At 35.0% G+C, this 66978-nt stretch overlaps 5 protein-coding genes, 2 long non-coding RNA genes and 1 pseudogene across 15 annotated transcripts; 2 read left to right on the top strand and 6 right to left on the bottom strand.

Moving 5' to 3' along the window:
• Positions 1-11052: 11052 nt before the first annotated feature.
• On the bottom strand, positions 11053-17759 carry LOC147501565 (fe(II)/2-oxoglutarate-dependent dioxygenase 4-like). Its single transcript, XM_086606616.1, has 3 exons — positions 17107-17759; positions 11608-11935; positions 11053-11496 (listed from the first exon to the last, which is right to left on the bottom strand). The coding sequence occupies exons 1-3, from the start codon at positions 17577-17579 to the stop codon at positions 11236-11238; spliced, it is 1062 nt and encodes a 353-aa protein (XP_086462742.1). The 5' UTR covers positions 17580-17759; the 3' UTR covers positions 11053-11235.
• Positions 17760-19894: 2135 nt separating this feature from the next.
• LOC147501564 (uncharacterized) lies at positions 19895-21987 on the top strand. 2 transcript variants are annotated; one of them, XR_015221412.1, is made up of 5 exons: positions 19895-20305; positions 21092-21295; positions 21404-21445; positions 21580-21642; positions 21727-21987. It is a non-coding gene; the product is annotated as an uncharacterized LOC147501564 (long non-coding RNA). The 2 variants fall into 2 exon arrangements; XR_015221413.1 differs by having other exon boundaries at positions 19923-20385.
• Positions 21988-22685: 698 nt separating this feature from the next.
• Positions 22686-23598, bottom strand: LOC147501563 (uncharacterized; the record flags this gene model as incomplete). The annotated part of the gene is made up of 2 exons (XM_086604336.1): positions 22686-23295; positions 23334-23598. Coding segments are annotated over 2 exons (678 nt in total), but the record flags the coding sequence as incomplete, so codon positions are not given.
• A 7881-nt stretch (positions 23599-31479) lies between these two features.
• LOC147501561 (golgin) lies at positions 31480-49334 on the bottom strand. Of its 7 annotated transcripts, none has more exons than XM_086606609.1 (12): positions 49140-49331; positions 48965-49066; positions 48835-48897; positions 48646-48732; positions 47954-48544; positions 46854-47333; positions 44809-44870; positions 44597-44705; positions 44081-44160; positions 43355-43693; positions 42081-42422; positions 31480-31656 (listed from the first exon to the last, which is right to left on the bottom strand). In XM_086606609.1, the coding sequence occupies exons 1-11, from the start codon at positions 49206-49208 to the stop codon at positions 42389-42391; spliced, it is 2016 nt and encodes a 671-aa protein (XP_086462735.1). In that variant the 5' UTR covers positions 49209-49331; the 3' UTR covers positions 31480-31656; positions 42081-42388. The 7 variants fall into 7 exon arrangements, with proteins under 7 accessions (XP_086462735.1, XP_086462741.1, XP_086462734.1 ...); XM_086606608.1 differs by lacking the exon at positions 31480-31656 and adding an exon at positions 39757-41625; XM_086606611.1 differs by lacking the exon at positions 31480-31656 and adding an exon at positions 39757-41625 and having other exon boundaries at positions 48965-49051.
• LOC147501562 (uncharacterized) lies at positions 36658-37988 on the bottom strand (annotated as a pseudogene). Its single transcript, XR_015220875.1, has 4 exons — positions 37894-37988; positions 37536-37830; positions 37223-37449; positions 36658-37132 (listed from the first exon to the last, which is right to left on the bottom strand). The product of XR_015220875.1 is annotated as an uncharacterized LOC147501562 (transcript).
• Positions 49335-51830: 2496 nt separating the features above from the next.
• LOC147501560 (F-box protein SKIP23-like) lies at positions 51831-53297 on the bottom strand. Its single transcript, XM_086606606.1, has one exon. The coding sequence runs from the start codon at positions 52816-52818 to the stop codon at positions 51883-51885; it is 936 nt and encodes a 311-aa protein (XP_086462732.1). The 5' UTR covers positions 52819-53297; the 3' UTR covers positions 51831-51882.
• A 653-nt stretch (positions 53298-53950) lies between these two features.
• LOC147501559 (thylakoidal processing peptidase 1, chloroplastic-like) lies at positions 53951-56817 on the bottom strand. The gene is given in 7 exon segments (XM_086606607.1): positions 53951-54382; positions 54760-54827; positions 54972-55058; positions 55180-55248; positions 55348-55416; positions 56029-56541; positions 56544-56817. Coding segments are annotated over 7 exon segments (1071 nt in total). The 5' UTR covers positions 56682-56817; the 3' UTR covers positions 53951-54255.
• Positions 56818-65006: 8189 nt separating this feature from the next.
• LOC147501558 (uncharacterized) lies at positions 65007-66550 on the top strand. Its single transcript, XR_015219832.1, has 4 exons — positions 65007-65610; positions 65722-65833; positions 65938-66030; positions 66120-66550. It is a non-coding gene; the product is annotated as an uncharacterized LOC147501558 (long non-coding RNA).
• Positions 66551-66978: the final 428 nt, after the last annotated feature.

The following is a 66978-nucleotide window of genomic DNA, read 5'->3' as shown; positions in this document are numbered from 1 at the left end:
CAGGAATATACTGCGGGATATCCGTTTCGCATTCATCTTCCACAATCATATTGTGTAAAATGATGCAAGCCCTCATAACAGTAGCCATGTTCTCCAAATACCATAACCTGCACGGATTCGCTAAAATAGCCCAACGCGACTGTAATATACCAAACGCCCACTCTATGTCTTTTCTAACAGCTTCTTGCTTCTTTGCAAAATGTTTGTCTTGTGCAATAGTCGGTTTAACAATCATTTGAATCAAGGTGGTATAATTAGGATAAATGTCATCAGCCAAGTAATAGCCCATATCATAATGATGGTCATTCACAGTGTAGTTACAAGGAATAGCTTCATCATTGACTATATCATCAAATATTAGTGAGCGGTCAAGCACATTAAGATCATTGTGAGAACCCGCCATTCCAAAAAAAGCATGCCAAATCCACGCGTCACGATCGACAACTGCCTCTAAAATCACTGTTGGTTTATGCTTATGGCGGTGTGTGAGACCCTTTGCCACGGGATGAGCAATTCTTCCATTGCCAGTGCATGCAATCAATGCTTCCCAGCATTCCAGGCCATCCACATTCCTCAGACTCTTTAAGCAAACGTTGAATATCTGCAACATTTGGTTTGCGTAAGTATTCACCTCCAAAAATTATAATAATTCCATTACAGAAATAACGCATGCATTCATGAACAGTTGGCTCATCAACATATAATATATTATCTACTAGATCAGCTGCAGTCCCATAAGCAAGCATTCGTATAGCAGCAATTACTTTTATTTTTGGGTTAATCCCAAACTTACCAGCACTATTAACTTTTTGTTGAAAATATGGTACATTATGATTAAGATGATTGAAAATACGAGTAAATAATGACTGACCCATACTGAAATCGGGCCGAAAGTCGTTAGTCACGAAATATAGGATTTGCGCCGAAGTAGTTAGCATTTACACGAGCCAGTGTTGCCTCATACTGACAATTCTTATATTTTCTTCCTTTCTTTGAACCACCATGTGGTCTATAAGAAGACTCTACTTCTTGCTGACGTAATAAACTCAGACGATGTCGAACCAAAGGTAGAGCAATAGCCACTAGTTTACGAGTTTTAACTGCAATGTTATCATTTGAGAGCTCGAGCTCGAGCTCGATGAAAAATCATAAGAAGATAATGATCCATTGAAAAATCGTCAAGAGTTTTGGTAGTTTTTTTTTTTTTTTTTGCTCAAGGAGATGAGGAGTTTAGATGAGAGGGAACATGAAAAGTGAAGAGAACCTCACATGACCAAGAGGGTTAAATGGTTATAGCACGCAGTTTTGGCAAAACCGCGTGAACTTGGGCCTGTCAGATGGGATTCTATGGCGCGGTTTTGGCAAAACCGCGCGGGCTATATGGCGCGATTTATCCAAAACCATGTAGTTTGATGTCGAAAATTTGATGTTGCTCCTAAAGTTGCTTGGTGTTTTTTTGGTAGCTCTCCTAAAGATGCTCTAAGGAATCAAATTGAGATAGCTTCTTCACTTTATGGTTTATGATATTAATCCGTACTTTTCAAATGGAATTATCTTAAACTCGATCTAGTTTGTATAATAGTTTTATTAGATTTATGATGATTTAGCGGTAAATCATCACCGTTCGGCTTACGTACTAATTTGTACAAATCACTAAAATAGATTGATTGTTTCCATATCCTCAAAGAATACATTACTCCCACTTGAAAAGATTTATCACATGAACGTGTCCTACGAACGGGTGTCGTTATATTAAATTATTCTAAAAAATATTAGCAACTATGCATAGCTATGAGATATGAAAATTATATTAATTACTCATTTAAATTTTTTGCACCACTCTCTATAAAAAGAAAGCATCAAACCTTGATAAAACTCATCGACTTCTTTTTATTGTTAGGTTTAACAATAGAAGTTTGATTGAAGTTTTGTGAGAATGCCCAATGTAGCGAAGATAATATTGAAGCTACTTGAATAGCAAGACATTCCCAATCACAATAAATGAATTATGACTAACACTACTTAAAATGCAAAACTATATTTGTCGAGACATTTATTCTCTCTACATATAATACAAATATGTTTTTGGATTATTAGTTCAATGCATTTACATCAAGTTTCTGATTTTCCATTAATTATTTTTTTAGGTTAGTTTAATGTAATACGTTGCATCTAGTTTCCAATTTCTCATTAATTATTCTTTGAGGTTAGTTCAATGCAGTTGTATCAAGTTTCCAATTTCCCGTTAATTATTATTTGAGGTTAGTTCAGTGCAATTGCATCCACTTTATGATTTCCGTTAGTTGTTCATTAAGGTTAATTCAGTACAGTTGCATCCGGCCAATTTTTTGATATTTTTCGTTAATTAGTATTTGAGATTAGTTCATTGCATTTGTATCCAGGTTCCAATCTCCCATTAATTACTCTTTGATATTAGTTCAATATATCTGAATCCAGTTTCTGATTTCCCGTTAATTGTTTTTCTAGGTTAGTTCGATAGTTTACAATTTATATACAGTTTGTATACATGTAAGAGTCTGTTTTTATAAACTCACTTTCGTTTTGGGTTCCTAATTACTCGTAATTACTCATGTGAGAAGGCTAAAAAAGCAGATATTTATACTTTGAGGTCAGTGTGATGCAGTTACATCCGACTTCCAATTTCCAATTAACTATTTTTTGAGGTTATTTCAATGCATTTGCATCCAATTTATGATTTTCCGTTAATTAATATCTGATTTTAGTTTAATGTAGTTGCATCCAGTTTTTGGTTTTCCGTTAATTATTCTTTGAGGTTAGTTCAATGCAGTTGCATCTAATTTCCGATTTTATGTTAATTGTTCTTTGAGGTTAGTTCAATGCATTTGCATCAAGTTTTTGATTTTTCGTTAATTATTTTTTGAGGTTAGTTCAATACAATTACATCAAATTTATAATTTCCCATTAATTATTCATTTAGGTTAGTTCAGTGTAGTTTCATCTATTTTTCAATGTTTCGTTAATTAGTCTTTGAGATTAGTTCATTGCATTTGGATCTAGTTTCCGATTTCCCGTGAATAACTCTTTAAGGTTAGTTCAATACATATGCATCTAGTTTCTGATTATTTATACTTTGAGGTAAGTTCAATGCAATTATATCCAGTTTCTGATTTCCCGTTAATTATTCTTTGAAATTATTTCAATGTATTTGCATTTAGTTTCCGATTTCCCACCAATTATTCTATGAGGTTAGTTTAATGCAGTTGCATTCGGTTTTTGATTTTTTGTTAATTATTTTTTGAGTTTAGTTCAATGCATTTGCATCCAGTTTCCAATTTCCCATTAATTATTATATGAGATTTGTTTGATGTATTTGCATACCGTTTCCGATTTCCCTATAGATATTTTTCAAAGATTTGCATCCAATTTCTAATTTCCTATTAGTTATCATCTGGCGTTAGTTTAATGCAATCGCATCCAATTTCCAATTTCTAGTTAATTACTTTTTAATTTAGTTTATTGCATTTGCATAAAGTTTTCGATTTCCCGTTAATTATTCTTTGAGCTCAGTTATGTATTTGAATCCAGTTTCTGATTTTCTTTTAATTATTCAATGTGGTATGAAATACCAACTTTTACTGATCCATCTATAATGCCCTTGCAAATATGACATAAAAAAAAATTATGTTTGATTTACTATGTGGGATCATCGAAGATTATCCAGTTCTCGATTTCCTATTAATTATTCTTTAAATTATGCATGACTTACTATGTGGAATCTTCAAAGATTATCTACGAACGGGTGCTGTTATATTAATTATTCTTAAAAATATTTGCAAATATGCATAATTATTATATATTAATATTATATTGATCACTCAACCAAATTTCTTATAACGTGAAAACCTTACTTTCCATTAAAAAAAAAGAACTCACCTTTGATAAAACCCTTCAACTTCATTTTGTTGTTTAATAAAATAAGTTTGATTGAAGTTTTGTGAGATTGCCTAATAAGGTGAAGTTCATATATATTGAAGCTATTTGAATAGTAAGGAGTTCCCAATCATACGAAAAGAGATAAGATAAACACCATTTTAAATGCAAAACTATACTTATCAAGATATTCCCACAACATATAACTCAACTATGTTTTGAGATTAGTTCAATGCATTTACATCCAGTTTATGATTTTTCATTATTTATATTTTGAGGTTAGTTCAATGCAGTTGCATCAGATTTCTAATTCTCATTATTTATTTTTTGAGATCAGTTCAATGCAGTTGCATCTAGTTTCTGATTTCTCGTTAATTATTCTTTACGGTTAGTTCAATACATTTGCATCCAATTTCCAATTTTCTGTTAATTGTTCTTTGAGATCAGTTAAATGCATCATCCAGTTTCTGATTTTCCGTTAATTATTCTGTGAGATTAGTTTAACGTATTTGCATCCAGTTTTCGATTTCTCGTTTATTATTTGATAAAGTTGCATTTGCATCTAGTTTTTGATTTCCCGTTAATTATTTTTGAGGTTAGTTCAGTGAATTTGCATCCAGTTTCCGATTTCCCATTAATTATTTCTTGTGGTTATTCCAATGCATTTGCATCCAACTTATTTTTTGAGAATAGTTCAGTGCAGTTGCATCTGGTTTCCGATTTCCCATTAATTATTTTTTAAGATTAGTTTCATGTATTTGCATTATGTTTCCAATTTATAATTAATTTTCTTTGAGGTTAGTTCAATGCAGTTGCATCCAGTTTTCGATTTCCCGTTAATTTAATCTTTGAGGGTTAGCTCAATGCATTTGCATCCAGTTTCCGATTTTCCGACAATTATTTTTTTTATGTTAGTTTGATGTATTTGCATTCAAGTTTTGATTTTCCGTTAATTATTCTATAAGGTTAGTTTAATGCAGTTGTATCCATATTCCAATTTTCTATTAATTACTTTTTAAGATTAGTTTAATGTTTGCAATTGCATCCAGTTTTTGATTCCCCATTAATTGTTTTTTTATGTTAGTTTCATTCAGTATTATATATTTTTTAAAATATTTGTCATTATTGTTTTGCCGTTATTATTTTTTTTTCATTTTCTATTATATATTTTGTAATGTTATTATATATTATAATTGTTTTTAACTATGTTTTGAGGCCGTGTTAATGATATATTCGAAATAAGTCGGTGGTTTATTATAGATACTAAAATTATATGATTTGTAATAGAGAATTAGTTTCTACAAATCACCTATTTTTTAGCAATTTTTTTTATTTGATCAAATATATAATAATTGGAACCCTAAAAGTGTTTGATTCGTAATAGGAAATTACCTTTTACAAATCACCTATTTTTTAGCAATTTTTTTTATTTGATCAAATATATAAGAATTGGAAATACACTCAAACTCTCTAAATATAATAATTAGAAATACACTCAAACTCTCCAAAGAGGTTCTCTCTAAAGAGATTCCATGTACGTGGGATTGTAGGCTATTAGAAAATACTATCTTTCATATTATAGTGTCACATAGGTGAGAGAAAAAATTAACTCTCATATTAGAGTGCCACATAGGAGAGAGAAAATCCTCCATGAGAGGTCTCTGCTTTAGTATATAGATAGTAGATATAGAGGTAATATCACTAGGAAAATAAAGAGGCACACGTAGGTGCGCAACATTATATCGCGGTAAAAATTGGAGAAATTTACTTCAGCTGTTCCACTAAATTACACTACACCAAAAGTCGTCTTCAATGATTCATTAGCCTTTTTTTCCGATAGTTAATGGTTCATCAGCTTGTGTCCAACACAAGCACAATGGTACATCCAGATTAGTAGCATCATCTTTGGCGGTTCATGACTTCAATCAGCAAATTTGTTGCTGGGTTTTTTTTTAATGAAATGGTGTTACAAAATTACTCACTGAATATTATGAAGGCCTGGGCTACCACGAGAATATCTTCATAGGGATGAGGGTTCCGAGACCGTTGGATCTCGGATCAAACAGTCCAAAAATCAAAAACAAAAAGAAAGAGAGAGAATGTGAATTTGTTTTTGATTTTCGGACCGCGAAATCCAACTGTCTCGGATGTCATCCCTATGAGGATATCCTCGGGGTAGACGAACTCTATGTTTTTTAGCTTGATGCAAGGCAAAATACCTTGAAATGACAAGATAATACCAATATTTTCTGACAGATATATATGCATTAATTAATTTGATCTCCCAGCTTGTCCATGCATTGATCTAGGAACTATTTTTCCAATATATCGCCGTATATATCAGAACTTTAGGAGTTTCATACATCACCAATATTGTGGATATTTTGGGCCTAAGGGTGTAAAGTCGTGACCAAATGGAGTAGTAACTAGAAGGATTTTGAAGACATTAGTAAAAAGGGTAAAACACTCCATCATTCTGAAATTGCCTCTACCCAATTCACCGTTTTTATATTTTACTACATAGGTTCAAGAGTTCAGGTGAAGCTGCAAGAGAAAATGACAATGATTCAAGGCCAAATATTTTGATGTCGGGCGATATATCAGAACCCTCAAAAACTTATATAAATCGGATATATCGGTATCGGTAGATATATATCTTTTTGTTGACCAGTTAAAATTTTGTTTTGTACGTCGATATATCGGAAATATCGCTGATTATTTAAGAAATATCATTAATATATTAATAAAAATTGGTCAAATATATCATATATATCGGTCTATACATATCGATATATCAAAAAATCTTATCAAGTGAGCGGAGCGAACGTTCTGAGCCGAGGGGGGTATGTGGCCCAAAATGTCGATTGGTTGGTTTATGTCTGTCTATCAATTTTTTCTCTCCGCCAAAACTCTCTTCTCTCCTCTCTCAAGTCTCAACTCCTTTATCTCTCTATTGTTCTTCTCACTCCTCTAGTATATATCTCTGTTGCTACCAAATTAGAAAATGAGGATTCAACAAACAAAGCGACATAGACTGATAGACGATTTGAAGAGAGCGAGACGATCTTGAAGCGTTGTTCGTTGCTACTGTTTCAAGTTTCAACAACGAAGGAAGCAAAGGAACAAAGATGATTTATATGGTTTTGGAAGGATGACCCTTTTTAATTATTAAGCCTGGTAAATATAACACCCCATCTTTTTATTTGCTTTTCCTATAATAATAGTAATAATTATAATTATAATAATAATGAAAATGAAAATGAAAATAGATAAAACTAGATATATGATAACTATCAGCTTAGGGATAAAAATCCTGTAAGTAAACAAATAAGTGTTATCCTTGTTTTTCGATGAGGTTGTTAAAACTAATAAAAAAAAAAGTTTTCTCACGTAGAGTTTGGAGGGGAAAAACACAGCGAGAGTTTTTCACAGAGGAAAGAAAAAAAAAAAGGTTTTACTGACAGAAGAAAAGGAAGAGTTTTTCTGTTAGCTAGCTGATAGTCGAAGCGCGCTACAAGTGAGTAGAGAATATCTCAATTCATTTAAACATGAAATTTCTTACTCTTATTACTCTTATAGCATGTTTTGGGTTTACCGACAAAGTTATAATGCTATCAGTTTTCTGCTTTACTGCTCATGTTAAGTTTCTGTGTTTACTCACTCTATATGTATGCAGAGGAATTGGAGAATACCTACTGTGTTCCCATGATAAATTTTACATTTTAAATTATGTGGTTTAACATGCTGTTTTCATTGGTTCGAAATTGTCTACCGAAAATCTGCCCCAATCCTTTGAAATAAAACGAATACATAAATTGATTATGGTTACTGTAATTGTCGTGGATGAACTAGGTAATTATATATGCGTTTTATTGGTTTGAATTGAGGGTGATTATTGGTGTCGTGAGAGGCGGGCTGTCGAAGCTTTGAAGAAACTGTTAATGGCGTCGCCTGTCTTGTTTGGGTTGGTTTGAACTCTTGTTGTTTTAAATGTGTTGATTGTTGGTTGGTTATGGGTTATTGAGGATTGATTGGGTGCTGTAGAATGAGGGGGCGCCTGTTGGGAGCTTGAAGACGCATCAATGGCGTCGAGAATCCAGATCTATAGTTGGGGAAGTGTTTTCGAAACTTGAATTTGGAGTTTCTTGGTGAGTTAAAGTTGTTTGGTTTTTGATGAGGGGTCAAATCTGCTGGATTGGAATGAAGAGGTGATGAGTGATGGCTGGTGGTGGTAGGCGGTGGAGGAGAGCTGCTCACCAGCTGAGGGAGACGACCTGTTGGTTGGGCTTGGGTTGGGCCAAAATCTATTTCTGTTTTGGGCCGAAATCAATAAGTTGTGTTGGGCCGAAATCTATTAGTTTTGGGCTAGTTCTATTTGGATAGGTGATGTCCATAAAACTTAAAATAAATCCAAGTAGGTCAGGTTATAAATTTATGGGCTTAAGTCTAGATTAGGCTTGGAAAAGACAACACTTTAGGCCTTAGGCTTTGAGTTTTTGGTTGGATGAGTTTAGGATTGGTTGACTATTGTTGACCTAGCTGGTTGATTGTTGTTGACCAGAGTTGACTTTGACCAATTGACCTAGTTTGACTTTTAACTCGATTATGATTTGGTCTATTAGAATAGGTCTAGGGCTATTAGTGTGTTTGGCTTTAGGTTGAGACCTTTATATATATATATATATATATATATATATATATATATATATATATATATATATGTAATGCGTGTATTAACTACTATGTGATATTTCAGCCTTTTATGATATACGACGCTATGACACTTAGACATCAATATATTAATAACGCGTAAACAATAATTCAAAAAACAAGATACTCCTCCTTTATCTGAAATAATATATACAATAAAGTTCAATAGTGTTCCCAATAATTTACCACACCCTTTTAGAATCTCTCCACACCTCAAGTTTTGGAAATGAGATTTTATAACTGAAGATGTCATATGATAGGTGGGTGTTTATTGAATGTGTCATAAATGGCCCGTTAACGTTATAACTGGGTATTCATTGAAGTGTCATGAATGACCCGGGTATTCATTGAATGTGGCGGGAACGACCTGAGGTACATAAGTACTAAAAGGTGGGTGTATAAGAAAAATAATCGATTAATTAATAAGATAAATTGATTTGATTGTACGGGTGTGCTTGGACTTACATTTGAATATCTATAGCATATCTACATATGTTATATAAAAGTTCTAACTTTCTTTTGCAGGAGGGTAGGACTTAATAACCTTTTGTCCAGGGACGCAGTCCTACCCTTATACAGGAGTGGATATCGGTAAGTTTTAATTCAATGACTTAGTTATTAAAACAAGTTATTATAATGAGTTAATAAAATGGAAGTCTTGCTTGGGAAAAAACTATGCCGGTTGAAATGACGGAACTACCTATCTTCCAAGCTGAGAATGATTAAGTTAGGATATATTTAAAGTGATAGTTTGATAAGTAAAGATTGGAAATGTTTATATGTGGTTAGTCTACTCATACCATCAAATTTCATTTTACTAACCCATGTTTGCTTTGTTTTGGCAACATGGATGTGTTCTTAGGAACATAAGTGGAAGGCAGTGGAACCACGACGTTTGGTTTGGATTTGTTTCTGGAGCAATCCGGGAGTTTAATTTTATTAGGTTTGATCTTTTTGAAAACATGTAATAACGTAGTTTCATATCCATCATGACATGAGAATACGATGTTGAAGACCTTTTATTCTTAGAGTTTTATATGATGATTTTTGAATGGAAGATAGTCTTTTAATAAAGTGATGGTTGAGAAAGTTTGGAGATATTTTGTTGTTAAGTTGATTCTTTATGATGTGGGTTTTAGGTTTGACATGTGTTGTATCCACCTCGTCATAGCCTAGGTTTTTAGACAATTGAACCGAGTGATGTTTGATATATTTATATTTCAAATATTCACTTTGTAATTATTTAGAAATTCGGGCTGTGATAGTAAACCTCTTTAATCGTCTGATACATGTTTTATCTTTTAACTATTTATTGGATCTTGGACCCCCCCATCTCTTGGCAGGTCGTGCGAGATGTTGTTGTATAGTTAATATACACTTTTGTTGTTGCCATTCTTGCAGAGGTACTTTCCTTTCTCCCCTGTTGTGAGGCCAGGTGTTAGGTTATGAAAGTAATCCCTTGGGCCGCTGCCTTAGACAACATCCTTACATGTTTTATTTTTATTTTTATTGTGGTTATTATTTACTTCTAACTTGATTTTTGAAGAAGCTTATGAAATTTGGTGTCCCTAGTTGGTTGTGCAAGATGATGCAGTAATGTATTTGTGCTCCCTTATTGTTGCCATGCTTGCAAAGGTACTTCTCTTTCTCGATCTTATCGTTACTTTTAATCAGGAATGACTATATGGCATTGAAATCTTGGGAGGACTTCTCCTTGGTGTTTACTTAATCAATCGTGCTTTACTTTTTTCAATCAATAGGGTTAGGGTTGGATTATAATGAACAATCGACTCTGAAGAGAGCCCAAAACTTCAGGTAAACTTGATTTTGTTTTTTCGATCACATGTTTCTACTATTTTTATTTTCATTCATCAACTTTATTTCTATTGTTTAAACATATATTTACCGAGTTTTTAAACACTGGAGATGATTTATCAGCATTGTCGATACTTGAAAACGGATATCAGTGTTGGGTGTTGATGAGGAGAGAGTACATAAATTAGCTGGTGGGATTGTTTTTAATGGAAATGAGGATATGGGTAGTTGTTGTAGTAGTAATGAGGATTTGAGGAGAAAGTTGTTAGTTGAGTTGGAAGAGTTGTTTCTGCCACATGTTATTGTGTCGGATAGAAAGTTTGAGTGTTTGGTTGAAAGGGCAATTCTTGCTCAGAGGGATGCTTGTGTTTATCATAATTCTAGTAATGAGATTTCTCTTTATGAGGATCATTGTTGTGGCCATGAATAAATTCCCCCCAAGACTTTGCAGGTTCATGGTTTCTTTGATTTATTATTTTTGTCGAATAACCATAACATACGCAGGAGCTCCGCTCACGCCCATACTGTAATGCAATATAGATATATATCCTTTTGTTGAGTAGTTAAAATTTTGTTTTGTACGTTGATATATCAGCGATATTTTAGCCCTTGCAATGATTACAAAAAAAATGATAATTCACTGAGGATGCCTTTTTCATACAAAGATTGCCCTCAATACAACAACAATACCACCAACTATAAAATATTTAACCACATCGATCTCCACTCAATTCACTGACGCAGCTTGATGTTATTTATATATACCGTACCGCAAACTACATATACTATGAAACGTGATCAATTGGAAATCTTGAAGTGATGAATCTGGATATTTTCTACTTCCAGTTTCTTGAAATTGCTAGTCTTCCTAGTCCTAAAAAACTTCCCCCAATTGTATTCCTTGTACTTGGGTGGGTTGTGCTCATTAACGAGCTCGTCCAGAGGCTTCACCATCACATAATGTGCAGGCATAAAGAAGAAAGGAACGGAGAACCGTTCCCTATGTGGGTTTACCATCACACGATGCTCCACACTTTCATACTTGTCATTGCTCCAAACCTGCTCAACAGTAGCATAGGACGAAATTTTATATATGCACATTCCCAACGTAACAATTCTTGTTACACTTCTATGCAAAAGAGCTCAAAATAAATCAGTCAGAGATAATACCTGAATTATGTCACCCACGTTTATAATGTAAGATTCTGGAATAGGTTTGACGCGAACCCATTCACTATCAGCCTTTCGCTTCACATCAAGACCACCAACATCGTCCTGAGCTAGTACTGTAAGTGCACCAGCATCCTTGTGACGACCAACCCCAAGAGCGAGGTCTGGTAAAGGGCATGGAGGATAGTGGTTGAGGCGAATAAAGCTAGTATGGCCTTTGAAGAACTCATTAAACCGTTTTGCAGGTAAGCCTAGGCTCAATGAGATAAGCTCCAACAAGTCATAGGAGAGTTTTTCCAAGGCTTCAGCATATTCTAAACATACCTCCCTGTTGAACAAATATTTGTATTACATTTGTGTGCAAGTTACCAAAATTGTTTTGCAATTATAGCTTATCTCGAGACCTCATTTATTAAACAAAATCAACCCCAATTGACATTCTGAACTTGTTAGAGCAAGTCCAATGGGGGGTTTCAATATAGCTTGCCAACTAGGTGCGACATCACTATTTTAGCAATGCTTATGCCACAACCATGGCATATTTAGAGCCACAAGTCATTCCAACGCAAATTTTAATTTCGAAGCGCTAAATCGTTACGGATTAAACAATTCTTGCTATCTGTCTATTAGGATGTACACTTACATAGAGAATTATGACAGAAACAACACAAAGTCTGTCATCCGTTGCTAACTTAATGTTCAAACGGCACAAAGTCTGTCACCCGCCAAATTATATTTAGTAATATAATTTAGCTGCTATGCATGCCCTCAAATTTAGTTGACTTTATAATATAGAACATATAGGCTATGGTTATTATTGTCTAATTGTTTTAGTAAATTCAAATTTACTAAAAACAAGTAATTTCGTTTTTATTATTTAACCCTAGTTTAGAAATGTCTAGTAGTCTTTAAAGGATACTATTGTGATATAGATATATTAGGAAAATGTTTCTTAGAGTTTTAGAAATTTTCTATGATGATTTCAAGGAGTTATCTATATAAAGAGCTAGTGTAATCAACTCTTCAATATTATCAATAAACTTATGTTTCAATTTATCTTTCTCAATGTTCTAATGAACTTTTATTATCGATTTCGCTATGTCAATTGGGATCAGATTCAGACGGTGTTCTAGGGTTGAAGAATATTCCTAGAATGTAAATATTGGCTTTCTTCTATTTAGAGTATCTTTGAATTAAAGTTTTTTTTTATTATATTGAAAGATTTGTGTCTCACCAACCATAGTGTTGATACCATCTTTCTCCATTCAAGATCACAACAAGAAGACAAAGATAGGAATTTTCTCAATTCCAATGCACCAACCATAGTGCAACCTCCATATCTTCAGGTTTGATTTTATATTCTCTTTATTTTTCATTTTCCACCCCATCACCCTATCACCAATGATCCTTACCCAACATTGTTTGTATTAAATCACTAGCACCACTACCACCAAAAACAAAAAAGAATAAATGTTTTGTCCTCTTTCGAAATTTTTACATAACAACATACTTTGAATTAGAAATCATGCTATATACCATTGGAAAAATCAGGAAGTCTAGCTTCTAACAAAAAAACGGATCAATGTTTGGAGTTCGAAGGTAAAAAATATTGCAATTTTCGTGTAGAGTGTCAGTTTTAGATGGGAATTGAATATGAATATGGAGTTTCAGAGTTCGAAGGTAAAATAAATTGCAATTTTCATGTAGAGTGTCAGTTTTAGATGGGAATTGAATATAAATATGGAGTTTCGAACATCTTCTACTTCTTTGTCTTTGTCACCTACAATGCAAGATATAATGTGGCATCGACAACATATCTATACTCACTTGGAATCTTATCCGCTTCGTGATAGGTGTAGATGGATATCTAATTGGGATACAGGTTTCTATGACAAGAATGAATATCGTCCAGTTGTTTATTTTGATGGACAATTTCATGTAGATTATTGGATTGAAAAAGTTAAAGATGTCTTTTGGTGCAAAGGCAATTTGAAACAAGACAAAGTAAAATTGGCAACTAGAAACCTTCGAGGAAAAGCAAAATTTATATGGATGGAATTGCTACGAAGACGACAACATAGAGGTGAACCACCCATTTTTTATTTTCGTTCCATGAAATATGTTTTATGTCTTCTATATTTGTCCCATCTTACTCAATTTGATACATCTCCAAAGTATTGCAACTACAATCCATTACCTCAACTTCACCTATCCACCCTTCAATACCCTTATCCTACTCTCAATACTCTTACACCGCCACTCAATACCCTAGTGCATGGATCTATGATCTATTGGTTAGCCAGTAGCCCCCTAACTTTCCTCAAACCCCAAAGTACGGTGGTAACTATTCCACCAAAAAAAAAAAAAAAAAAGTGAAATTAGTGTTAGTAGCCTCCCCTATTGTTGAATTCCCTCATAAAAACCTTTCCCCGCCACCTCCCCAAACCCTTCCACCACTATTACCTCTATAAAAAACTTTACTCCCAACAATCATATTACCTACACGGCTACACCACAACCAATACCAATACCAATACCAATACCAGCACCCACCCAAAATATGCAAGCCAAAACCTCAACCTATTCGTCCAAATCCTCCACCCACCCGAAAAACTCAACCAATCCACAGAAGATGTAAATAGAGAAGTTACAATTGCTCCAACTCTAAATCAAATTGTGGAGAAAGTACAAATTGAAAATATTTGTATTGAAGAAGATAAATATATTCAAGAGAAGGAGAATGTTGATGTTGCTAAAGTTTTTGGAGATGATGTTAATTTGCATGAGATAATGTCACTTGTTGCTAAAGAATTAAAGTTGTTAATGTTTTTAATCTTGAGCAAGAACTCGAGGATGAATTAATTGTTAAAGAGGAGGAGAATATGGTATATCACAATTTTCCAAAGAAATTTATTTTTGAAGACCTATAATTGAAATTTTGTGAAAAAATGATTGATATTCGTATTTGCCTCAAGAATTTCGTGTCAGATTGTCAAAAGAAAAAATTGAAGAATCAAGCTATTGTGTCTATTTCGTCTTGCTCCAATCGAAATATTGTCATTCTTATACATAACTTGAGAGCGAGCTATTTTAAAGAATGAGATAATGATGTAAAACATAGAGTCTATGGTTATTGTCTAAATGTTTTTCGTAAATCCAAATTTACAAAAAACAAGTAATTTCGTTTTTATTATTTAAGCCTAGTTAGAAGTGTCTAGAATTCTAGTTTATGAGTTCTAACAGTCTTAGAAAGTTACTATTATGATATAGATATGTTAGGAAAGTGTTTCTTAGAGTTTTAGAAGGTTTCTAAAATGATTTCAAGGAGTTATCTATATAAAGAGCTTTATTGACAAAAATTGTAATTAACTATTCAATATTATCAATAAATTTATGTTGCAATTTATCTTCTTAATGTTATATTGAACAATTTATTCTCGCTTTCGCTACGTCAGTTTATTACACTAGCCAAATTTAGAGCTCCCCATTGGAAATGTTTGTTGTGGTTTTGGGTGTTATATTGCCTTTAGCAGCCATATAGCACCCCACAATTACAATATAACAAAAAGGGTCAAGGGGCTCATTAGTCGTAAATTTTTTAAGCTGATGTACTTATAGTGGAAGAAAAGAAGAATCAAATTATTGGCCATTTCACGAGATTATTTTAAGAATGAGGCCTCATAGTCCTTAACACTAAGGAGCATTGTTATCCTCGTACTTGTCTAGCACAAATTGTAAAAACCATTTAAAACCTTTATGTAAAAGATTCCAAAATCCAAACAGATCATAGCTATTTCACAATTCACAGTGCTACTGGTGTGCCTCCCTTGTTGAGTCACTTGAGCAAATACCTTAGTTAACCCGAATCCAAACATCCGAATCCGATTTGTATTCGTATTTGAAAAATCATATATTATTCAAAAATTTGGATATCAGATTCGGATAAATTTTGTTATCCGATACAGATGCGGATTCTAGTCATAACCGTCAGATAATATCTAAATCCGATTTAATTAATATAATTATTATACTCTTAATTATATATATATATATATATATATAAAAATAATAATAATAATAATAATAATAATAAGTCGGTGTGGGGCCTATAGAGCCCCATCCAGCGGCTACAAATCTTTCTCACAAATTATGAAATGGCGGATCCAAAGACTTATGGGGGATGTGTAGTTTATTATTTGAGCACAAGAGTATTAGATCATTGTTGATTTGGTCAACAATGACTGTTTTATGGGCTGGGCTTTTATCTTTAGGTGGGTTGGGATTTTTTTGGGCCTAATTTGAAACAGGGCTATATGCTACTCATCCACTCAAACCAAGAGTTGAAGATGTATTGCACAAAAAACAAATTTTTTTGAGTTAAAATTTTCACAAAAATCCAAATCTCAATAAAATAAATATCAAATCAAAAGCAACAAATTGTGCTCATTGAGTCTACTCAATATGATGCATATTCAAGAACCAACCATATATAAACTAAAGAGACAAAAAGAGAAGAGTTTCCAGAAGAAAAGTAAATGAAGTCCAGCTGAAATGCTGGATGCATGGGCACATGGAATATGGCCTGACAAGTTGAACTTGTTTATCTACATCAAAGTCTACAAAACCAGGCGTAGAACCTTTTCTTTTCCATTTTCGTATTTGCTCCAAGGCAAGAGCTGTTCACCGTCTTCTGTTTTTTTGGGGGAAACCACCATAATTTTATGCTATATTTTCCGATTCATTTTTTTTTCTTAAGATTCAATATCAAAACCAATTCTTACTTTCTTTTGATAGCATTTTTTATGTGCTCTTAGATTAAACCTAGTATTTTTAAAGTTAGGCTTTTGCTTTTTAACATGTTAGTTAATTAGGTCTCGCTTATTTGTTGTTTGTTGATTTATATGTGAATACTGTTTTTCTCGTTGATTTAGCTTGGGTTGAGATTTTGGGGTTTGCTTTTTAAATGTGATTCGAATAGTATTATCATACATCCCGTCCGTCGGATTCGGATAGTGGTATAATTTTTCGGATCCGAATCTATCCATCAACACAACTACTTAACTAACACTGAATGGGATCAAAAGTTCCTGCATACGACCGTCATATGTATATGACAGAGTTCTGATTCTTAATAAATTTATAAATAAATTTAGTCCCAACTCTCTGCACTCTAACCTGTTTCTGATCTTCACTTATCCCCAGTCCCCAGTTGCGGTCTAGATTTATTTCTTTTTCCAACATTATCCGGCCATGTGTTCATACTGTATATGCAAATTACTTTATTTTATATTTTTCTGTTGAAGTTAAATTTTATTGGTCCTGCCTCGCCACTACATGAACTTTAACGGTGTATTCATGCATTTGTATATAATACTTTGAAGTTGCAAGTGTTCGAGTTGATAATGATAATTTATGCAGGCAAGCGTTATTCATCTGATGGCCTGATCCATAAACTGATAAACAAGAACTAAGATAATTAACAAAATGAAACAAAATTACCTAATTTCAGGGGGATATTCAGGCCACTGGTTCCTCAACTCTTGCACCTCATGATCATTAGGCTTATGTGAAGCAGGAAGAATTGTTGGATTGGAAACTGTAAAATCGAAAACTTCTTTCCAGTCTCTAACATTCTTAGTATGCTCAGTATCATAATATCCCAACGGATTCTCCTCATCTCTCCTCACCTTCCTTTTCTCTTCTGTTGACAAACCAAAAAACTTCCTTGCTACTAATTCAATGCGTTTCTGTAAATCTGAATGTACACCGTGGTTGATCACTTGAAAAAATCCCCAGTCCTTGCATGCATTCCCTATCTCACTAACCAATGAACCGATGAGTTGTTGATCATTGGACAACTCTGAGTTATTCAGTGGTGATAGGTCTATTACTGGAATCCCTCCTGCCTCATTAACATTAAGTTTTGGTCTGTGCTCGTATTCTTGAATGAAAGCTGGATCAACTTCTCCCATTTTTTTGTTTTTCTTTTTTTTATTATCTTCTCACTTTTAAAACAATGTTTTCAGATCCAGTTTATAAATAACGTGAATGATTGACTGTTCATTGAACCTAGACGCTTTTTTGGTTGCATGTAAAAAATAACTCTCTTTGTTAGTATAATCTATAGTGTTTTGGATTATGTGGTTGAGAGTGAAATCAAACTTGACAGATATTGATGTCTTATGGAAAGACTAATGTTTCTTCCCATCCGCTACTCAGTCAGCATGGATATATTTTATGATGTAATTGCATGCCTCACGTTGTTTGCTTTATGGATTCTCTAGCCGAACGAAGTTGCAAGTTGATCTAGATAGAGTCTTGGCTCTGGGAAAAAAACACACACAAAACGAACGCCTTACAAGAAATTCACCTGGTCCCCGGAGTTGAAAAAACAACCCATTTTTCCCACAGAAAAATGGCTATTCTCCAAAATTGCTCCAAAATTTGATAACTTACGTAGTAGGTGGAAGAATTTTTCTAGGCCGAGAAATTTAAATGTGAGAGGAGAAATTTTTCCTCTCACATTATAAATTCCTATCCCCAACCCACACAAAAAAAAAAAAATGAAATAATAATAATATATATATATATATATATATATATATATATGTGTGTGTGTGTGTGTAGGAGGGGGGATCAATATACCATGGTTTTCATACCATGGCCACACTTCTTCATCAAGCTCCACAAAATTTCAATTTTTAGTTTGATATGTTTAACAATGTTAAAAGATGATTGCAAAATCCAAAAATTTGAAATCAGCAAAAAAAAATTAAAGTTTTGTCAAAAATTTTTAAAATGGGTTAAAAAAATTAAAGTTGAACAATTTTTAAATAGGTTATAGAAAATCTATCCAAATACCCATAGTTAGGTGATCATATCTACAAAATATTAGCTTATATAACTCATCTTGTAAAGGGACATGGTATAAACCATGATACAAAAAATGTTTCAATTATTGTTTATCTCCTCTCTCCTCTCTCTCTCTCTCTCTCTCTCTCTCTCTCAAATTATAACTCTTTTTTGTAAATATGTCCAACAAACCATGAAGATCACCTCTACAAAATTTCAACTCATTTGATGATGTTTAACAATGTCAAAATATGATTGCAAAATCGAAAAATTTGGGCCGTTAAAAAAAATTTAAAGTTGTCAACAATTTTTAAATAGGTTAGAGATTTCCAAATGAGCCAAAATTTTGTGAAAAATCCATCCATAGTTAGGAGATCATATCCACAAAATATTAGCTTTTAACTCATCTTGTAAAGGGGCGTGCTATAAACCATGGTATAAAAAACAATGGTAAACGGATCCCTCCCTATATATGGGGTTGGCTACCTTGACAGTTTATTTTGACAACTTATCTTGACATTCAAAACCTAAAAGTGAATTTGTATATTAAACTAATGGCTGATTTTTTGTAGAGAAGATCTTCCTATCTTGGATAGAATCTCCACCAAAACTCGCCTCAATTAGATATGTCTAGCTTTATTAAAAAGAGTGCTAAAATTAACTCGTTTCAATTGGATATGTCTAGCTTTATTAAAAAGAGTGCTAAAATTAACTCGTTTCAATTGGATATATCTAGCTTTATTAAAAAGAGTGTTAAAATTGTGGACCGTTAGATAAATATTGAACTTAAACACAATTTTTGACAAGGTTAGATATGTTCAAATGTCTTGATAATTTGTGGAAATGATCTCTATTGTATGGAGAACATATTCTCAAAAAAAATCAGTTCTTAGTTCATTGTGTAAGTTGTGGATGTCAAGATAAGCAGTCAAAGTAGCATATATATATATGGGCTGGCTACGTCGACATACAGAAATGACATACGGAATTGACATACACAATCCTACCTACTTACATAATGAACTAAAAGCTGATTTTATAGAGATGTGATATCCATAACATATAGATCATTTCCACAAAAAATCAACTCCTTTGAACATGTCTAATCATACCAAAAATTTAGTTCAAATTAGAAATTTATCTGACGGTCCAGAATTTTAACACTCTTTTGACAAGACTAGACACATCCAATTGAGCTGATTTTTTGTGGAGATACTATCAATAGTAGGGAGATAATATCTACCAAACATCAGCCCTTAGAGCAATATGCAAGTCTATTTTTGGATTGCGTATGTCATTTCTGTATGTCGACGTAGCCAGCCCGATATATATATATAGCCCGGCTCACATACGGATATCTGTAAAACGGACTTAACAAAAGAAAGTGAAATTTCACGAAATATAACCACGAAGGTTTCAACATATTTCTCTCTTTATGTCAATTAACGGGGAAAAAAAACTTTATATCATATCTCCAAACATAACGTTCTCCCCTGGTCTTCTCTCTCTCATGCGGTTCATCTTTTCTCCATTTCTACTAGCAAAAGCAATGAACTCTCTCCTCTTCCCGAAAGCAAAAGCAGCGATAAACATAACGTTAAGTAGATGGTTTGACTGTTCGAGTAGCAGAGAGAGATAAAAGTGATTGTTTAGTGACATAAATTGTTCGTTTCCAGCAACAATTTTGATATGTGGAGGTTCGATTGAGTGATCTACTGTTGGGTCGTTGGAATTGGGCATCAAAGGTGTTGATTTATTGTAGTTTGGGTACTTGAAGTTCGCCATTTGAAATGAAATTTGACGGGTGGAGTGGCAGTTAGTTCATGGGGTTCAAAATATGGATAAGGTGAGTGCTGGTACACTTTGGGTAGTTGTTCACCTTATTTGTTTGACGAAATGCTCCATAGATGGAAACGGCAAATGATGGTAAAGACATTTAATGATCTGTTTTTGACTTCCACTGGAATTTCTACTAGGTAGTAGTATTGGTAATGGAAATTGTACTTTAGTAGCAATTCTTAAATTGATGGTGAATTTGTGCCTTTGAATGGAATTGGTTATGGTGCATGGTGTCGCATCGAACTTTTTGTTGTTTTTCGGTTTATTGGGATTGTGGATGGTCGTTTGTTTTCTTGTTTGGTTGGGCTGGGAGAATGGAAAACCGAAGTTGGCAGTGGCAGTGGGTAGCAGTGACAATGGGAGTCATTCTGTTAGATCCCAAAAGTCAGGTCCTAGTACTAGTGAACTTGGTAAATGACCTACAGATAAGATCTGATAACCAGTGTGTAGTGATTGACATGATTGGGCGATGAATGTTTTAGGAATCTATTGATTGTTGTTTGTATAGTAGTTCTGGGGGCATATCACGATGTAGTAGGTTAACTCAATATTTTGAATAAAAAGGATGAAATCAAATGATTAGGAGTATGTTTCTCTATGAAATGACACTGGTCTAGACTAATGATCCCATGCTATAAGTCTATAAGCATTATACATAGGCTTGCGCTGAACATTAAATGATACTTTTGTTGCCCAAGGCTAGACCTATGCATCCATCAGCCACTAGATGATGTAATATTATTAGGTTACTGTATTGTAGATCTCTAGCAATCTCTAATTATTAAAGTTGCAGGCTGGGAATGATGATAAAGTGACTAGGGAAGAAGCAACGTCAGAAAAGGAAACAACTGATCAGAAGAATACAACATAAGTTATCACTGAGGCGAAAAAAAGTTCCAATGTGGAAGAGGCCAACGATAAGGCAGCAGAAGTGGAGGTCAAAGACGAACCAAAGTCATCTGTGAAAGATCTTACTGTTGACAAGGAACTATTACAGGTATGCTCAAAGTTTCATTGGATTGTTGCAACTCTGCATTTTATTGAGTGAATGTAGTTCTATGATTTCTTCCTTTGCTAGTAACATCTTTTTTTGAATCTGAAATAGGCATTTAGGTTTTTTGATCGAAATCGCGTGGGCTACATCAAGGTACATTTCTATTCTTCTTTTTTTTTTTGGTCATCTTCTCCTTAACATTTTGTTTTTTTTATTTGTTCATTTTTCCTTGTCATCTCATGTCGGAGTATGAGTTTGTACATATGTTACTGTGCTTGCTTTTGCAGGTGGAAGATATGAGGGTGATTCTTCATAACTTGGGGAAATTTATTTCTCACAGGGATATCAAGGTATTTTTGTAATATCTAGTTTTCCAATTGTCTGGCTTTTGCCTTAAGAAATCGCTTCACTCTTCAAATTGTTTTATGGAACAGGAACTTGTGCAAAATGCTATGTTGGAAAGTAACACAGCAAGAGATAATCATATATATTGTATAATAAGCTTGTCAGGTCATGATGAGGCATTGATGTTTTGATCGAGGGTTCTGGTGGGTGTTAACCAAGTTTTCTTTGTTCTAAATTGGTTTTACTCCGGAGATATTTAGTTCTGTTTAGAAAAGCTTGGGAATTGGAATTGTGTGTAAGACAGATTTTTTTTGTTACTGCAACAAATTAAAAGTTACCTTTTCTTTTTTGTTCTTTTTTGTTACTTAATTTGGAATTGATAATATGTTACATAGTTTGTTTAGCTGGGTAGGTCAAATTCCTGGGTCGTAGGTTCGATTCATCAGTTTATTAAATAAATAAATAAAAAACCTATTTTTTGCAAGTTGTGTACTAGAGTTATTTCACTACTAAGTAGTTTACTATTTAATTCCGAATTTTCAATTGGATGTATCAATTCAACTGCTTTATCTAAATCTGCTGGACATGTTCCCTTGTGGACTCACAAGGTTTGCAATCCCCATCTCTTATTGACACAGTCGTACACCGAGTGCAAAAAGCCAAGAGCATTTCCTACATTAGTATCAGTATTCACAAGGTGCCAATCAGTACTTTTCTAATCAAACTGCCAAGTTTAGGGATGTCTCATGTTTCATTGTGGACTCACAAGGTCTGCACTCCCCATCTCTCATTGATTCAGTATTACACCGAGTGCATAAACAGGCAAAAGCTTTGATCCTCGTAGAGACTACCACTGGCATGGCTAGAGACTTGCTTTGTAAACTACAAACTGTAGCCTGTTACTGTCTACAGAGTAACAACACAGCTGGGAGTGCATATTTTCTACTCTGCAAGGAACCCAACATATATCGTGAGTGCTGCCAGCGTTGCGTTAATTTGCTGATTTGTAGGAATTAGGAAACCTCTTTAAGCATTATACAGGAAACCCTTTTAAGCGTTATAGTTCCTTCTGTTAATTCTCCAATAGTCTCCCAAACTAATAACAGTTACAAGATTGCTGAAGACGACATACAGTTATGCAAACGATAATTGAACCATTGAGTTTTTGTCTAGAATATTATCATCCCATGTCAGAAGAAGAATTTTGATGAATTATAATCAACAATGTAAGGCGCTAAGCTAGTCCTAATGGCTTTGATGATGACTGTAGAGCTCAAATAGAGCTCTCAATGCTTGTTTCTTCACCACTTTCCCATAAACACCTCGACCCAACTTCATTGCTCTCTCCATTTCCACAATTCCGCCACCGCCATTCTTCTTCAACACCTCTAACACCACTTTCAACACCCTCTCGTCCCCACCAACAGCCTGATTGATACTTTCTGCTATAGGGTCTATCGATGGTATCCGCCTTCCCCACTTCCTCATCACCTTTTCTGATCTGAAAGATTCCGAATACAGACTCCAAAACAACGCTCTCAAGTAACCTTTTTCCTTGCTTTTCAACATCCATTTTCTCATTCCTTCCTCTAATCTGAACACCATATTACCATTATCTAAGCCAAACTCAAGAGCTAATTCAATCTCTTTCAACTCCTCTCTACAACCAAACACCTCCTCAAACCTGCACCTCAACCAAACACCTCCTCAAACCTGCACCTCTTACAGTTGCAATGAAACCCCCATGTCTTACACATCTCTCTTCGCTTCTTCAATGGCAACAGCACGTCGAAATAAGCAAATGTTATCTCTTCTCTTGCCTTAACATCTCTTGAAGTATGGACTAGCACGTGATCACCAATATCCCAATTCCTTTTCAAAGTAAAGGCCTGGCCCCATATGCTGCTGGAACTAGCTTGCTGAATGGTTGGTTCCTTATGCTCGATCGAGACAAGAGCGATAGCGAATCAGCCATCCATTTCTTTGAAAGAAAACATCCGGAATCAGGAACAATGGTTAGCACTAGGCATGGGCATATCGTAAATTAGGTTGGGAAGACATCGGAAGGTGAGGGGACTCAGGCTTCTCAGACTTTGACTCCTGCCACCCTGGCATAACCCGCAAATACCCACTAATGTGTGAACTTGAAACTGGTAACTACTAAAGCAAGCACAAACAATGATGAACAGTTGGTTTCTTTGAAGATGCAACAATGGATATTGATGTTAACAAAAAAAAAACTAAACTTACGTGTAATCGAGATTGTGTAAAGCCGGTCAATTTTTTTTGTTTAGGCTTATAAGATGAGAAAGAGAGAAAAGAGAAATCCTTTTATAGAGAAAGAGAGTACCAGGAGAGAGAGTCAGGAGAGAGAGAGAGAGTCTCGATAATATTGAGAGAGAAGGAGAGAGTAAGATATGGGAGAGAGAATAGGAGCGAGGTGTGGGGTTTTCTAAAATCCTTCGTGAGTATATTTCGTGAAATTTCACTTTTTTTTGTTAAGTCCTAAGATACTATTCATAATACTAGAAAGGAAGAGTCAACAGTATTTTAGGATCCAGGCGGACATTCTTGTGGTCGGAAAACCGAGCCTTTAAGCAAGTAGTCCTAAAGAGTAACCCTTACACCTTTTTCCTTAATCATACTTATATCTCTTACTTACATCTTTTCTTAGGAAATCATACAATTAAATATAATTGTAAAATATTTCCTCACCGTTATGCACTAACCTCAAGTTAAGCTGCCATGGCTCTGATACCAAATTTATGAGTTAAGAGATCAGGTAAAAACAACGATTAATCGCGGAAGAAGATCGGTCGGTGAAGAACACTTGATTAAACTGAACTTTTATTTATATGGATGGAAGTGTATGTTACAAGGGGAGATATGGAGCACTCTTAGCAAACTAGAAAGAAAATTGAAAGGTAAAATATTGGATAAGATCTTTTTTATTATGCTGATCAAAGGTATTGATAACATTGTCCAAAATGGACTTCCAAAAGTCGTGAAGCTTTTGATGTGTAAAAAGAACTTATGTCGGTTATCATAGACATAAGGTAACTCTAGATCATCAAATCGTACTTTTCTTTTACCAGTACTTTTAGACTCTCTAGAAAAATTATGCGAAGAACTCGCATAGGGGCAAATTTATGAGTTAGAGATCAGGTAAAACACCTGATTAATGCGGAAGAAGATCAGTCAGCAGCAAGAACACTTGATTAAACTGAACTTTTATTTATATGGATGGAAGTGTATGTTACAAGGGGAGATATGGAGCTTACAAGGGGAGATATGGAGCACTCTTAGCAAACTAGAAAGAAAATTGAAAGGTAAAATATTGGATGTCCTCAACAAGGGTGAGGTATCCCTTTTATACTAGTCGGAACTCAAAATATAATTTGGAGTCCATACGAGAAGTTCGCGCGTGTCTTCACTAGTTAATCGACCCGGGCCACCTTGACAAGGCATACTTGTCTTTTACTGCCTTCAAAGGATAAAAATCCTTTTAATACTTTATTCCATTACCTTTTGACTTTAAAGGAAAGAAAAAGGTGAAATGTCCCTTTCATGGGTCCTTCTTGGATAAAGTAATAAGAATACAGCTAATAAGTAGTATGCTGATTCTATTTCCGGTCCTTAATTTGGGCCATAATTATGTACGCCATTATCTTTGAAAAGATAATTATTATTATCTTTGGTATTCGAAAATTTTTGCCGTAAACCTGAACTTCCTTACTTTTAAAGGAAGTAGTCTTGGATTCTGTTTTGCCTTAAGAGCTTCTTTGAACTTGGCCCATATGTCCATGGGTTCTTCAGAGTCTTGGAAGAGCTTGGATATAACGGGTTATTGCTTCGTAATATCAAAATTGTCACCCAATTCTTCTTCTGGTGACGACCTTCTCCGGCTAAGCAAGCAAACCGGTTTGCTTCTTCCTCGACTATTAATTGATGTCATGGAAACATCATCATCTTGAGAAGATAGCATTGCATTTTCTCGAAGATGAAATTTCCTTAGTACCACGATTCCAAAACCGGTAACTTAAAGGAATTTACAAAATGATTTTAAAGCTTCTCCATGCATAACTCATTGATTTGGCTATCGGAAAACTGGGATTCTGAAATTTGATAAGATTCTTCATCATATCGAAAGGATTCCCTCAGATCCACATCTTCGTGGGATTAATTAAAGTTCGTTCTATGAATGATTTCAAATCATTCTCAATGCTAATGATGGCGTCATCTGTTGGAAAAGAAATCCACCATCTTGAATAGAATTTTCTCTTCAGGACTGGAATTTTAAGGTGATTATATTCACAACTAAAATCCCACTTGAAAATCCAAGGAATACCATATATGGTGAAAAAGGTCAAGGATGATAATCCTCTTGGCATCTTATCATTGCCTTTCAGCTGAGGATGATTGTCAGTCCATTTTAGAAAAATATCTAAAAGATTCTCCGGGAGAATATCCAATTCTGGACCAAAATACTCCCACCATTGAAAAATCCAATATGGATAGTCAGTCTTGATGGATCCGTGGGCATAGCTTGATAAACCATGAGTGTTTCTGTGAGAATTCGATAGAAAAACACATTAGTAAAAGCCGAGATATAGTCCCAATGGTTATATAGGATATTTGTCGAACTCAATTTTTCGACACTTGTTGGGTCCAAAACCCACTCATTGTAAGAGATAATTCTCTTAAAGATGGCTTTGCTGTAAGAGATCGGACTATATTCCGAATCAGGATGCTGTAACGTATGGTGAATATCCATACTGGAGGTAGCCGAAGCTAAAATTTCTTCATAGATATATCTATGTTTGCCGTCAACAACAGGATACTGCTGTGTGTCAAAATATCTTCTTTGAATTTCCCAAGGATCAGGCATCCACTGCTCATCTCCTGGTTGAAGATAAATGACTGTTTGATCTGCCCTTTTATTAGGGACATAAGGAGTCAGAGGAGTAAGGACAGCCTCTTTCATTGACTTTCCTTTTTGCTGTGATAACGGAGGAAATTGCTCCTTATTGTCAAGGAAATTATATTTTCCTTTGCTTTTTCCCCGGCCTCTTGTGGTATAACCACGGCCTTTGCCTCTCTGAGAGGTGCTCATGATCCCTGCAAGAATTCTCTAGTTAGAAAATCGGCAAAGAATTAGAATCACCTTTGATATATTCAATGTCAAAATCGGGCGGCGAAAAGATCCGCTTGCCATCCCCAAAAAATCTGTTTAGAAGCAATATTCTTGATATCTTTTCGTAATACCTCGTTTTAGCGAAGACTACAATCAATACGCACCAAGAACTTCGATTCAAGAAATCATCCCGAATTTATGAATACATTTTACCAAGGACGAATCTCTTGTTTAATAGTAGAATAATTAATTTGTGCTTTCTTCCAAGTTCCAGAAGTAAAACGGATTAATTCTTCTCTACTAGAGATAGGATTCTTCTGTTTTAAGATGCCACCATAACCAAGGTTAGAAGCATCTGTTTCCACAATTTTTAACCAATTAAAATTAGGCAAAGATAGGCAAGGTAATTGTTTTGCCTTAAGCTTAATTTTCTGTACCGCCTTAGTATGAGCTGTACTCCAAGAGGTTGGAACCTTTGTTAATCTGGAGTATAGAATAGAGGTATCCTGTGAAAGGTTTTATAATAGTGCGCCAAATAATTCAGACTACCAAGAAATCTTTGTAATTGAGTTTTGTCTAAAATTTCATCAGGAAATTTAGAAGCAAACTCAATACTTCTGTCTATAGGAATAATTTTTCCTTCAGTAATGTTATGCCCAAGAAAACGAACAGTTGTTTGAAACAACTTCATTTTTGGAGCCGACACTACTAAACCATTTCGTTTAATAAGATCTTTAAATATCTTTAAATGCTTAATATGCTGTTCTAGAGATTTAGAATAAATTAGAATATCATCAATATAGACAATAGCAAAATCCGAATAGGGATTGCAAATCTCATTCATAATATTCTGAAATTCCGAGGGAGCATTCTTCAAACCAAAGGGCATTCTTGTCCATTCATAATGTCCAAAGAGGTAATTCAGAAAAAGCAGTTTTATACCTATCTTGGGGTAATCGGACTTGCCCGATAACGACTTAAGGTCAAACTTTGAGAAGATGATGGCTGTAGATAAACGATCTAATAAATCCTTTTATTAGAATAGGATATCTAATCCATTGTAAAGCGATAAGAGGTTTAAAATTAATAACCGATCAGGAAACACCTCTTTCTTTCTCACCGCTTTATTGACATAAAAAGTTGTACAACTCCAAGGAGATTTACTTTGAGTAATCAACTTCTTATCCAGAAGACTCTGGATCTCTTTCTGGCATAAAGTCAAATATTCTGATTTCATTTGACTGGGTCTAGCCTTAGTGGGAATAAACTGTTCATTAAAGCTAGATTCATAGGGTAAAGAAACCATATGCTTCTTTCTTTCCCAAAAAGCATTGGGAATATCACTACAGACTTCAGTAATAAATTGATTTTTAATTTGTTCAATTTTATTCTGAAACTCCTTATTGTTGAGTCTTTGCTGTAACTTTAAAGAAGTTATTTCTTCTTTGAGAAAGTTTAATTGGCTTTCTTTAGCTACTAGATTTGTATTAATCATAGCAATCTGCTTTTGAACCGGAGGAGTTATAAACTTAAAATTAACTCTATTTTTATTAATGGTTGCATGAATACCTATATTAGTGATACTAGTAATAGGCATGATAGAGTTGAGGAAAGGATTCCCTAAAATAGTATGTTGAGACATATCTTTCACCAGAAGGAAGGTAGTAGATAAACAATGTCCTTCTTTACAGATGAATACATCTGTTAATTTGTATGCAACCTGCATAGGTGCACCGCTAGCAGTAGAAAGATTTTGAGTAGATTTCTCAAAATATTTAGTAGGAACTAAACCCTCTTGAATACAATTCAGATATGCTCCGCTGTCAATAAGGGCAACATGATTCGTGAGAGTATATTCTCCTTTAATAACTAAATTTACATGGACATTCCATCTTTGGAATGTGATGTTATTAGCCTTATTCTGAAATTCAAAATTGTCCACCATATTCTTATTAATCTTTAAGGCTTTTATGTCTGTTTTAAGGTTATTAACCTCATACTGTAGATCCTGAATACTAGTGATATGAGGATTTCCTTTATATAAAGTATTAGGAAGTCTCATATGATTATAAGAACCAAGATTCTGTAAAGTCATAAAGTTCTGAAGATAATTAAGATCATAAATCTTTTCCTGTGGATTAATCTTGAATTTTCTTATCTTCAAAAGATTTCTATAGTCTTGTGGTCTAGTAGAACACTGACTAGTCTTATGACCATTATGATCACACTTATTACATAAGCGAAGAGCTTTGGCTTTAGGCCTAAGTTTCTTCCAATGCTGCTTTTCTCTAAGACTTTTTGGTTTTTTATAAGTCTTAGAATTATTGATTTTAGTAACTAGTATGTTACTATCCTTTTCTTTTATTGGAGGAGGAACAGTCACCATATTCATGTTCACCTTAGAATGTTTTGTTTCACATTCTATTACTCCAATATAATTATGAGTAGGAGTAAAATTACATTTTTTAATAGTAATATCCTCCTTGATAACAGGTAGAATAACAATCATTTCCTGTTCTTGAATTACCTCTTTATTAGGTAACTTATTTTCCTTTTTAATTAAGGTATTTTCCTTAGGTAAATCTATTTTTACCTCGCCATAAGCCTAGCCTCTTGTTTGGCTTTTTAAGAAAATCATCGATATCTTTTCTCGAGTTGCACTCCAACTCTGCCATTTAGAATTTTATGATTACGATACTCTAAGCAAAACCATTTTGTCGAGGAGTACAATTCCTCGATGATAATCATAATAATCATCATAAGGTCTAAGCATAGGTTTCAATTCTGTAGGAGTAAAATATTTACTCAACTCTTCATATTTTAATTTATAAACCGATAAGTTTCATAAGGTGTATAATCCATCTATAAAACAAAATCCATTTCTGGACTGTGGGAGATTCCCTAGCTTGGCGTGTATAAATACCATGTGGTATTTGTTGATTAGAGATAACGATCTCTTCTACCGATTGATTGTTATGTGTTTGTAGATTCAGTTTCAAACCTAATGCCTAGAAGATTGTGGTATAGAGACCTTGTAAGGGGACCTCAAAGACAAACTTCTACCAACAAAAGGTTTCTTAAAGTTCAATATAACTTCACCTTCTGTTGTTTGGACTATCTGGTCCAAATCATTATTAATGATTGGCTGTGGTTGAACAGCGTTTCTGCAAATCCATGATTCTGGAAATTGAATCTCACTCCAAGGAATCATCCTGGGTGTTGCTACACTAGAAGTTAAAAGATTTGTGTCTATTAACACGCCTCTTACCGGTGTAGTTTTATGTCGTACATTAGGTGTTAAAGTCTGTAACACCTTGTAGTGAATTCTGTAAGTAATTCCTATCACTTCAGATCCAGGTAAAAAGTTATAACCTTTAGCCTGAATTTGTAATGATACAGAATCATAAAGATTTCTATCCGATAAAGCTAAACTTAAATTAGGATAGACATCAAAATAGACTGGTCCATGACAAAGACTAGTCTCTACTGCTCCCATAAGGGACGGTAAATAGTCGAGACACCTAGCATCTCTGAGTGTTGCTTGAATACAAGCATTCATACCCAAAAGGGTCAATGGTCTGAAAGCAACCTCAGATAGGCCTATGTGAATAAATTTATAATTTTTCACATGGTGATATAAATCACGAGGACTTAAAAGATTTAAATTATTACTCATGGAATTTAAACTAATAGTTTGTTCCATAGTTTTTACCGCAATTTTACTGGTCAATTTTTCAATCCAGTTACCATATCTATATATGGTTTTGGGATCCATATTAGGGATCGTCCATTTATTCATTTTGTCCTGTGTGTCGAGATCATACTCGATTAATTCTGTGTTCTTAATTGAACTCAGATCATCATTATTTGATGATTGTGCCATGGGGGTTGAGGTGTTAGTGCAAAACAGGTAGAGTATAATGAATTATAACTATACTAAACAGTATAAAAACTATTCTTGATGTAATCATTGACACATCGTCTTCTTCTCCAAATATTATAAACAGTATAATCAAAATCAAGTCTTTAGTGCTTATATTAAGTAAAACCACGTCTGTCAACGCTTTACGGGGAGCAAACGGCCTAAACGATTCTTGCTAAACGGCACAGCATATACCCTACGCGACTTTGGTGACGTCCCAGAGTTACCAATATAAACGTAAAGAAACAATAATGACCTGTTGCTAATGCAAATAGTCTTATTTCAACAAGAATAAAATTAAGTAATCTTAACTTTATCTCTAATAAGATACTATTCATAATACTGGAAAGGAAGAGTCAACAGTATTTTAGGATCCAGGCGGACATTCTTGTGGTCGGAAAACCGAGCCTTTAAGCAAGTAGTCCTAAAGAGTAACCCTCACACCTTTTTCCTTAATCATACTTACATCTTTTCTTAGGAAATCATACAATTAAATATAATTGTAAAACATTTCCTCACCGTTATGCACTAACCTCAAGTTAAGCTGCCATGGCTCTGATACCAAATTTATGAGTTAGAGATCAGGTAAAACACCTGATTAATGCGGAAGAAGATCAGTCAGCAGCAAGAACACTTGATTAAACTGAACTTTTATTTATATGGATGGAAGTGTATGTTACAAGGGGAGATATGGAGCACTCTTAGCAAACAAGTGTATATATATATATATATATATATATATATATATGTTTATTCAAGCTTATTTTCCCACAAGATGATTAAATCTTATTGATAAAATGCATTTTTTTTCTTAATTAGATGATACTAAAAGTCTAAAACTCAACGTGGGATTGTGAAAATCCACTTCTTACATTTTCAAAAAAAAATACTGTCCAAAATAAGGTTTCCAAGAAGAATGAAATTACCATGACCATCTATGCAACCATTTAGAAAATGTCTGACCTGCAAATCAAAGAGAAGAAAAATTAATTTCTGATTACAGCAATGCCAAATTAGACAAGTATATCTAACTAGTAAACATAACAATAGCAATTCAGTTTTCACGGTTAAATTGATAACAGTTCTCTAAAAAATATCAGTCATATTATGAAGTTCATAAGAAAATTATACCGAGTTTTTGAACAAATTGGTGTGTTTTATTTTTTCAAGTTGTCCAAGCAAGGACAATAGTTTTGGTTGACAATTTTGGCAGGTGAGTGCTTTCGCTTCTACAAGCCTACGAAGGCTAACTTACTGAAAGGCTATATTACTAATAAAAATAATTCCATTTCAATTTAAAAGACATCATCTGAGAAAACAGGAGACTGATGGCATATAACAGAGGTGAAAAAAATAGATGATTGCATCCATATTCACAATGGTTTGGAGTCAAGCAGATATATTGGCTATGTTTGGTTCAAGGAATTTAAAATTCCTGGAAAGTTGTTTCTATAAGAAATTCTTTTCCTTGATTTCAAATTCCATAAAAAAAAAAAAAAAAAATTTGTGTTTGGTTCAACCGAAAAGAAAATGTTTTACTGAGAATTTATTTTCCACTGCTTTGGTATATTGAAAAACTTTTCCATGAAAATGTATTTAAGTTCAAACTATGACTAATTAATGTACTTGCTTATTCTTAAATTCTTACTCAATTCGGGTCAATTCCAATCACGATGCTTCATTCTTCATAGAGAGGAGAGCCATATGCAATTCAAATTTTAATGGGATTATATTTGCCAAATCCCTATACATAGCCATATCCACAAATGGTTGTAGGTTCACATAATAGCAAGGCCTCACGAAATGATCATAGGCATAAACAGCGCCGTTAAGAGAAGGAACTATCAACCAAAAGGTGATCATCGGCTTGATGAAAGGCCAGAATTGAAACCTACAGAATGTATCATACCAGAAAGAAAGAGTACAACATTATGTTAAAATGCTAATTCAGGAAGTATGTTTTGGTTATATCGTGGTAGATGAAATAAAGGGAAAAAGTTTCAGCATAATTACCATTCGATGAGCTTTACAGATGTAAGCTCAAAGAATATAATCGTAACACGAGAGAACCCAATACTTAAGCAATTTTCTACTCTCATCGTGCGAAGTTAGTCTCAATTGCTCGAACCGAAACATATCTGTTAAAAATCCAAAGAACCAACATTTATATAACAAAAAAAGAATGTAACGTGAATATTACGAAGTACAACTAAATAATCAAAGATTCAGGAAAATCCTACTTACAAAGGATAAACCAGAGCAATAAGTGGCCTGCAAATCATAGACCCACTAACGTTATTAATCTGTTAGAACATTATTATAACACAAATACACAATACAGTTCCTCAATTTCTTTATTTTTTCCGTTTGTGTGTGTGTGTGTGTAATCAGTTCAAGACCATGCAGACTTATCAGGTGCCAGTGTGCCACTGTACCTGAAATCCAAATTATTTTCAAGAAAAACTTGCAAGCATGAACTGGTAATAGACAATATATTAAGTTAAATTTAATACAAAAACAAACATGCAAGTCCTTTGTACTCGTGATTTCGTTGAAGGCACAAGACATTGCACTTCAACTAACAAACAACTAGAGATTTTACCAAGAAGAAAGGCATCCATGATTCATTCAATGAACTCAACCAAAAAAGAACAAAATTTGCTACACAAACAACTGAAGAAAAGTGATTATGCTTCATTCTTCATAGAGAGGAGAGCCATATGCAATTCAAACAAATTTTCAAACAAATTTTCAATGCAATGATAAGGCATTCAGTTTCTCAAGCAGTCAGATAAATATGAGTCACGTAGCAAGCCACAGATAATTCTTGCATACATAGGAAAAGCATAACAAACCTGAGGCAAAAACGCAAGCACATCTTGCATAGAATCTAAAGATATTAAGGACATACCCACTAAAAACAACAGGTCATTATAGTTAACAACTAAGCATTCAAAAGTGCAAAGCCTCAAAGGGCCAAAAGCCGAGGCTCAATTCTACTAACAAAACCAAATTTTGAATCCTTCGCCTTTGCACCGGAGACAACCCATTCTTCAACAGCATGTTTGCTACCCTCGGTTGGGTATAACAGAGTTTAGACTAATGCAAGATAAGCTCACGCCTCCCCGTATTACCTACGCGGCGCCTAAACAAATCTTTAACGAGGGATATCACCAACCTAAGCAATAAATAAAATCCTATTCCGTAAAGAAACAATGCAAAAGACAAATTTATCGGTGAAACCATAATAATAGAGCAAACTTATCATGGTATTTAGTCGGGAATAACAAACTCCACAAAGAAGAACTCAAGAACTCAAGAACACAAGCTAAAATTACACATGTTAGCTAGCATCGACCACGATCTGCATACAAATAAAACTACTACTAACTACTACTAAAAATTCCAAATCCAATCTAAAGATATTAAGGACATACCCTCAACATGCAAAGTTCCAATATGCCCAAGCAAACCTATCGGGTTGTGTGCACTAGACTAAACAATCAGTTCTAGGAACATAAAATCAGTTCTAAGAAAAATATCGACAACATTAGTATTAGTATCACCTCAAGAACATAAAATCGATACACTAACTTCCATATATTCTAAATGCAAAAGCATTACCATCCACGCAAAAATCTGGATGTGGATGACAAGAATCCGTTCATTTGCTTGTTGGGTTCTTCATCCGATTTTGCCAATCAATATGAAAACTCATATAGTCACTCTCTTGCCGCGAAAACTTCGTCAACCAATTCATACGGGTTCATGAGTCTTTGAAATAAACCGCTTTCCTAAGAGGGTTTTCGCCAGATACTCAAAAGCCGAGTTTAACATTAGAGTATCAAACCCTTCCATGTTCATCACTTCATAGAAGACTTCGGTCACAAAAGCTTTGATCGACGTTACTCAATGATTTGCTAGGGCGGAAACTTGTCGCGATAACCCGTCCAAGCTTCAAAATGCTTCCTCCCAATCGCCTACTCCTCTTTGCCTTTTTGTGGTGCCCCTCGAGTCTCGCTTTTACATCTTCAATATCAACAGCTTCAGATTGTATATCTGCAATTGCCTTTCCGAACTCCCCGTAGCTTGGTCATCCCCACAAGCAAGAGACAACTCATCATATTGCTCTATTGGGACATTCAACAAGCCTTTTGCATATGGATTATCCTACATAAATTCAATATCATCTTTATTAATACCATATGAGATCGATCCGACAAAGACTACCGACATTCTATGTTTGTGCGAATAAAAAGATAGAGTGAAGTAAACAATATTTAAGGACAATAAACAAATTAATAGGAGAATAAGTATCCAAGACAGAGCATTATGGGAAGTCAACTTCAATTCTCAGTAAGTGAATGAAATGGCTTTAAAATGCTTCGTGTCGTTGGTATTGTGGACATATGGGCAAATACCATGTTGTGCCACAAGGTTTTATCTAGCTTAGCACCGGCGGAATGGAAGTCCACCTTTTCTACATGACAAGACTACCTACTATAATAGATTTGTCGAACTCCCCAATCAACTTGGTCGGGCAAATTTCTGTACGCTATCCACTTGATCAACCAAATGGGCAAACCCTTCCCAACTTTGATCGATCTATTAGCCAAAGAAATTCCATCATCAATAGGGCTCATCAATAAATACTAAACATTCTAATTTTTTAGACGACCGCCTAGAAATTAATTCACGCCGCCAAAGATTACGCACATCAAACAAACAAGCGAGAAACAAAAAGCTACCAAATAGGTAATTGCATATAAATTAACTATCAAGACACTTTCAGCAGGTCATTGAGCATGTACTTTGAGTCTTAAACAGTTAAATCCATTTACTGTGCCCATTTGCAACAATCCTACAGTTCTCATCTTTAATAATTAACTTAAACTTTTTCAAAGCCTCAAAAGTTCCATCCAACTCTACATGCTAGAGAAAGTATCCCCCTATTTGGTCTACACTAATTATCAGCCCAAACAAAGAAAAGCAGCAACAGTAATGAAGAAACAAGTAATGAACACTACTTATGAGCTTAAATTGAACAATCCAAGAGCAAATAAACAAATCCCAATTAAATAATCAGACCACTAAACCAGTGAAAATAAACCTTCATCAGCACTAACAGCTCATCAGCACATTAACACCTTCATCAGCCAACCTTGGGTATAAAAGAACATTAAACTCAGTTCAAACAACAAGCCTAATCATCATATAAACATATACCTCAAACAAACAACTTCAAGAACCAATTTTTAATAAAAGACATGGCAGTAAAAGATTCAACTGTTGAGTTTGAAAAAAAAAACAAATACCTCAATAAAATCTTCAGCATCTTCTTTGTCAACTTTGATCATCTTAAGCTCATCATCCCACGCCCAACCGCTCCTTTCCTTAAGGCTCTTAATCATTGCATATTTTGCCTTAGTAGTTTTCATACGACCAACAACATTTTCCACAGTGCAAGTGTCGTTAAAGGCATCGGAAATAGCTTTAGCCGCCCAGTGTAAAAGTGGACTTGCTGAATGCTTTTCCCTTCTTTTCTCCCTTTCTCGCACACACTCGCTAAAAATGAGATCAAAACTTTCTCTTTATTATCCCACCTATAATTCTTTTTCTCTTGCTTGGACTTTCCTTTCACAGATTGTTGAGTTTCTTCCATTCCTAAATATTATGTTAGTCACATGACACAATTAACAAATCAACATAGTTATCCCATGTATGGAACAAGCAGGTGCAAGTAACCACCGCACATATCTAAACTACCTTAAGCATAACAAAAATTACATAAAACATTACACAATCAAAACATAGTATCATATTAATCACCATTGAAGTCTTATACAAGCATAGAACTAGGAAAACAAAAACCATAATAGTCTATGTACAAAGCTTGCATCACAAATTCTTCTACAGTACAAACACCACTTGTTATCCCACTCCTAATTTTTCTAAAGTTGCTCTTCAGGTCACCTTTGCTTTTTTTTTTACTAAGTTGTTATCCCACATAACCTCAGTGCCATATTCAAATTTAAATGCAGCCCACTCTTTCTTTTGCTCACGCTTGCTCCTTCCGAGTAAGTTTTGTCTTTTTCTTTTTGAGGCTCTCCACTCTCGTGTTCGGGATCCGCTCGAAAGGAACAAATCATTAGGAGCGACACCGATGATATAGTTGTGTAGGATACAACAAGCCGGGACCACATCTACTTGTGTATCAAAAGAAGAAAGACTTAATCATCCAATATCTTCCAGAGTTTCTTTAGGATTCCAAAAGCTCGTTCAACAGAGTTCCTTAATGATGAATGACGAACATTAAATAACTCCTTCTCATTTTCTGGTTCATGCTCACTCCATTCTTTCAAGTGGTATCTAACACCGCGAAATGGAGCAAGGAATCCCATGCGATTAGGATAACCAGCATCTACCAAGTAATATTTCCCTACAAGGGAAATAACATTATTTATAGGGATCATTATCTACCATATTACATAAGTAAACAATACATTCATATATACATTTATATATATACCTTCAGGGACTTTAAGTCCATTAGGTCTTGTTAAAGCATCTTCAAGTACCCGTGCGCCATGAGCTGACCCTTCCCAACCAGCTAACACATAAGTAAACCTAAGATCAAAGGAAACGGCAGCCAAGACATTTTGTGTAGGTTTTTCTTTCCTCCCACGAAATCTATTATGTATACCTTCGTGCACCTTCACACCTAATATGAGTCCCATCTATTGCTCCAATGCAATCCTTATTTACAATCAATCAAAAACTAATTACTTAAAATATAAGAAAACTTTTAACAATTTTAACTAAAGAATATATTTATATTTTACCTTAAACCAAGGCCAGAATCTCACTTCATTACATCGTATAATTGGAGGTGTTTCCATATCAGTGGTTGGTTCCACCACTAGATCCTTGTAAAGACTAAGAATCGCTTTTAGAACAATATGAAAATATCGATTAGTTGTTTCCCCTGAACGTAAAAAATTATGTTTGATGACTCGGGTTTTAACGTTATGCCCTATAGTATGAAGGAACTCAGCAACTTGCTCTTCAACTTTCGTATTCCTTGAATCTCTTAACAAATTCTTTTCTCTAAATAAAACAACCAACTTTCGAACGACTCTTTACTCATCCTCAAAAAGATCGTAACACTCACTATCATCATTGATTATACCATCCAAGTACAATTTTAAATCGATGTCACGATTCACATATGGCTTCCTTGGTATGCTATCTGCTAGTCGCGAAAACGGTAGTTCTTGCACTTGTAACCACGCCATAGCTCCAACGGCGGCAGCCTACCTTTACGCGATCCTTTCAAAATCGTTGTCACTACTCATCTAAGTAAAAGGAAAGATCATAGCCAATGTTCACAATACAAACAAAGTACAAAGGAAATTCAAAACACAAGGCTAGATCGAACTATATAAGAAGAAGCTTCAACATAAACTTTCAATTTCACAAGAAAAAAAGTTTGCATACTAGTTTTCCGGTCTTACAAACCCAAGAAGAAGACCAAAACACACGCATGAAAACTCAAAACCAATATGAAACAAGAACAAAGTTTTACAAAATGAACAACTCATCACTATATAAACATCAATAAACACAAATTAACTACCATCAACAATCTCAAAACACCAGATCTACAACATCCAAACCACATAAACAATAAAACATAAAAATGAACTAATTGGCACAAAGAAATCACAACAACGACCCCAAATCGATATTTTAATCGATGGTTTGAATCAAATAACAAAAAATTAGGTACCTTTATTATGCTCAAAACAAACGCTGATTTGATCGGTGGAGATGTGTTTGAAACCTTTGAGATATGAACACAGAAGTGAGGGAGACCACCATTAATCAATGAGAGAAGAGAGAAGAGAGAGTGGGAAACTTACCTTCTCGAGCTTGAACAATTTTTTTTTTCCAGTTCACTACCCGTGAGTTGTTGTCGGGATGGAAAATAGAAAACGACTTCCTTTTTTATTTTAAGTTAGTTGTTTTCCTTCCTTTTTATGTTTTAGAGAAACCAATTTCTATTTTTTTTGTTTTCCACATGTTACCAAACACGTGACGCATTTCAAATTCCTGGAAAACGTTTTATTTTCCACCTTTATCCGTGAACCAGACAAACCCATTATGTCAGTACGGAATTTAATGACAACAAATATCAGAGAGGTCCCTATCCAGATAGAATTACTAGGGAAGGGGTTGGTTAAACGAACTCCAACAATCGTGACTCCAATCTAACGCCACATTGAGGCCGTCAGATTATGCGAGATCCAACGAACCGGATCTATTTGATCTATTCATTCAATTATAAAGGGGCGTTTCTGGTATTAAGAATTTTTTTTAAACAAATAAAACAAAAACCTGTAAATCTGTAGAGAAACTCATAATCGTAATCTAATAAAGCTTCAACAGACAAATTCGTCTAACTCATACTATGGATTGATTGGTACGGATTGTTGATCTTTTTTCTTTTCTTTTTTGGAATTTGTATTCAGGTTATAAGTTGCCAACTAAAATGTGGTATTTAATCCTCTCATTTTCTCAAGTTAACGAAAATGGGATCTTTAGCTCAAATGATAAAACACTTGAGATTTCAATTCATCTCAAGAGGTGGTGGTTTCACCCAAGATCCATATCTCATCAACAAGTTAGATATACTTTTTATTTTCTATCTAGATTGAGCGCGATAGGGAGAGAGAGAAAGAGAGGGACCGTGTGCTGGAGAAGAAGAAGTTGGAAAAGAGATAGAATTTGAAGTTGGAAAAGAGAGAAAAATGTGAGAGTTGGGAAGAAAACGAAATGGTAGTCGTGGGTTTTTTTTTCTTTAACTTGCTAATAAGGGACGAAAACACCCCTATTCATATTAGACAAATAAATTGAACAGATCTTGTACGGTAGATTATTTAAGATCTAACGGTCAATAGGCGGCGTTAGATTGGAGTCACGATTGTTGGAGTTCGTTTAACCAACCCCCTAGGGAATCATCTATCCTAATAGATAAAAAGGTCAATGCAAGAGTAAAAAATATACAGCAAAGTTATTATTATTATTTTTTGGTTGGTAAGCGAAGTTGTTAGAGAGGTCCCCTACTCTTTTTCATTAAAATAAAAACTTACTATTACATTCTAACATATTCTTTCCCTATTGCATCCTCATGTGCAATTTTTCTAACATCCTCTGCAAAGGAACTAGATAGTATCTCAATACACCTTACATTAGGACAATTTGCAGCTAGTGCATCAGCTAACTTGTTTGCCTCCCTATAAATGTGTGTTTGATGGAAAAGAAACCAAGTTCTGATTTCATTGCTTGTATACTCCTTGCTAGGATATTTGCCCTCCATGGATACTTCTTCTTGATGAATGTCACAACATTTTGTGAGTACGTCTGTGCCTCAATCCTCTGGATGTCGTGTCTCAATGCTAATCTGACCCCTTGCTCTAGTCCCTCCAGTTCCACCAGTGCAATAGTGTTATGCCTCAATACCTCATGGGCTGCTGCCATCACTATACCGTCACTCTCCCTAATCACTACTGTCCCACTTCCCTCTTGAATTTTGTACACTGCCATCTGTGTTAAGAGTGTGATTACCTTGTGTTGCCTTCCCCCATTTGCATTTTGTTATCCTATGCTTCACGAGTTTTGTAGGCTTGTTCCACAGTTGCTGAAACCTCGCTCTGTCAGGTCCCTCTTCCATTGCAACTCTGGTGGCGCTGAGTTTGGTCTTTACATCTTTCAGAATCAGTTCTGTTACTTGCACTGCCGATGAGACTTTGTGTTGGAAAATCCTCTCATTTCTTTCCTTCCAAGTCTAGTAAAGAAACTCTGTGAAAATTAACCTCAACGCATCTTGGTACCCTCCTTTACCTTTACTCTTAGACTGTATCCATTCCAGTTCTTGCAGCCACGTTTGTGCTCTCACCCTATTGTACCCAGCTTTATTTAATAGTCTTTTCCATATCTCCTGCCCAAAAACACAGTGAAAGAATAGATGTTCCTCTGTCTCAACTCCCACATTGCATAAAATACTAGCCTCACTTGTGACCACCTTCCACTCCTTAAGTCTGTGTAGTGTCTTTAATCCCTCACTCAGAACCAACCAACTGATAAATAAGAATCTTGGGATCCTATTGGTGAACCATATCATATCGTGCCAGTTCACCTTATGTGTAATATGTCTCATGCTTTCGCATGTGTCTTTCACTTGTGACCCCTCATCTTGTCCTGTATTAAGCTGCAACTCTCCTTCAATTGCTTGTACAATTCAGGGTAGTGAACTCTGAACTGATTTGGCAATTGCCACTTTCCATCCTCAAAAGGCATGACACTTTGGCTTCTTTGTGACAGAGAGAATTATAGGTAAGGTGTGCTGGAAACCTTTCCTTTAGAATGCCCGAAGGGTGCCAAGGGTCATTCCACAGACTCGTTTCTTCTCCATTACCAATCAAATGTCTAGCCATGTTCTTGGCTTCGACTCTATCATACAAAATATGCCTCCAACTCCATGTGCAATCCTGTGGAACTTTAAGGCTCCAAAAATTCCTCCCTTTCATTAAGTTTTTTTTCACCCATTGCACCCAAAGAGTATCCTTGCCACTAATAATGTGCCATATGTCTGATTTTCCACATGATTAGTAGTTGCCAAACATCTTATTCCGAGACCTCCCTCATCATATGGTTTGCATGTGTTCTCCCAGCTGATCAGAGCATGAGAGGTGTCGCCATCTGGGCCTGTCCATAGAAAGTTTCTACAGCAAAGTTCTTGCTCACAAAGAAAGGATTGCTCTGTTGTTCATACAGGCCAATTTGGTAACTTGTTATCCTTGTTTGCACAGCTGAATTTATCACAGTCCGCTCTTTCAGAGAATTCCAACCAAGCTCTGCCATACAATATCACTGAATCGGTGGCAAAATTGTAAGTGTGCTACCTCTCTCATAAACAACCCCCAAAAAAATAAAATATATCGACATGCATGGTATCAGAATTTCTCTTTATGCTACAGTATTGGCTTTCCATGTGTCTCCAGACCACGTACTAAAGACAAATTTAGGTCTTATATATAGACCCACGTAAATCTATATAATCAATATATCTCTATACGCACAGGACATGCATTACATGAGAATAATAAGTGTGCATCCAAGTCAATGGAACACTTACATTAAGGAAAGGCATCAAATATCAAATGAACAAAGTACAACAGTTTTAGATATAAACCAAGAGAAGGAAAAGCATTCTATTTAACCTAACAGAAAATAATTTAGCTTGTGGAGAAGAAGACTTTTCAACAAACGAAGAAACAATAACAAATCAGAATGCAATATTTATCTCATTATCTGATAACAATTACCTCGATTCTGAGGATCTCAGGCGGCTGATTTTTGCAAAGTTGCCAACAGCTTTACTTGAAACATAGCAGCAAATCACTTTGCTTCCCAGTCTCAGGATGCTCCTAGTGCAGCAATGATATTACCTTTATATTCTTCATCTTCTTGCACTTACCAAAATGGCCAGTTTATCTCAAGGTCTCAACCCATCTCACCAGTGCCATTGTTAGGAAACATCTCTTAAATATCAGACAAGTCTTGGTGATCATATTGGAAGAACAAACAGGGAGGAGGTAGGTGGTTCTCCAGTCTTCAGCAGGCAAACATTTTCTTACTGATGGCAGAGCTCCTGAAACCTTGTGAAACTACAAGAAATTTGACATTTATAACATATTATTACAAAAGATAATTCTCCTACTTAGCTCGTCTAGAACAGATAGTGTGGTAAATTCAAGAGCAGGACTCACATATTTCATAGAATCTTAGAAAACAAGATTAAGTTCTATATGCAATTCACTTTCACACACTGAAAAACAGAACAATAAGGTCCAAAATAAAAGTTCAGACTACCAAGGTAAAAATCTAGATTTTAATTACAAAATCTCAGACAAGGTAAACATTTATAGCCTTCTTCAGCAAAATGTTCAAGAGATCGTATCATTTATATCAACAGAACATGGAACAACCAAACAAAACTAAAATGGGTTAACTCTGTTGTCAAATGTACAAAATTGTCAAGCTAGACTTTCGATCATGGTTTACACTCTTTCAGTTTCAGCTCCCTTAAGAAAGAAATATAAGTAAAGTCTTAACATAAAAAACAAGATGAGAAAGTTTTATCAGCAGTAAATATTCAAATTTCAAGAACTGTACATACTTATAATTTTATAAAGAAAAAATAACAAAGAAAACATTCTTAACAGTTATCACTGGTTAATCTCCTTAACTTTTCTTCTTCTTTTCCTTTTTATCGGTATAGATGTGAAATAATCTAAGTAATATTGACACAGATACATGTGTCCATATCCGACAGATACGAATATAACACGATAAAATATAAAAAATTGAGGTATATCACATACAATATGTGTCCGACACGGACACGTGGATACATGTCTGACACGGGTTATTTTTGAAATAAGGCGTGTCCATGTAACATGGGAAAAAATTGCATTGGCTTCTGTACATTAAAACTGCCTGGGGTTGGCAGAACATATGTATCCAACTTGTAAAGCATAAAATATGACAAGAACACAATAAACTTTCGATAGAAGAGACAGGGATTAGCAACAGCTACCTTCTCAGAAGTGCTGCAGGATTATATGGAAACAAATTCTTTTGATGAAGATTTTCAACCGAAGTTTTCAGAGAAAGCAAACACTCTTTTGCATTTTGAAAATTCTTTCTTCTCGTGTCATTTAGCATACTGCCAAATTTACTGTTTCCACTGCTCCCATTTTCGAACACACCAGGATAGTTTCCCTCTTTTTCTGAAGCAGATGAGATGTTTATCATGTCATCAGAATCCGAGCCACAAGAAGAAAACTTTCTTTTCCCAGAAAACCAGAATGTTTCACTTCTGCAGACCGGAAAATTCAGGAACAAATTCCATGAGTTGCATACCGTTCGCAAAGACCTAAGCGTGCAAAACAGAACGAATGAACACAATTACTTTAGAAGCTCAGCATCATGACAGAATCAATTAATCGAGAAAATTTATGAAATCACTTGTCAGCCTAACAAGCATTATCAAGGAAAACGTGTCAGTATCTGATAGAGGATGTCTGGAATAATGTATCAGACACTGAAACCTTCTGAAATAGTTAGCAAGTGTCTACATCTGGACTTTCTTAAAATAGGCAAGGATTTCCGGGAGCACTCAGAAGACAGTAGGGTCCCTAAATACATGTTCTTTTACGCTAGAAACATGAAACAGAAGTAACTAATTTCTGAAGGATCCTGTTAAATCTTGTATCTAACAATTTTATGAAAGGGATGTTGTACTCAGGAAGAGGGTACAAACCTTAACAGATACTGTAGACAATGAACTCCCGCGTCTCTAGAAATAAGGTAATCGAGTAGCACCAAATGATCATAGTGCAACTGAAAAATATATGGGCAATCATGTTACTGTCTCATAAAATAGGACTAACAAAAGAATAAAGAACAAAGAATCAAGAAACGCTGAAGTCAGACCAAGAACGGATACTTAATAAACCAAAGAGCATGAGTATCACATTCAACAAAAGTAGATGAGAAATAGCATCCACGAGCACAAAGCCAGAAATAAGCACGTAAGTGTATCAGGAGTGTCTGACACATGGTTACAATGTGGTCTGCTACATGGCGAATAATTGGAGCTACCTTCTTGCAAGGCCCATGCAAAATATCTAGGAAATTTATCTTCTTAATACAAAAATCTTTTGTTTGGAAGAAAAAGATTTACCTCGGAGCTACCTTCTTACAAGGCCCATGCAAAATATCTAGGAAATTTATCTTCTTAATACAAAAATCTTTTGTTTGGAAGAAATAGATTTACCTCTGCAAGAAATATATGGAAAAGGCACACAGGATTCAGAACATTTGAAAGATGACATAGTATATCTCCCTTCAATTCGTTAAAAACCTTGGTTCTCCCTTTGTAATCCCTGCACCATTCCTTTATAAACATCACAACTCCATAAAATAAAATTAAAATAAAAAAAAAAATTAATTTTTTAAGTTTAAAAAGAAAACAACAGATATGCTTACATTTGGCCGAATGAAAATGGTAAACTTGAGAGATGCAACAAAATCTCAAATAAGAAATCGTCCTACAAATTATTTAAAGAAGATGAAAAAAAAAATGAAATGAAATATCCAAATCAAGAAAGACGATAAAGTACATGACAGTGTGATGCAATCTGTGCACAAGTCATAATAACACAAAGCAAATAAATAAACAAGATAAGTTGCATTTAACCATATATAAACAAATGAAACTATTTTCCAGAGAAGAAGACTTTATGTACCATACTTGTGACATGGACCTAAGAGACTTGGTACTTTTGTTCAAGTATTCCACAGTCGGCTTCTTCCAGTAGGCCTTATTTTATGTTCATTAGTCATTACTAAAGCAAACATAGTGGCCAAATGAAGCTAAACTGTGCCGTCAAGGACACAGAAAGAAATGCAGAGATACTTTTGCAGAATTTTGCGAGATTTTATGAAATTTCAGCAGAGCAGTACCGAAGATGAAATTTCACAAAGCTTACAGTATTTCAACCAGATTGTATGACGAAATGTTGGTTTTAATGGGCACTGATATTCAAACCCGAAACAGCATTTTGTACTACAGTCAAGGAGACATACTATCTAAGAAAGCAGACGGAGAACAGATGACGAAAACTAAATAAATAAACGAAATACATCCTATAGGACCTGATAGCACTTTTTTTTTTTTTTTTTGTTTCCATTTTTGATAGTTAGAACTTATTTCCTAATCCCTTCAATTCCCTTTTCCCCACTGAAGGTGGTAATCGAACCCAAGACCTTGGGGCACAGTAGGCCACTCATTCAAAACAAATATAACTCAAATGGGATATTGTACAAGATATTTCCTAATGCATGAATTCCAGATGGAAGACAAAGCAAATTATTCAGATCCTACCCTCAGAGATTCAATATCTTGGATTAGATCTTATTTCCCTTCGAATCAATCCGTGCTCCTATTCTAGGAAGAGTGTATAAGTGGACGAGAAAAAAGAAAATACAGTTAGTACGTAAATAGAGAACTGGGTAGCCTATGGGAAGTTGAGGTCTTTATGGGAAACGAAGTGCTCACAGAAAGACCAATAATAGAATCTATAGAGGGACTGATTGGACAGAAGGGTCTAAAATGCTTTCTCATAATAAAGATCTATCAGTCTCATTCATTGCCCCATCATGGTGAATAGTCAAATGGATACTCCAACAATGGCACATCAGCTGCAACTCTAATACAAGTGATGAAAAACAGAGGTTTTATGATCAATTGTGTACCAATAAGCCAACCCATCAATTCATCCAAAAAAATTAAAGTTGCAATGGCATATCAGCATGGGGAGACTTTCTGAGCTTCCTCTTCTTCAATTATATAGCAAAGTCCATAACATGTTTGATAGAATTTCATAAGTACTCATCAATATCATATAGAAACATCCTCCATAGCTAGATTTTACACTGGTATCTTGTAGCGTCCCTGATCTGAAAGGGATATGTTAATATATCGGATTGCTAAACGAGATTTTAATTCACCAATTTCTCCGAGAAGGGTTTCCAAACAAAATTATTAGATGTTTTACATAATTAGTTACATTGATAATTTGATACTGATTTAGAGTCAGTAGTTTTACATCAAAAATCCATAACGCAAGATGTAGAACCTCGGATCTCAAGTGTGCTTCCTTGGTTCTGCTGACATTGTATGCCGATAAATGTATACTTACAAAGAAGTAATATACACCCATTCATATCAATAAACCCCCAAGAGTACTTTTGATACAAGTATCTTATGTGAAACCTACACACTGATTTTAGAATCACACAGATGAAATGCTTATCTATACAATAGCTTATACATAAACTATGTGTAAGAAACACAGTAAGTTCAAAAAGATTTGGATAAAGACAAAAGAACGACAGACTGTCTATAAAATAAGTTCTCAATATAAAGAAGTTCAATGTATGCTTCTTTTAACTTGTATGCATGTGTGTGTGTGTGTGTGTGTGTGTGTGTGTGTGTGTGTGAGAGAGAGAGAGAGAGGCAACAAAAGTACCTCATCCATATATAACTTAAGCAACGATAAGGCAAAGCTCGCACAACTTTCGATATACATTTCATAATCTACCACCTTGTCCAGCGGCACATGCCTGTTAATCCACTCAGAAAGTTGTGACAAGCCCTTATTCAAAGCGGAACAATCCTGGCCGTACTGGAACTTACTGGTCAAGCAAGAGTTGGACAAAGCACATGAACATTTTGTACCGGCTCCTTTGTCAAGGCTGATCAAACTGATTGAACATTTAAGAAAAAGAAAGATAGCTTGTCTCTGTAAGTGGCTAATAGAAATCCTGTTCCCTCCATCAACAACACATGGAATAAATGGAGACCCTTCCAGACAGTCATCTTGATCAGCATGACATCCAGATATGGGTTGGTGTAGAAGGTCTTCAAAATATTTATGCACTAGTTGCAACCACAAAACAAGTAAATTGAACTCTCGATGAATATGGAAACTGAGTCTGATCATGATCATCTGAAAAATGTTTTTGAGAAATCTAATTAGAACAAAGGTATATACTGGTAACATAACTACTTGGACAAAAGATGCAGAAATGCAACCTTTAAGAATCTAAGTAATGGCAAGGCGCCACCTGATAAGCATTACATGTAAAACAGACATAAAATTTGCACATCATATTTGACATATAACGTCCATAAACCTTCCGCGACAATATGTGAATCACAAGTAACAGTGATATAATTATGATTAGTCCTACTAGATTTTCAGTGTCGACACATGAAATTTTCATAGATAGCACCAGCATACAGATTTACTAGTGTAGAGTGCAGAAAACAAAAAACCACAATCAATCTAAGGAAAATACCTTTATCAATTACGTAAGTAATCCTGACTTACATCTCCTTAGTTTAACCATAGACATAATGACATGCTCTATGCAAATAGCCAGTTAGATTGCAAATAATTCCAAATTTACCAATTTAACATTGCCTAAAATAAATGTATAATCTCCAAAAGACAATGTACAGATCTCCATCAAAAGATTTCAGCAGATATAACTGAATATCAAAAGCTATTAAATGATGCAATGTCATTAGGTCAACTTCAAAGGCGAAAGAAAACTTAGTGCATACCAACATTTTGTGTCTCAAGTAACGAAAACTGCACGTCCAATTACTTTCTTTTGGTTCATGAAAACACCAATGCAAAAGCTTCGGGACAAGGTTGGTGAGTTTGCCAAAAATAGGATGCTCATCGAAGGTACCAACTTCTGTCGAACTACTTTCGTGAATAAGGGAACATAAAAGTTGAAGCAGGCTCCCCAGTAACACAAACAATGAAGCCGAAGAACTGACATCCCCATGAAGGAAGACATCCTTACAAGAGCTCATCTGTGAGTCATTGATCTGAGCAACATACATCACATTCAGTAATTCCCCGGGAACATTTGTAAGACAATCGACAAAACTCATATAAACTTTTGCAAGTTCACCATCAGGACATTTCTTTAGATGTTTCAATATAGTACGTAAAGCTCGAACTAGACCAGCTAGTGTACACCAATTTGCATTCACCATCTGTTTCCGCATGCAAAGAATGTAACTCGAGGAATCACCATCTGACTCAGCAGACGGAGTTATGACAGATGCAGATGCAAGAATATTAGACATTGATACTTCAAAGCACGCAAATAACAGATGAAGAAAACCATCCCATTCACCTCCCTGCAATACATTAACGTTGTTTATCAGTTAAAAAATTAACCAACACGGAATATTCAAACGTTTAGACAAATTTCACCAAGAAAATTATCACCACGACATACAGATGTAACAAGAAAATTTGAGATGACCACAAGAACATTGGTGGTTGCATGACGAACATATCGACTCTCAACATTAAGGAAAAGTACCTGTCACGCACTCAGGCAGTTGAGTACTAATTAGAACTTCACTGTGAGAATATAGAATGATATTCATAGCATACTTATTAAATTCAAGGGAGATAAATTTACCAAGAGAGATACAATGCTAGGTAAGCAATGATGATAATCTCCAGAACATTCCACAACACCAACCTGGAAATTCCAAATGCATATATATCACTACAAACAGAAAGCACGAATTAATCCTGAGTAAAAGTACCTCATCATCCCATCGTTGAATTTCCCTCGAGATCTGTGAAAGAATAATGAGAAGATTCTTCTCTTTTTCTTTTGTTAGCGAACATAACTGTCGTAGTTGCTCCTGCATACAATAAAAGAGTTTGTTAGTTATTTTAACTGCTTTAACTAACTAACCAACTGTATTAGAAACTAACCGTGGTGAATGGAGAGAGAGTGCGGTTGATCAGACAACAAAGCCGCGCGTATTCGGAGCGGCAACGCATTTTTTTACTTGGAACAATGAGACCTGAACTAATGGTTTTCAAATCTAACTAAAATGCCACTAAATATCGTGATATTAGGCATTGAAGATATTTCAGCTGTCAACATTTTGACAGCGAACCATCAGTGGTATAAAAATATGCGAACCCCTACATTTAAAGATCGTTTTTCGATACCCCATTTGAATCAAGATCATTTGCGATACCCCACATTTCCAACTTATCATAGGCAACAGTTAATTGACCAAGTCAAACCGTCAAAAATAAAACTCAAAAATAAAAAATAAAATAAAAATCAACCTAATTAAATAGTGGAGATTACCAAAATATCCCTCCACTAAACTTACCATTTAACTTCAAGATTTTTAAATCTAATACACAAGACCATGTATTTAATAATTTCACTTTAAATCAGTTGCAATTGTTTTAAATTTAATAATTTAACTATAAATAATTTGGCAATTGTTTTAAAATTTTGGTAGTATAGTTTGAGAGGAAAACAATATAGGGGTATTTTTGGTAACCTCTACTATTTAATTAGGTCGATTTTTCATTTGTTAGTTTTTTTTGTCGGTTTGACTTGATCAACTAATTGTTGTATAATGGAAGACTAACGGAAGTTAAAAATGTGGGGTATTGCAAATGATCTTCAAATGTGTGGGTATACCAAAAGTGATCTTTAAATGTTAATATCACTAGACCATGTCAAATGGGTAATTGGGTTGGTTTTTGAAACCCCTCATGCTTTGAGGGTCGTTTTAAATCTTGAAGCATTTACTCTCCTCAACCAACCGTTCTAAAACGCTTTAATTTTTGAAATTTTTTAAATTTAATTTTCACTATAAATTTTTGGCAATTGTTTTATATAGTAGTATGGTTATACATATAAAACAAGAAATTAAGAAAATTTTTTACCATAATTTAAAAATAAATACAAACAAAAATACTTTTTACAAAATCAATAATTGTTGTCTAATGAATATTAACTTCATATAAAAACATACTTTTTCTTACAATGACATAATTTACATTAGACTTAAGTATTTAAACTCATTTAAATCAAAACTCTACATGGGCCTTTATTTTTCGACATTTAATCATTAAAAAAAAAATATCACTAGATGGTGTCAAATGGGTCGGTCGGCCGGCCCAGACCCCAATTAGTCGGTTCAACATTTTTAAAACGACTAGATTTGGCCTATTCGAAGTCGGTTGGGCACCGCCTAATCTAGAGACCGCATGAACCGATTTTTAGAACAGTTGTCCTCAACCCTCTCGAGAGGATTTGAAGAGCCGGGCTTGGGGCCAAACATGAGGGCCAGATATTATGTTATATATTTAATTTACAAAATAAATTTAGAAACATTAGTTAAAAATGATAAATTCGAATGCACTTTACAATTAAACTTTCAAACTACTAAAAAAAACTTGTTAAAGTTGTATTAATCAATTAAGATCAGTTAAATTCATTTTATAAAATATTATAATAAAATTATAAGGTTGGCAAACTTAATCGATAAACGTTATTTTAAGTGTTTTTTAGTATATTAATGCTAAAATGAAATATATTGTAAAAATATTTATTAAAATAAATATAATAAATATTGAGAGCCTAATGAGGGTCGGGCTTAAAGGAGAACTTAAATTTCAAAGTTTAGGCCCTTACCCTCCCCTCAAAGGCTTGAGGGGTGGATAGGCCTAGCCTACAAATGTGTGAATGCCTCATTTTGAGGGGGTTTTCGGCCCATGGGCCAGGGTTTGAGGGCCATTTTGATACCCCTCCGTATCGCTAATTCCCCAAAATATGCTGAAATTTCAAATCATCAGCAGCGGGTTAAAAATTTTACTAGTGATGGGATGAAAATGTTACTAGATATAGATAAATCAATTTTTCTCATGATCGTTTGTTTTTGCTAGGTAAGCCAGCCGAGACCGGTTCCTCTATAATCGGGTACAAAGATTGATCTCTGTACCACACACACACTTTGTATCTCGGCGCACACACACACATCTCGGAGCACACACACAGGTATCGAGGCACACACACATTTCGGATTCGGATCAACGGCGAGATAACACAATTACAGAGATGATCTCTGTACCCGGTTGTAGAGATCTCGAGTCCAAGCCAGAATGTATCACACTGGAAAAGCGTAACTAAGAGAGATTACATACAAATGGTTTCGATAATTCAAATTCCTAAGTTTTGAATTTGAGGCATTTTTTGAAGCGCAGTAAGCTTGGTTTTATTGGAGAAATTTGGTTCTACAGGTTTTTTTTTTGGGGTAAAGGGTTCTACGTAACTTGTTTCAAAGTTCAAGCTAGCTTCAGAGTTCAAACTGTTTTCAGCCACTGACAAATTTCCTGGAGCCAACAGATGAATTTTTCAGCTTCATATAAGGAAATCAACTAAGAGTCAGTTTAGTCGTCCGGCCTACTGCGCTGCTATATACGTATGGAGATTTTGTTGAGACTTGGTTGATGATTTGAAATCTATTTGTTATTGGCATGTAGTCTTGTACCAATTCTGAGGACTTTGCGTCAGGTTGGAATAAGTTGGATCAAGCTCCATCAATCATTATGCTTAATTTTAAGTAAAATAAAGTACAGAACAAAAAAAATGTACACAAACCATTTTAAAAAAATAACTGCAATGTACACATATTAGCAACACAACTTAATTAAATAACAAAGAAGAGCCAGATGGTGTTGGCTCAATCCAGATTGGTGGAAAGATCATTTTTCTCTTCATCACTATTGGTTCGTTGCTCCTATATCGACCCAACACGTACTTTACCCATCCAAAAGGCCTCGAGACAAGTTGTTGCAAGCGATAAAATATAGCAACCATCCAAGACGCCTTCTGACTAAACTCACCCATGGAATGACATTTCCCATCTTCTAAGTTGAAGATTCCCATGTCATGAGGTTCATCATTTTTGCACCTCCGATACAAGGGTTTATAGCGGTCATCTGTGAAGAAGATACAGTTCGATATGCATCCAGGAAAGTCTGACGATGATATAGACATGGAAGCGCTATCCCCTAAAAACAATGTTTGGCCATGTAGGCTCTTTACCTGATTCCACTTGCACAAAATTGGATCCAGTTTAAGGACTTCAAATCCAGAAGTGATATCTGAGTAATTAAGAGGACCATATGAGGAATCGTCCTCACTATCAATGGTAACCGCGTCATCAACGGCCACCTCGTCTTCATCAGCTATCACCACATCTCCATCGTTGACGTCACCATCAACGGCCACTACGTCTTCATCAGCTATCCCCACATCTCCATCGTTTAAGTCATCACCAACCTCTTCATCAACCTTCCCGTGTAGCTTTCTAACTTGCAATAAGTCACCAAACGAATCCACAAGATAGTTTTTGTTTCCAACATTATCATCATCTGGTGCTGGTGCTACTTCCATAAGCTTGGGATGAGGATGATTAACATCACAGGAAAAAACTTCTCCCAAGTAGTTGACAGCATAGAACTGATCTTTGTAATATACTACGTCTTGGATCGACTTGTGCATAAAATCAAGGGAAGTCCAAGTTTGATCACCAGGCTTGAAGAAGGCCAATTTATTGTCCTCACCGTAGATGGCCATAACTACATAATTAGGATTTGTTGCTGGATTGGCGGACAAAACTGCTTTGACCAAAAACCTCCATTAAAAACTTCATCCTCCACGTGGTGAAGGTCCGCTTCACTCCGCACTTCGAGTTTAAAAGGTTCTTCTTTGCGGCGAAAAGCTGTTAAAGGAGGAAGCTGGATCTCATTATTATATGACAAGAAAGGATTCAAAAGACGAATGTCGGATTCATTATCACTCAATATTATCAGCCATCCTTCACTGGAACCGCGGCATAACTGATTGTGGGGCAGTTGTATTAAAAGATCAGAAACTTTACTCTCGGAAAGGTTGTACAAACTACGTGTTTGATTTTCTTGGTCGTGCTCGGTAGGAAGCATGAGAAGTGGAAGTCGACGGTGTGGGCAATACTGGCGCGGATATTCATTGTTAATACTTCTCCATGACTGACAAACAGCCCCACATCTAACGTAATCTTTAATGTCCTCAAACTTATCAGTGATAGAAACCAAAACACAATCAGGAATATCTAACAGCTTGGTCTCCATAACTTCCTGATTAAAAGAATGAATTATGAGTAGTTTGAAGTTGGGGATTATGGGTGTGGTTGCTCAGATTTATAAATATGCTTGTTCACGTTGGAATCTAGTTATGTCTCCTACTCGAAATTTGAAACCGTGTTAATTTGGGATAAGGGAACACAGATCTTTTAGGATTAGTTAGTAAATAACGTACAACTTGGTGCAATTAGTGAGGCTGGGGTTTAAGCCATCAGTGGAGAGGAGAGGAGCGGAGCTGAAATTATATAGGATCTCATTATCCGAAGCTGTTTTAGAAACCGATAACAAGTTGGTTTTGTAAACAACATGCATGGTTTTAGAAACCCATTGAAACAAAGACGAAAAAATGAAACCCATTTAAAAGACGGACCGACCTTTACTTTGAGTGGCGCCAAGCCAAACTCTGCCTTAAGGTTTTGCTTGAGATTTGGGGGCTCAAAAGTGCCATTAGGTCGGGCCTATTGAAACCCTATTTAGTAGTACTGTAGTAGTAGTGACTGCCAGTGATACAACGTGAATTAGTAAGGTCATTAAGGCGGGTTACTGATCAAATTGTGGTGAAAAAAATCTGAGACTTCATTTCAGAATGTGAGAAAAGCAGATAAAAAGAATGCATTAAGGTTGCCTCGGAGCCATTATAAAAGCATTCAGACTTCTCAATCAACAAGAACGATAAGTGCATTAGAGATGATGCACTGGAGCTCGTCCCCAGAATTCATACAGGAGACAGTCGCAACTCTCAAAAGATTTACAGTTTTCAGGAAAATGATTTAAAGGAATAAGAATCCATAAAGAATCATTCTCCAAATAAAGCAGAAGTAATCCGTGTCCCAATTTGTATGTGCAGCAGGGCGGTGAATGTCTTCCAGAAAAGATGCAACGATTTCAAAGGTCAAGAACCTGAAACAATAAAATTACAGTGTCCTGCTTGCTGCTCATAAATGGTGTTAGATATTTTTGAAGGAGGCCAGTAGCGAAGCAACGATCTTCCGACAATGTTTTTTATTGGCAGTGGGCCCCTGAAATTATTTTTAAAACATGTCAGATTAATTCTCAAAAACTGCATATGGCAGAAACATCAATGAAAATGAAAAAACCAATCACTTAATGTACTCATTATTTAAATCCCTTTTCTTTTCATTACTCGGACTATTTTGGACGAGGTAAATGAAACAAAGTTCCTGACTGAAATTTTTCCTTCAATGACTGAAATACGTACCCAGAAGATACTACTTGCTTGTCTATTTAGATATAAGTATATGAGAATAACTCAAGATACATAGTCTAAGATTTTATCAAACTAACTCTTTCAAAAACTCAAAAACAAAAAAGTTGATGCACCAAAAGAAAGGAAGAACTGAATAAACAACTACCATTCTACAAACTAGAAACTTACCAATTATGGGAGTCGAAACTGTTGTTACGATTGTCACCCATGACAAACACATAGCCCTTTGGAACAAGCTGCATAAACACAATATATAACCAACGGTCAGAAAACATAATTAGCTCGGATTCGTATTAGCAATGTGATGTATCCTTTTTTAAAAGGTGATGTTAGTGAACAAAGGAACTTCTAAGAAAGGGACAGGAAGAAGGGTTCAATACCACTCGTTCCATCTCATAAGTAAGCGGCTCTAAAATATACTCTTCGTCTTGGATGATGTCATTCACCAATAATTTTCCATCGCAAACCTATAACACAGAGCAAAATGAATGTTATGGTAATGGATCCAACACTAGAGCTAGGGAATGCCAATCAAGAAAGAAAGATAATTAAATATAACAATAAGTAGCATGTTAGGTGAGAACTCACCTCAACATGATCTCCCTCCTTGGCTACAATTCTCTTTATGAAAACATCACCTGAACTGAAACCATTTTTCTGGACATAGTAATAAAAAGAAAAGGAATAAAGAATAAAATTAGCCCATGAACCATTGGTGTAAAATTAAATCGTTGCATCAAAAAGTTGAAATCCTACCTGCAAGTCTGCAGGAGCCTTGAAGATCACTATATCTGCAACCTCAGGCTTTCTGAAGTAATATGAAACCTGTAACATTATCGAGAAAGAAAAAAGTATTAGCTTCAACATTTCAAGAACAATATTAAAGCCATATTATCCCCCACAGTTGTGAACCTTAATACTCGATCAATGCTTCACATGTAACCAAACTCAATAACCATCCAATCAAATTTACATAACGTCTCACTAATCCCTACTGCCTTACCAGTTTTCATTTGTATCTATGACAAAATATAATGGCAGTTAGGGGAGAGTTACGGGAATATTTGCCATTTCCAAAACTCTCACTAGATAGGTCTACATCAAATAGAAAATGATGAATTGGGGCAGCAAGTTATGTTAAATAACATGTTCTTTAACTTCATTTATTTTTAATTTTTCTCTATTTCCTAATGTAGGTATTCCCATTATCTAAATGTAATTCAAATTAAATTGCTGAAAAACGGATAAAATTTGTATCTGTAACTCTAAGTACTATTCGATACCCAAGAATGCAGGAATTAATTCATACAGTAAAAGCATGCCTAACAAACAAAAACCTCCATTATTTGTCCAAATAGCATATACATGTACACACAGAAACACCTATTAATTAAATTCTAACAATGCAACAACATTAATACAAAAAAATGGTATTACCTTCTCCGCCAATATCCGGTCCCCAACGTCCAAAGTAGGATACATAGACAAACTAGGAATGGACCTAGGCTCCGCCAAGTAAGAACTATTCAACAAAGAAACAGTCATAGCAGTAACAAGAACTTTCCCATCTTCGGAACAAAAATTAGCCAACTTGGACAACCAACTACTCCTCCCTCCAACAGCCTTCTCACCATCATCATTCAATATCTTCCTAGTCCTCTCTCTATCTTCCTCATCCCGAAAAATCTTAGTACTACTAAAATAATCCTCACTCTCACAATCATGAAACGGTTCATCAGACGGTAACCATTTCAATTTCTTAAAAAACGGTATAATAGAAGACGGTTTAAACCCACCAAGTATCGATGAACTCCCCGTCGACGTAACACCTAATGCCCCTCTCCCAACACTACTACTACTACTACTCGTCGATAACAATGAAAGTAAACCCAATAACAAAGGAGTCTCACATCTAACTGAACCTATTTCACTATATTTTGTATTATTGTTTTGAAAACAAGACTACTGGATCGTGCGGTGCACGTGGTTTGAAATAATCTATAATTGCTAACCTTAGAAGAGGGACATAGATTAGAAGCTAGGTTATGTGCTAAGTAACCGGAATAAGAAAGAGTGACTCGGATCGCCATAAGTGCAATCTTTAATACACTGTTAAAAATTCGGTAAATTGGGGTTTTGGTAGAAGGAGTAATTAAGCCGGGGTTTATTGGATCATTCCCATTTCTGAAATCAAAAAAAGTGGAGCAAAGAAATTTTGAGGGAAGAAAAATTGGGATGGTTTGATCTCTCCGAAAATTTGGGTTCGGAGAGAGGAATGAATTTTTTTTTTTGTTTGTGCGAGGAAACGGGACAGATGAGGAGTGGGTGGGGGATTTATATTGGGAAGAGGGGAAGACTAGGTTTGTTGCTGTGGGAATGAGTAGGATCAGTTTTGGATATATTTACGGAACTGCCAGTACTTTTTTGTGATTGATTTATCTCTTTTTATCTAGATTCCGTACGGAGATGACGAGAAACTAGAAATCAATGGGATATATACATATATTTTCCAGTGTGAATTTTGGCCTGGACTACCATGATAATATATTTATAGGGATGAGGGCTTTTTTTGGGGCGTGTGATCTATCGGTCCGAAAATTAAAAACAAATTTTTTCTTTTTTTGTTTTTTGATAATCACACATCTAATAGTTTTGGATCTCATTTCTATGAGAATATCTTCGGATAAACCGTCACTACCCTACACTAGCATACCGATATTAGCTAAGAATTTTAAAGAATCGGGATTTCAAGGGTGCAATCGACAGATGTGGCTGGGTGGTAAATATTCGCAAGGTTGTGGGTCTTTGATGGAAGGGTGTCACTATGTAAGTGAGTTTGTTTAATAGTTTAGTTGACTTTGACTAGAGTGGGTTTGGGCTGATTTCCTGTGAGTTTCGTGTGGACCAGTATGGGCCAATCAGTATTTGGGGCATCCTCCTTCCGCATGTATTCAATACAAAACAGGCGTCAAATGGAATGGTGCGACCGCACCTCCAAAGAACGATCCGCACCCCAAGAATTTTACAGAAACTATCCTACCTCTACACGTTTAATTCTGGTTCTGCTCTTAAGGACTTTACCAAGATCCAAACATGGACCAAAATATCACCGATATATCTCCGATATATATTGATATTTTGGTACACCGACATCGATATTTTTGACATATATCTACCGAATATAAAACCCTTTTTTTCGATATATATCGGAATTTTCGATATAAAATTTTATGTCACCGATATAATCGATATATCCGATATTTATGATATATATAGTTGACTTTTTGACCATTTTTTAATATAAATCCAATATTTTCAATATATTATCGATATATTTCTGATATTTTCGATATTATATGTCTGATATATCCGATATTTTAAATAGTTTGGAATGGTCACCAAAATAATAGATATATCCGATATATCTAATATATATCAGTTTTTGAGTACATCGATATATTGATCGATATCAATATTTTGGGCCTTGGATCCAAGAAGATAGTTCATGTTGAAAATGTGAATCACGAGTGGTTGAGCACTTAGAATGTGTGACGGTTAAAGAATTTTTCATGAAATATGACCAATATCTTTTTTTCACTGCATTATTCAGGAAATAACACATAATTTTTTTGAAATGACACATCAAAATTGAAATCAAATTAATGAAGAAAAGGGTGGTAGTGTATCTGTGTGGGTAGCTGAGCACAAGAGCACGATATCAGCTCCTGACTTTTAAACGTAAGGAGATTTTTGGCCGCTTTTACTAAAAATTGCAGCTCAGTTGGTGATGTAAGTGCGTACGCATAGCTAATTGGCATGTGTTCAGCTAAACAGCATGACGGCTGATAAACACGGAGAAGTCATCACCTTTAATGCAGACATGAGTGCACTATAATCAGCTCGGTAACGTAAGTCTCAGCTGGTAATATTAAAACATAGATCTATGATTAAGCTACGATTAGAACTATTTTTTATTGTAGTTAATAATTTATGAGAAATATAAAGAAGAGATAAATTACATTAATAAAAAGGTAGGTTTAGTTTTCAAACATTTAGGAGCGACCAACTTTCTCGTAAATGGAGGTTAGAGTATAAGACGAACAGGAGCGGGGGGTGGGGGTGAGGATGGGGATGGGGATGGGGATGGGGTGGGGAACAGATGACTGTGAGTGGCAGTGGGAGCTAGGAAAGTAAATGAGGATGAGAAAACCAAGGATACAAAAAAAATAAAAAAAATATATTATATATATCTTACAAAGGCCCAAAATATCAATATCGATCAATATATCGGTATACTCAAAAACCGATATATATCGGATATATCTATTATTTTGGTGACCATTCCAAACTATTTAAAATATCAAAAATATCGGATATATCGGACATATAATATCGGAAATATCATAAATATATCAAAAATATATTGAAAATATCGGATTTATATTAAAAAATTGTCAAAAAATCAACCGATATATATCGTAAATATCAAATATATCGATTATATCGGCGATATAAAGTTTTATATCGGAAATTCCGATATATATCGGAAACGGAAAAAAAGGGTTCTATATTCAGTGGATATATATCAAAAATATCGATGTCGGTGTACCCAAATACCGATATATATCGGATATATCGGCGATATTTTTGTCCATGTATCTTACTATATAGACAAATATGGGGTATAATGAATAGTGTTTTCACGTACGTCACAGGGGTAAATAAGTCATTTTATTTAATATTTTATTATTTTTTGTCAAAAAAGACCATGAATGATTGACAAGTGTCCAAAAATACTTTTTAATAGTTGGAAATGACATTTCAGCCCCTGTGACAGACACAAATCCGTTGTTTTGTGTACAGTGGCAAAATCATTATTTTGTGATTTCATTGTGGCAATTGCTTAATTTTGAAAGCTTTTATTATTTTTTTGACTTTTGGTAGTGGCAAAATGGTAATTTTATGAATTTCATATTTGTTTTTTTGTGGGCAAAAAGGTAATTTGTCTGTGGCAGACATGTAAATAGTGTATATTACAGGGCAAATTTATAAATTCCAATAAGAACCGTCATATTAGGGACCCACCTATGTTTTGAGAGAGAAAAATATTGTAGCTTTGTGATTTCACCTAAAACGTGCAAAGCACGTGCATGAGGTTAGTATATATATATATATATATATGGAAAAAAAAAATCAAATCTAAATAAGTACTTGCTCATAGTTGTCTTCGGCGGTTTTTTTTTTCATCCTTCTTCATTTTCTGAAAGCGTTGTAAGATCAATTCGGTATCAATGCTATCAAAAATTTCTTTTTCAATGTATGTTATTAAACAATCATTCAACCACTCATCCGTTATCCAATTACGCAGACGATTCTTTATGATATTCATAGCAGAAAATGTCCTCTCCACAATGGCAGTAGCAACAAGTAAAATTGCCAATCAAAACAATCGCCAATCAATTGGAGTTATGAAAATTCTTCTACTATCCTGCAAAGTTTGTGAAATAGTTTTCGACACAATACAAACAACCGAATGGTTAACCAATCAAAATAGAGCCAAAAATCGCCAAATTTTTACTTGAAAGTCCTGACAGATCATGCGTGTTCTTGTAAAAATTTAGAGCAATTGGAGTTCTACAAACCCTTCTTATCGGCTATTATTCCAGAAATTAAGTGTTGCAAAACTGCAGAAACACATTGGAAACAATCCACTAGTTAGTTGGTCAAAACAAATAAAAAATGCTTCAAAATTTTACGGCAAACTCCTAACTTATGATAGATACTCCTGTAAAAATCTTATAATTTTTGGAATTTCCTAAGTAACATTACTCGTCAGATTTTCCCGAAACTTACGGTGTGAAAACTAAAATACAACAGTATAAAGATGGTAATAGTTCACTAGTTAAAACAATTAGGACAAATCTAAAACAATTCTAGTAAATCAACAACACCGTAAAGATTATGCCTGAAAATTTTCAGAATTTACGAAAATTTAAAAATACCTTTACCGCAGTATTCTTCACTGTGAGTCCGCAATCTTAAGGGAGCACGGGCGCACTTTGTGCAAGGCAAAAAGGAGGGCGGGCACGCTCTTAGTTTAAAACAGTGAATTTCAAGCTTGAACAGTAACGAAAATATGAGAAACAATAATGAAAATTAAAAGGGTGGGTGGGTAGAGAATGGGGGATTGCCCCTTGGATTCAACCAATTTAATTCTTATCCTGAATGAGTTTAAGATGGCAGCGGCGCCATTTGATAACCCATAAAAACTACTACAACTAGATTACTTTAACTTGATCTTACGATATCAATTATTTATTTACTACTCTCACATATATTGTCACACCCCGAAATTTCTAAACAATTAAAAAAATGAATAATTAAAATATAAATATCTCAACCATCACTTGGTTCAATTGTCTAAAAACCAAGGCTATGACGGGGGGATACAACACATGTCAAAACCTAAAACCCACATCACAACAGGATCAACTTAACAACAAAAATCTCCAAATTCCTCAACTATCACTTTATTAAAAACTTTCTTCCATCCCAATACAAACATAAACAAACTTTAAAAATAACAATTTCCAACATCGTATTCTCATGTCATATAAAAATGTAACCTACGTTATTACATACTTCCAAAATATCATACCTAATAAAATAAACTCCCAGACTGCTCCAGACAAGAATCCAAATTACACGCCATGGTTCCACTGCCTTCCACTTGTGTTCCCAAGAACACACCCACGTTGCCAAAACAAAGCAAACATGGGTCAGCAAAAATGGAATTTGCTGGTATGAGTAAACTAACCACATATAAATATTATCATACTTTAATTATTCAAACAATCACTTTATATTAGCCCATAACTTAATCATTCACAGCTTGGAAGACAGGTAGTTCCGTCATTTCAACCGGCATAGTGTCTTCCCAAGCAAGACTTCCATTATATTAACTCATTATCATAACTCGTTATTATAACTAGGTAACTGAATTAAAACCTACTAATACTACTTTTGGATAAGGGTAGGACCGCGTCCCTGCACAAAATGTTATTAAGTCCTACCCTCCTGCAAAAGAAAGTTATAACTTCTATATAACCTTTGTAGATATTATATTAGGTATTCAAAAGTAAACCCAAATACTCGTATAATCAAAGAATACAACTAACCCGCAAGACAAATACCTTAGTTCCTCTCTAGGGCAGTCCAAACAATCTGGTCATTCATGGCACATTCAATGAATACCCGGGTCATTCATGGAACATTCAATGAATACCCCTATATAACGCTAACGGGCCATTTATGGCACATTCAATAAATGTCCACCTAACCTATGACATCAACAGTCATAAAAACTCAAATTTCAAAACTTGAGGCGTGGAGAGTTCTAAAAGAGTGTGGTAAATTTATTTACGCATTATTGAACCTTATTTCATATATTATTTCAGAGAACAAAAGAGTATCTTGATTCCTGTATTTTTTATTTACGCGTTATTAATTTCAGGGATGTCTTAGTGTCATAACGTTGCATATCATAAAATATTGCAAAATCACATAGTAGTTAATACACATACACACGTATATATAGAGGTCTTAGCCTAAAGTCAAGTATGTTAATAGCCCTAGACCTATCTTAATAACCCAAATCATAATCCGAATTAAAAGGTCAAATTGGGTCAACTGGTCAAAGTCAACCCTGGTCAACATTCAACTCTGGTCAAAGTCAACCCTAGTCAAAGTCAAAGTCAACCATCATGGTCGAAGTCAAACCGCTGCTTCCATGTTCAATGTTCGGGTCATAGCCATGGTTCATGGCTAAGGTCAAAATGCATGGCTCATGGGCTCGTGACTAAGGTCATAGTTCGGACCCAACTAGCCAAGCCCAAACCTTAGAACCCGAAAGTCTAACACCAACTTATTTATTCTACCTGACCCAAATGGGGACATAAGGACCAACCCACATATAATTATAAACCGGCCCAAAGCCTAATGGAACTGGCCCAAAACCTTAAATTGAACTGGTCCACAAATTTAAAACAAAACCGGGCCCAACATCAACTGAACTGACCCATAGGCTAAGCCAAATTAGTCTGGCCCCAAACAAAACAAGCTAGGGCCCAAGAAACTAAACTAGAATCCGGCCCAACCAAACAACATAAACTTGGGCCCAAATAACAAAAACCAAAAGAAATGAATTCGGCCCAAAACCCCAGGCCCAAGAGAAACCGACCCAGGCCCAAGCCCAAATCGAATCACTGTTCATCTTCTCCAAACTCTCTCCTCCACCAGCCACCAAAACGCGCCGACCACCCACTCCCATTTCATCAAGTCGGTTTTGACCCAAATCCAAAACCAAACAACATTAGTTAAAACAAAAACCCCAAAGCCTACAATCCAAACCTCACCCAAAACTAGATCTAAAAGATTTTACTGCCGCCATTAATGGCTTGCTTCAAGCTCCACTCGACAGCCCCACACACAACCAATAACCACCCTTAATCCAACCACACTTCAACAAAACAATCAACAAAACCAATCAACCAAAATACAAAAAAAACACAACCATCACAGTTCTATCAAGCGATTCTCACGGTCGCCATTAATGGTTACCCCAAGCTCCCAACAACCCAGTAAACCAACACTCGATCCCCCTCACACACCCTCACTAGCTATCCCTTTCCAGTACCCAATTCCATCTGCCTCTAGCCAACAAACCGACCAACCCAATAAAACGAATTTCAAGTTTGAGCTGCCATTAACGATTTCTTACATCAACCCCACTCCTCAATCCCGACGTCCATCACACATCAACAACCAATTAATTTTAACATCACAGTATATAAAAAAAAGGTTTAAACAAATCCCTCAGGACGATTTGTCCAACGCCATTGACGCTTGTTCAAAGTTTGAATAGAGCCTCGACTGCCCAAGCCGCAACAGTTCAACAAAAAGTATTGACACCAATATCAATGTCGACAGTATATAGACACAGTATCCCAGTTCGACAGGTTGTATATCAAATCCTAATTCCACTAGAGTTTTAACAACGCGACAACACGACGTCGAATAAAAGCAATATAATGGACAGTATACAAAACAGAAACATTAGATAGTATACGCCTATATACGAAAACTATACATCCGGTGAAATAGCAAAATAGCTACTCACCTTTAGCGCGCTTCTGTTCCCAGCAAAATCTCCAGCAAGAAACTTCTCTCTTTCCTCTCTGTGAAACTCTCTTTTCTGAAAAACTCTCTGTTCTTCACCAACCCTTTTTTTTTTTTTTTTTTTCTGTTCTGTTCAAAACAAAACCCCCGAAATAGGGACGAGAGTTTATCCCATAAACCCACGTCTCCTATTTCCACTAACACTTATCCTATTTTTATTATATCTATTATCTATTATTATTATCTTTATTATTATTATAGAAAAACAAATAATAAAAACACAGGGTGTTATATATATATTCATGCAATATATATATAGTACGAAATTGTTCCACTCTTAACTTTCTAGACTTAAACGAATTCAACTAATCAAACTCAAGGAAACAATGGTGAGAGCAATATTTATAGATGTGAATTTATACTATGAAACTAAATATATTAATTTAACTTATACTGATTTAATTAAAGCAATTGAATATGACTTGAATAAAATATGGAGAATAATATATATGAGGATTTGATTCCACCTTGATTAATTCTTGATATGCTAGTATAGATTTGTTGTAATTCTAATAATTAGCACTACCAAAAAAGTGACTTTTAGACGCGAATGATTTTGCCGCGGCCAGGGTTTGGTGGCTAGATATCACTTTTGCCCAAAAGAAATAACATTTTGCCTTAGTCTTTTCCTTTTGTGGCTAAAGGTACATGTTTTGCATCGGTTTCATTCTGGCCGCGGCTTTAAGTTATGGCTCTTGCAGCAAGCAACTTATGGGAGCGCTTTAAGTGTGTGTTTTGCAACAAACAGTGGCAAGAAGTTCTTAGTTGCCTAATTATAAATTTTCATATTTATTTTCAAATAGGGCAGAGAATTACACATCACTTCCCGCGTGTATTTTCATTCTTTCCCACAATTTTATTTGGTGAAAATTGAATGTCGAATCTTCTCAAACAACATAAAATAAAAAATAAACATAAAATAAAAAAAAAATAATAAAAAAATAATAATAATAATAAGTCCTTACTTAAACCCATTTCATCTCATTTCTTCTATTTGTTTCTCAAGTGTTTCTTCACTGCTATTGCCGGTAATCACCTTCTTGTCAAAAGTTTTTAATTATCATCTCTATTTTTTACGCTTTATAATTAAAAAGTATCATTTTTTGAGTTTTTAATTCTTGTTTGTATGTTGATTTAGTATTTATGAGTTTCTAATATAATCTATATGATTTTTGGGGTAAAAGATTTGAAATTTAAATCTAAATCCTTAGCTTTCTTTTTGTTTAGAGGTAAATTTCAGAAATTGTGCATTAATTTATTTTATATTCTTAGATCTACCATGTATAAAGCCACTTGCAGGTTAGTAATCTGAATTATGCCTGTTTCCCTTGTCAAGTCACCGTTTCATTTTTTTTTATTCGAGCTCCATCATATCGAATTGCAGAAGTACAAAACAGCCAGGTACATACCCGATTCATTTGAAGGTTCATATATCATTTTCGGTACTTCTATTGGTTCATATATCTGTTTTGAAAAATTTTAGAAGTAATATTCAAGTTTTGCTAAATATAATAATTTCCGGATATCAGGAACACATATATAAGCATTAGCCTAGTACTTTAGCTGATTATCAAATATCAACCTTCATCCATGATCAAAATTTTCACAATGGGGTTATGTAGATATATGTTATTAGTGTTTGTTGTAGCAGCATTGTGTATAGATTCAACGTTCTTAGCATCTGCAACTAAAGTTACTTACGACGGAGGTAACCTTTTAATCGATGGAGTGTCAAAAGTTATACTGTCAAGCTCCATCCATTACCCGCATAGTACTGTACAAGTAAGTTACTCGTCGCTTGTGATTATTTATCATTCTCAATCGGCATTCAATTCATTTGTGCATTCATTTGTGCATAAAAAAATTGCATTTCGAAGTTTTATTGGTTTTTAGATGTGGCCGGATTTGATTCAAAAGCTAAGGCAGGAGGTCTTGATACCATTGAAACTTATGTTTTTTGGGACTGTCATGAGCCTAATCGTCGCCAGGTTTCCACTTGTTGCATGTATGCTAATTTACTGAATATATACAATACACAATATTCCTGACACCTCACTTTTTCATTGTCGGTTTAGTACCGCCTAACTTACCATTGTTTTCGTTCTCAAGGATGAGATGGAAACCTTCACTAAATTAATAATGGACATATGTAAAAAGGAGAAGTTCTTTGCACCATAAGGAGGCCCCATTATCTTAGCTCAGGTTCGTTGTTCGTTCTTTTCATTACGGTTGTTGTTGTTATCCTCATCATTGTTCTTGTTGTTATTGAGTTACATGTCAATACTTAACAGATTGAGAACGAGTATGGAAATATTGACAAAAGTTATGGACAAGCAGGCAATAACTACATCAAATGGTGTGCACAGATGGCCTTGAACCAAAATGCTGGAGTTACATGGGTCATGTCCTCTTAGAAAGGCTTTGCGAACTTTGCCCTTGACTTTCTAATGGGTGGTGTCTCTGCTACTGTATCCAAAACTGCTGCTGCTCCCATTGAACATGTGAAGCTTTTGATCCAAAACTAGGATGAGATGATCAAGTCAGGGTGCTCTACGCCATACAAGTGTATTGCGGAATGTTGTGGATGGCTACTGGAAATGGTTTCTTGTTTCCTAGTACATTTATTTTCTTTGTACCAAGTTATTATTTGTTTGATCAAGTGACATCTTGTAATCGGCGAAGCCATATTCAATTCAATTGAAAATGTGGGATCTCATTGTTAGAATTATTTTGAAGTACCTAATATTCCCCCTTAAAAATAAAAAATAAAAACTTTTAGCAACGGCCAAGCCGTGGTGAAACGGGTTATCCAATATTCAAATGTGAATGCTTTTGCGATGGAACAACTGTGGTCAAAAGTTTTTTCCAATAAAATATAATAATAGCTTATTAAATGGGGAAATACATTTTGCAGCGAGAGTTTCCACGGCAAGAAGTGAAACATTTAGCCACGGCCGTGTTAGCCGTGGCAAAAAACTTCTTTTCACACCCTTTATTGCCACGGGCGTGGCTAAACGTTTTTCCATGGCAAAATACATTTTGTTACGAATTTTGGACATTTAGTCACCACAAATGGGCGCGGCAAAAATCATATTTTTAGTAGTGTAGCATGCTAATTAATTATAATCTTTATGTTTTTACATAAATGTT

Source organism: Coptis chinensis, chromosome 4 (genome assembly GCF_015680905.1).
Source record: "Coptis chinensis isolate HL-2020 chromosome 4, ASM1568090v1, whole genome shotgun sequence".
Taxonomy (NCBI): domain Eukaryota; kingdom Viridiplantae; phylum Streptophyta; class Magnoliopsida; order Ranunculales; family Ranunculaceae; genus Coptis; species Coptis chinensis.
Note: the sequence above shows the minus strand (reverse complement) of the source record. Positions and strands in the feature narration are given on the sequence as shown.

Bases quoted from the DNA above. Each gene is read 5' to 3' on its own strand.
- LOC147501565 (XM_086606616.1), bottom strand. From the start codon at position 17,579: ATGGGAGAAGTTGATCCAGCTTTCATTCAAGAATACGAGCACAGACCA. The intron at 11,936-17,106 runs GTAATTTTGTTT...TTTGTTCAACAG, and splicing joins GAATATCCCCCTGAAATTAG to GGAGGTATGTTTAGAATATG. The intron at 11,497-11,607 runs GTATTATCTCTG...ACTGTTGAGCAG, and splicing joins ACGTGGGTGACATAATTCAG to GTTTGGAGCAATGACAAGTA.
- LOC147501561 (XM_086606609.1), bottom strand. From the start codon at position 49,208: ATGCGTTGCCGCTCCGAATACGCGCGGCTTTGTTGTCTGATCAACCGC. The intron at 49,067-49,139 runs GTTAGTTTCTAA...TATTGTATGCAG, and splicing joins CTCTCTCTCCATTCACCACG to GAGCAACTACGACAGTTATG. The intron at 48,545-48,645 runs GTATGTCGTGGT...AATGTATTGCAG, and splicing joins CAAATTTTCTTGTTACATCT to GGAGGTGAATGGGATGGTTT.
- LOC147501560 (XM_086606606.1), bottom strand. From the start codon at position 52,818: ATGGCCATCTACGGTGAGGACAATAAATTGGCCTTCTTCAAGCCTGGT.